The sequence below is a fragment of the Ascaphus truei genome, unplaced genomic scaffold (assembly GCF_040206685.1).
Source record: "Ascaphus truei isolate aAscTru1 unplaced genomic scaffold, aAscTru1.hap1 HAP1_SCAFFOLD_1477, whole genome shotgun sequence".
In the NCBI taxonomy this organism is placed as follows: Eukaryota; Metazoa; Chordata; class Amphibia; order Anura; family Ascaphidae; genus Ascaphus; species Ascaphus truei.
In genome coordinates this window covers 3,147-75,235 of record NW_027454363.1, presented here as the reverse complement: position 1 = coordinate 75,235, position 72,089 = coordinate 3,147, and the positions used below count along the sequence as shown (strand labels likewise).

Here is a 72,089-nt window from a genome sequence, read left to right as displayed (position 1 = left end):
GAGCCCCCTTGCTCCCTCGCACAGAGCCCCCTTGCTCCCTCGCACAGAGCCCCCTTGCTCCCTCGCACAGAGCCCCCTTGCTCCCTCGCACAGAGCCCCCTTGCTCCCTCGCACAGAGCCCCCTTGCTCCCTCGCACAGAGCCCCCTTGCTCCCTCGCACAGAGCCCCCTTGCTCCCTCGAACAGAGCCCCCTTGCTCCCTCGCACAGAGCCCCCTTGCTCCCTCGCACAGAGCCCCCTTGCTCCCTCGCACAGAGCCCCCTTGCTCCCTCGCACAGAGCCCCCTTGCTCCCTCGCACAGAGCCCCCTTGCTCCCTCGCACAGAGCCCCCTTGCTCCCTCGCACAGAGCCCCCTTGCTCCCTCGCACAGAGCCCCCTTGCTCCCTCGCACAGAGCCCCCTTGCTCCCTCGCACAGAGCCCCCTTGCTCCCTCGCACAGAGCCCCCTTGCTCCCTCGCACAGAGCCCCCTTGCTCCCTCGCACAGAGCCCCCTTGCTCCCTCGCACAGAGCCCCCTTGCTCCCTCGCACAGAGCCCCTTGCTCCCTCGCACAGAGCCCCTTGCTCCCTCGCACAGAGCCCCCTTGCTCCCTCGCACAGAGCCCCCTTGCTCCCTCGCACAGAGCCCCCTTGCTCCCTCGCACAGAGCCCCCTTGCTCCCTCGCACAGAGCCCCCTTGCTCCCTCGCACAGAGCCCCCTTGCTCCCTCGCACAGAGCCCCCTTGCTCCCTCGCACAGAGCCCCCTTGCTCCCTCGCACAGAGCCCCCTTGCTCCCTCGCACAGAGCCCCCTTGCTCCCTCGCACAGAGCCCCTTGCTCCCTCGCACAGAGCCCCTTGCTCCCTCGCACAGAGCCCCTTGCTCCCATGCACAGAGCCCCCTTGCTCCCTCGCACAGAGCCCCCTTGCTCCCTCGCACAGAGCCCCTTGCTCCCATGCACAGAGCCCCCTTGCTCCCTCGCACAGAGCCCCCTTGCTCCCTCGCACAGAGCCCCCTTGCTCCCTCGCACAGAGCCCCCTTGCTCCCTCGCACAGAGCCCCCTTGCACAGAGCCCCCTTGCTCCCTCGCACAGAGCCCCCCTGATCCCTAGCACAGAGCCCCCCCTGATTCCTCGCACAGAGCCCCCCCCTGATTCCTCGCACAGAGCCCCCCCCCGATCCCTCGCACAGAGCCCCCCCCCGATCCCTCACACAGAGCCCCCCCCCTGATCCCTCACACAGAGCCCCCCCCTGATCCCACACACAGAGCCCCCCCTGATCCCTCACACAGAGCCCCCCCCTGATCCCACACACAGAGCCCCCCCCCTGATCCCTCACACAGAGCCCCCCCTGATCCCTCACACAGAGCCCCCCTGATCCCTCACACAGAGCCCCCCCCTGATACCTCACACAGAGCCCCCCCCTGATACCTCACACAGAGCCCCCCCCTGATCCCTCACACAGAGCCCCCCCCTGATCCCTCACACAGAGCCCCCCCCTGATCCCTCACACAGAGCCCCCCCCCCTGATCCCTCACACAGAGCCCCCCCCCCTGATCCCTCACACAGAGCCCCCCCTGATCCCTCACACAGAGCCACCCCCCGCTCCCCCACACACAAAGCCCCTCCCCGCTCCTCCCCCACACAAAGCCCCTCCCCGCTCCCTCGCACAGAGCCCCCTTGCTCCCTCGCACAGAGCCCCCTTGCTCCCTCGCACAGAGCCCCCTTGCTCCCTCGCACAGAGCCCCCTTGCTCCCTCGCACAGAGCCCCTTGCTCCCTTGCACAGAGCCCCTTGCTCTCTCGCACAGAGCCCCTTGCTCCCATGCACAGAGCCCCTTTGCTCCCTCGCACAGAGCCCCCTTGCTCCCTCGCACAGAGCCTCTTGCTCCCATGCACAGAGCCCCCTTGCTCCCTCGCACAGAGCCCCCTTGCTCCCTCGCACAGAGCCCCCTTGCTCCCTCGCACAGAGCCCCCTTGCTCCCTCGCACAGAGCCCCCTTGCTCCCTCGCACAGAGCCCCCTTGCTCCCTCGCACAGAGCCCCCTTGCTCCCTCGCACAGAGCCCCCTTGCACAGAGCCCCCTTGCTCCCTAGCACAGAGCCCCCCCTGATCCCTAGCACAGAGCCCCCCTGATCCCTCGCACAGAGCCCCCCCTGATCCCTCGCACAGAGCCCCCCCCTGATTCCTCGCACAGAGCCCTCCCCCGATCCCTCACACAGAGCCCCCCCCCGATCCCTCACACAGAGCCCCCCCCCTGATCCCTCACACAGAGCCCCCCCCTGATCCCTCACACAGAGCCCCCCCCCTGATCCCTCACACAGAGCCCCCCCCCTGATCCCTCACACAGAGCCCCCCCCGATACCACACACAGAGCCCCCCCCGATCCCACACACAGAGCCCCCCCTGATCCCACACACAGAGCCCCCCCCTGATCCCACACACAGAGCCCCCCCCTGATCCCTCACACAGAGCCCCCCCCTGATCCCACACACAGAGCCCCCCCCAGATCCCTCACACAGAGCCCCCCCCTGATCCCTCACACAGAGCCCCCCCTGATCCCTCACACAGAGCCCCACCCCCCGATCCCTCACACAGAGCCCCCCCCCGCTCCCCCACACAGAGCCACCCCCCGCTCCCCCACACACAAAGCCCCTCCCCGCTCCTCCCCCACACAAAGCCCCTCCCCGCTCCCTCACACAGAGCCCCTCCCCGCTCCTCCCCCACACAGAACCCCCCTGCTTCCCACTTCCATTTGGAAAAAGAGGATTTTGTTAAAAGATGGTATGAAGCTTTAGATCTATGTTCATTCAATCTTATTAGTTTAATCATTGAACAGAAAAAACTATTGAACATAGATAAGGAAGTGGGTGAAATAAAGGAGAAACTATTGCCTTTTGACAATTCAGTTGAATTTAAAGTTAGAGACCGGAAATTACAGAAGAAACATGATAAAGTAAAAAAATACATAAGCTTTATAAAAATGAAGAATTTTAGAAGAGATGAAACAGATTACAATAAGGGGGGACAGAGGAATTGGAATAAGAGCAGGAGAGATGAGCAACTGTCAGGACCGCGCCTTTGGTCACTGCGCCCCCTGATCACCGGCACCTCCTTACAATGGCAGCCCGCGCGGCCACATCCTCCGCTCTTCCACCGGCTCCCGTTCCAACGGCGCGCCGCCCCCGCCTTCCGGAGACACGACGGGTCCTGTCCGTGCGCACATCTCAGTGCGTCACACTCCCGTCGCGCGCGGCATGCATGCGCACCTCTTAAAGGGACAAACACCTACAATAATGCCTGGATTGATCTCAGCTGGGCTACACCTTGAGCTACACCCTGCCTCAGTTTATCACCACTCTGCCTACATCTGGTCCACTCCTCCCTTCTCGCCCCAATTATAGAGAGTAAACCCACCCCTGACAATTTGTATTTGTTGTTTGATAAACTTGAAAAATTACTAGTAAATGAGACCAAACAACTATGGGATGCAATTACTTTAGAAAAATATGTGCAACAAAAACGAATCCCGCGGGGATTGAGAATTTTTGAAACACCCACTACAGATTTTAATAGCGATCCATTTATTTCTGAATGGAATCGCATCCTTGACAACTGTTCTTTTGAAATAATTCGCTTATTGATTTCTAAAAGGCGGGCATGTAGAGGGAGAAAAGGGGTGGCCCGGTATTAAAGGGGTTGCCCCCCATATGGCCATCCCCTGACCTCACCAGAGAGACAAGGGGTTAACTGGACTGCGGTCCAGGGATGAGGTTTGCACCTTATTATACCTTGAAAATGTATGTTCCCATGTTTCATTATAAGCATGTATATTAATGTTTTAAAGTGCATTTCTGTATCTCCAATTCTGGAGGTCGCAGAGAGTTCATATTTGGCCAATATGTGGAGTCACTGTAGGCATTAAAAACTGGCAAAGGTCGACCCACTGAGCCCACCAGAATGGAACTTATTAATATGTGTAGATATTAAAGTGTATATGTATTTTATTTTGGAGCTGTTCTGAAAATGCAGACGCCATTTGCTAGGCTGATAAGTCATGAAAGGCAGACGGCTGAGTAGCCTAAGCACGGTGATCAAAAAGTAACTGCCCTGATTGTTACCCAATGTCTAGCGATTAAGTATTAGTCAATCAACAAACTCTGCCAGTCTAATTGTTACCTGAGGGCATCTGTTAGTCTGTGTCTCCACATTAGAGAGTGGATACAGATAATTGTTCACCAATTGGCTGTGTCCAATGTTAAGAATAGGGTTGCACAGGTATATAAACTGTGTCAACCCTACAGTTTTTAGTTGTGCTGGATTGCTGGAGCTGTGCTTCTGATTCCACCTGGAATGTCACTGGATTGATGGAGAATTGCTAGCGGATACTTCTTCATTCCCCAACCCTAAGTAAGTGTTACCTTCTTGTCTGTTAATTGTACTATATTGATGTGTTCACCTTATTTAAGGAATAAATTATATTTTATTATATCTAAGCCTCGTTCAGTTCAACCCAGATATTTGGTGTTCATTATATCTTGTCATAAGCTACCGTGACAGGGCATCCTTACAAAAGTTGGAGGAACAAATCAACAATATAAAGGACCAATTTGAGACTTTCAAATACAGTAGCGAAGTACCAGCTTTACAACAAAAGGTCAAAAATAAAATAGACAGTTTGCAAAAAGAAATCATTGGTTTCAAGCAAACGAAATTCTTTAGGGACAAACATGACAACGAGGGGATACAGCCACAAAAATTGCCAATATCAGGGGTCTAACTCTAGACCCATTTTTCATAAACCACAAGAACGCTGTACTAATACAAGTAATTTGGACAAAAGCAAAACATCTAAATCACAAAATTCATCCTCCCCTATAGCCCCCAAAACATTCCCAACAAGTCATGGGCAACAATCTACTGTATGAGTAAGGCAGCCAACCCTCCACTTCAGTGAATTCATCTCTTCAACTGATTAGAGAAATTAACCACCGTCAAAATGATATTTTACATACCAATAAATATCAACCACTAGTGAACCTAGCACAAGAAGGCATTAACATGGGCCAAGATAAGGAAGATAAGCAAACATTTTCTTTTTTAGATTGGAGGCAGGCCAGAGACCAACACTATGCAAAGGAATCAATGGGAGAACTATTGGGGAAACATACAATTACCAAAGACAAAAAAAGAAAAAACATTATAGAGGAAAAAGGGAGGTAGAACGAACAGGAAAATCACACCGATTCGAAAGTCATTAAACTGTAATATTTTTAATATCAGTAAGTATCAAATAACAGACTGTAGACGTTCACAGAGGTACACAATTGGAGGCTTTTATAAGGTGAAATTATAATAAGGCTTTATTGTGCCTTTTCCTTTTCATCAGGAAATCATCCAAACACAGGGGGTGGGGGGGGGAAACAAAGCTTAATTCGGGAGTATTTCTAGTGAAATCCCATGCAATTCACAACTCCTAGTTAAGCAGGTCTCCCAGCCCCAAACACATAGCATGACATAAGCACATATAAGAAGTCTCTTTAGAATGAAAGTCTTATCTGTTAGCTGCTGTAGAGTAAGCTTCTCTGCTCTCCTGGAATCGCACCCGTGTGTGCACAGAAAATCAGCATCCAGGTTTAGAAGTCTTATTTGGTGTCTTGCAATCAGATCTGCTGTTTCTTCTTGACAGAACTCAAGACAGGTCAGCTCCAGAGATCTGTGTTCTCCAAAGTTCAGCCCACAAGTGAGCTAAGGAGTCACTTCCTGTCTCAAAGGCAGGCTTTTTCTACCACCTCTAGTCAGGCAGGTGCTGTTAGTTAATTTGCTAACAGCAGTTAACCACCACACTGCTGGATTAGAGGCACATTTGTGAACAGGGATAAGTCCCCTGTTACACAGACCAAGAGAGAGATATCCTGTCCAAAGGATTATCTTTCGCACCTGTATCTGGGCCAAACAGTTTTAAACTGTATATTGATGTTCAGAAATATGTAAGAAAATTGTGTTTGAAGAAATACTTTATCCACTTTTTCCCTAAATTTGTGAGTGGTCCATTTGTCAATACTTTTGCACAAATGGTAACAGATGATTTTGAGGCCCAGAGTACAACATTTAAAACAAAATGAGATAATTTAAGTGTGCAAGAATAGGATTTACTTGGTGTGCTTGAGAATAATGACTCTATAGTCATCATACCGGCAGACAAGGGGGGGGGGAGGTTGGTTATTATGGACAGAAGCTACAATATAGAGGAATCCTTCCATCCACATACCAGCCCCTTCCCCATAATCCCTGTTAGGTCCAGTTTACTTGACCAGACATTAGAGCAGGTGACTTCTTTCACGGCATCTGGTATATCCTTATTATGGTCTCTGATATGAGAGTGACGAGCTCGGAGTGAGAGAACAACAGTAACACAAGGGATGCATGCTGAGTTCGAACAACTGACATTTAATACAAAGAGAGCAGTTTTTATACAAGAAGCAAGGACAGAAATACAGTTGTCATCTGTTACAAATATGAATACACATCTAAATTTACAGGTAACCTTTACATATTGCCTTTTCTGTAAACCTTAAAACATTTACTGCTGAGTAACAGTTATTTAGTGCGGTCATATAAGGCTTTGGTTGGTCAGGCTTCTTGGGCAAATGACATAAATGACATGTGGGTATGACAACAAGAAGTGTCAAAATACTGTTATACTGTGAGGAGTCTGGGATCGCGGCGCCCGCGCCCTTGCCCCTCCTCACTTTCGTTAACCCCCGCTGCCGTGGTGCACGCCTCTCGTTGGCGTCACTTACCTCCTGCTGCCCTGGGGGTTCCCCGCCGTCCTCAGCGTTCTCGCGCTCCTGCGAGATCTTCCTTCTCCCATGCGGCTGCCATGTGTCCCGGCCGCGCGCCTGAAAATCGTGCGCCGGGTGAAGATAATTTATTCACTGCTCTAGCAGTGAAAACCCGCCCCCAGCAGACAAATAGGATCTCCTGCCAAAACAAGAGTCCTCACCTGCCTGCCAATCAAGTGGACCTATCCAGGATGGCTCCACGCACTCCTCCGGGCCTGCCTCCACCTCTGATTGGTCAGCCACACTTTATAATGCCTGTCCTTTCTCTCACTCATTGCTCGACATAGTTTCCCTTAGGATTACTACTCTGGCGTTCTCTCTCTGACTCTCTCAGGTTACGACTTGGCTTGGCGGACATCCTTCTCTGGCTCTCGACCCCCTGCTTGGACAACGACCTTCCAGAATTCTCCAATCCCTGACCTTGGCTAAAACGGCAACGACGACGGCACTTCTTCTCCGGTACCGGCAAGTATTGCTAGCTAACATCACCTGGCCTGGCAACGCCTAAATACCACACTCCAGACACGCTCCTTTTGCTGCGGGTGCGTGCCCACTAACACGTTCCTCAGCTCAGTAGAAGGGACGGGTCTGGTCTGCGGGCAGCACCGGCGTAACATATACGAACATATTTATAACATCAAACGGGGTGTGTCGAGTCATTTTTTTCAGGCACACCAACAAAATCCAAAGGGGCTCATTTGTAAAGCCATTGAGGCACCTACAATGTCTTGGCGAGGAGGTAACCCAGTTATCCACCTTTCCAGACGTGAATCTTTGTGAATTTATGAACTTCGCACATTAACCCCATCAGGACTAAATGTAGAATTCGATCTTAAGTCTTTTTTGGGGGACACCTAATTTTGCGGTATCTGCTTCCTTTTTCTGTTTTGTTTTTTCTGTCTTTTCCCCTATTCATCCGAAGTGGTTTTGGTCTCTTGTCTGTAATATCTATCCTTATAGACAGGCGACAACCACCTCTATATATAGCTGTATCAAGTGATTGGATATGTACTTTAGACACAAGCATTATTCACTTTTCATTCTAAGCCAATAGCTATGCCATAGTAGTGATTTAATGATGCACAGATTCTTCATGCAAACTAAAGTGTTATGAATAATTGACAGTCATTGACTAAACAATATGTATATATTAAAGATCTCCAACTCTTTATATTGATTGTTTTATATAGGTATTATAATTCATGTATTTTTATTTTATTATTAATTCATTTATATATTATTTATGTATTTTTATATATATTTTTTATGTAATAGTATAGTTGTGTTTAATTTTATGTAATTGTTTGTTTTACTTAGCAGTTTTTTGTAGAAGCCTCTAGATCTCTTATTAGATCAAATACTAGTTTCAAACATGATTGCGCATGCGCAAGAAATCTCAGGTGAAAAGAATGAATTAATTAACACTCAGGACTATTTAAAATGGACATTGAGAACTAATTTCATCACATCCCTGACGAAGAAAGCTTGACTTTCGAAACGCGTAGGGTATGCTCTTTATCTCTCAGCAGCCCCCGTTTATATCTGCACAATTTTCTACTAGCCAAGGAGCACTGCATTAGTTCCAGACCGGAATCGGCTTTTCTGCTGTAAAGTTATCGAAGCCTCGCGAGACGCAAGTACTGGCGGTGTGTCTCACACAGAGGACGGACAGATTTCAGCGTTCGCTGACACCCGCCCCAGATTGTGAGAGGAGAGACACGAGGACTGGCTTTGAACTCCCCACAGAGGACGAATAGACCTTGGCGCTTGCCGCCATCCGCCCCAAGTGTGGGAAGGGACCGTCAGTCTGATTTCCTACTCCAGCACCAGCTATCGCAAGAAGATCATCCGAACCGATATCCATACCAGTTGGGACAACCAGTGGGGATCCGCAGACCACAGATGTTAGCAATTTCCCAGCAGTAGATGTGCCACTAATGAGAGGGGATGCTCTCCAATCCTATCCACTGCTCTTAACCCTCTAGCACTAGTAAGTGGGAATTGCATCTAAAGCAGCTGAGAGATTTATGGGCACACATTGCTCAATACTGCTATTAATAGCTATTATTTTACCATTATTTTAATAAATGTGTTTTTTTATTATCCAGTCTTCATCACCTTTTTGTATTCTCTGAGGCTTCTATAGGTTTTTTGTTGTATGTCATGTTTCAGCATTAGATCTAAGTTCAACATAGTTTGACCACCTATTTTCATTTATCAGTATTGGTGGTATTTTTTAATAGTATTACACTATTTATGTTTTTTCTTTTTGTCTTTCATGCCCTTGAACCATCTTCATCATTGGATGACCCAAGGAATTTGTGTCCAAACAACAGTGTATGGAATTTGTGTCCAATCAACAGTGTATGGACTTTGTGTCCAACATCAGTATATGGTTGTATAATATTTATTAATTATTTTTTCATCTGTTTGCTTGCAATAATATGTGCATATAGGCGCCTCATCCATTTTTGTGTTACAAGCTTTGGCAGTGACCTGGTGGTCAGTATTAGATTTGGCAGCCACCCTTCAATTACTTAATTTGTGGTTGGTAGGGAATAGAAGTCTTCTTTACATATGTATAGTACATGATAATTGTTTTAGCGCTACCTATTTGTGTTCACAAATAAATAATATCTTTAATCTAAGTAAAGTGATCCTGACTGAGGCACAGAATAGAGTGATTATGAAGGGTTTGAGTTTTGCACCAACAACAGGGCCAAACAGCTTCAATCTATACATAGATGCCAATAAGTTTGTACGGAAACTTACAGTGAAAAGATTTTGAGTAAAGATATAGCGTCTAGACTGAGTGGGAAAGTCTATTCAGTTGGGCCACCGCCAAAACTGATAGTGATGCAGAGCAAAGATTTATTCATTTTTCACTGAAGTCTGAATCCACATTTTTTTAAAATTGAATTACTTAAATTTTTATTGAGCATTTTCAAACATATAAAATGAGGTAAACACAACATACTACACAAAAAAAAGGGGATACAGTAATATAAATAAACTGGTTGTGGAACAGTGGAGAAGAGGGAGATCGGAGAGGATGGGGGGGGAGGGGTAGCATTTGTACCAATATCGTACTGTATTCAACAATATAAATATCACATGTATCACTCTGTTCAAAGTATTCTAGTCTATATATGGAGATATACCTGCATGACGGAACCAAGGAGCCCAAATATCAGAGAATTGTGAGGTAGAGCCGTTCAGATAGTCTGAGAGTTTTTCCATATAGACTATATGCCAAATTTTATTGTTTATTTTGATTTAAGGATGGGGGGGGTCGGTTGTTTCCAGTTTTTGGCAATTGTACACCGTTTTGCGTTTAAAATTTGGGATATTACTCTAGCTTTTTTTTGGAGATATTAGCCATTGGTTTTCCTAGTAATATATATACTGGGTCGTGTGGGACAGAGATTTCTAGTATTTTGTGTATTAAGGTGAACACTTCCGTCCATGTTTGTTGGATTTTGGGGCATGACCAGAATATGTGCAGTACATTCCCCACTTCACCACAACCACGCCAGCACAGAGGGGAAACGCCTGGGAGAAAAGAGTGCAGCCTGGCAGGAGTCATATACCATCTGAATATTGACTTGTAAATATTTTCCTTAATTACAACGCATGATGAATTTTTGGAAGCAGCTTCCCAGATGTCTGTCCAGGTATCGAGATCTATACAGACGTTAAGATCCTTTTCCCAGGAAACCATATATTTATCGTGGGTTTGGTTGTTCCTGACAGAGGATAAACTGTGATATATTCTGGAGATTATGCCCTTTGTGTGGGGTTGGAGTAGACACCAGTCCTCATACAAAGTTAAAGCATGGGGTTGACTTGGCTTATAAATTGATTGGATATAATGCCTAACCTGGAGAAATCTGAAGAGTTCGGAGGAGGGGATATCATGGTTTGTTTGTAACGAAGCGAATGGGGGGACTTTCCCTTGGGTGAGGATATCCTTAACTCTTGTGAGTCCTTTTTGAATCCAGGTATGGGAGTGCGGGTTTCCTGTGTAAAAAGGAAGGGAGTGATACGAGAATAGTGGTTGCATAAGGGAAGGGGAATCGGTTAGTTGGTACTTGGTTTTGAGGGAGTCCCAGAGATTACAGGCAAAGGATATCACCGGGTTCTTGTAGATCTCAGGTGGTCTAGACTTTTTATTGAGCCAGAGAAGATTTTTTATTTTACATGGGGAACAAACTAGGTCTTCTATCTCAACCCACCTCCTCTCGGTTGGGTTTGAATGCCAGCTAATGAGTTGCTCTAGCTGTGCGGATCTATAGTAGTTTTGTAAGTTCGGGAGAGCTAAGCCTCCTTCTGTTTTGGATTTATAGAAAATATCTTTACGCACTCTGGGTCGCTTATTTTGCCAGACAAACTTCAAAATTTTCTTCTGTATATTATTTAGGTATTTCTGACAAATTTTAACCGGGAGAGTTTGGAAGAGATAGAGGAGTCTAGGTAAAATATTCATTTTGATGGTAGTTATTCTCCCAAACCAGGATATTATGTATGGATTCCAAGTGGTTAAATCCTTAGCTAGAACAGGTAAGCAGGAGAAAAACACTAGGAGCACAGCAATGAAAAAACAAGAACTGGAGGCCAAGTGAAAAAATAACAAAAATGTAATGGGACATTAACTATTTAAAAGCGAAACCTCTAACGCACTTCTCGCATGGTGCGCACCACGCCGTCTAGTGACTGTTTGCTGCTGATTTATCACTAAGGGTTACCTGGTATATGCGAGGGTCTGTCAGTTCCCTTAGGGGGACTGTGGCAGGACGGCCTGTAGCCGAGGTCAGGGAACAGTCCACACGTGTAGTTTCAGGATAATGAAAAATGTTCAATGGCTTTATTTCTCCACAGTAACATAACATGCGGGTACACTGTCCCTTTAACAAAATAAATCCTGCTCCACGATGGGAGAAAAACTGACTAACACAGCAGACCTATCTAGCAGGCTGGCTGGCTAAACCATAACCAAACCTTCAGAGTCTTTTAAGCAGTCATGAAAACAAATGAAACAAATCTTACTTTGGCTGCATTAAGTAGTGTGTTGTATCCTTCTGGCTAGCAGCACATCTATCCATGTGCTCTTGTCTGAGGGAGCCAGCTACTGCTGGTAACAAGATCCTTTTCTACCTTTCTGGCTCTCAGGTGTAACTGATAGGAGTTGACTTCACTCTGTCACATACCTCCCCTGTTTGTGTGTGGCTAGTGTCCCACACGGCTGAAGCCCGACCCTCCACTCCTTCCCTTGACAAAAAATCAGCATTTCCATGGTCCTTTCCAGGTCTATGCTGAATATCAAACGAGAAGGGTTGGAGGGCAATATACCACCTGGTCAACCTTGGATTTGTGTCCTTCATGGTGTTTAACCACTTCAAGGGCGCATGGTCAGTGACCAGGGTGAAGTGTACTCCGGCGACATAATGTCTCAAGGCCTCAATTGCCCATTTTACAGCGAGGCACTCCTTCTCAATAACGGAATACCTCACTTCCCTTGGGAACAGCTTCCGGCTGATGAACAGTATGGGGTGTTCAACACCATCAAATTGCTGAGACAGCACTGCTCCCAGTCCTACCTCTGAGGCATCCGTCTGGATGATGAAGGGCTCTTTAAAATCTGGGCTCCGAAGAGCGGGGCCCTCTGACAGGCACTTTTTTAGCATGTCAAAGGCGTCTTGGCACTCCCAAGACCATTTAACTTGGGTTGGGGCACTCTTTTTTTTGTAAGATCTGTTAGGGGTGCAGAAATTTCCGAAAAATTGGAGTTAAAGCGCCGGTAATACCCTGCTAACCCCAAAAGGGAGCGGACCTGTGTCTTTGTCTGTGGGGTGGGGACTTCCTTTATGGCGGCTACCTTGCTAGCTAGTGGCCTTACTATCCCTCCCCCAACGGCATAGCCCAAGTACTTTGTAGTGGATTTACCCAGGGCACATTTTTTTGGATTTTCAGTGAGCCCTGCTTCTCTTAAGGACGTTAGGACTGCCCTTAACCTTTTTATATGAGACTGCCAGTGTCTGCTATAGATGACAATGTCATCCAAGTAGGCCGCGGCATATGCCCTATGGGGTCGTAGTACCTTATCCATTAACCTTTGGAACGTGGCTGGAGCCCCATGTAACCCAAATGGCATAGTGACGAATTGGTATAAACCGAGAGGGGTGGCGAAGGCAGTTTTGCATTTGGATTCTTCCGCTAGAGGTATCTGCCAATATCCTTTCGTGAGATCTAGGGTGGAGATATACTCTGCTTTACCAAGAGAGTCAAGCAATTCATCCACCCTAGGCATAGGGTATGCATTGAATCTGGATACAGCATTTACCTTTCGCAGATCTACGCAAAACCTCACCTTCCCATCTGGTTTAGGGACCAACAAGATAGGGCTACACCATTCGCTGTGGGACTCCTCGATCACGCCCAATTCCAACATGTCTATTATCTCCCTCTCTACCAGGTCTTTTCGGCCCTCTGGCAATCTATAGGGACGGGACCGTACTTTTACGCCAGGTTCTGTCTCAATCCTATGGGACACTAAATCAGTCTGCCCTGGCAGCTCAGAAAAAACATCTGAGAACTGGTCACATACATCAAGTAGGTCTGACCTTTGTTCCGTTGTTAACTGCTCTCCCATGGGAACCTGATGGTCAGTGTACGTACTACCCTTTGGAAGCTTTGGACCCAAATCCGTCTCTCCTTCCCGAGGGTGAATGAACAGCGATCTCATCGTTTTCCAGGGTTTCAGGAGGTTCACGTGGTAGATTTGTTTACCCTTCCTGGACCCTGGTTGAGAGATCTCATAGTTCACCTCCCCGGTGCGACGGAGAACTTGGAAAGGACCCTGCCACTTCGCAAGGAGTTTACTCTCTGATGTCGGTAGTAGTAGCATCACTTGGTCCCCAGGTTGGAAGACCCTCAAGCGAGCATTTTGGTTGTACTGTCTCTCTTGACGTTCTTGAGCAGATTTGAGGTTTTCCTTCGCAAACCGACCTATCATGTCTAGGCGGTTTCTAAGGTCTATGACATACTGAAGGGTATTCTTGGAGGGGGAGGGCTCCTCCTCCCAGGATTCTTTCAGTAGGTCGAGAATACCCTGAGGTTGGCGTCCATATAGGAGCTCAAACGGGGAGAAGCCTGTGGATGATTGGGGAACTTCTCGTACCACAAACAACAGGAAAGGGAGAAGTTCATCCCAAGCTCGCTTTTCAGTGTCCACAAACTTCCTAAGCATAGACTTTAAAGTACGGTTAAACCTCTCTACCAATCCATCAGTCTGAGGATGGTAGACCGAGGTCCGGACGGATTTTACCTCCAATAACTTCAGGACATCCTGCATTAACTTTGCCATGAAATTTGTTCCCTGGTCAGTTAACATTACTTGGGGAAGTCCTACCCTAGAAAACAGTTCTAACAGCCTGTGAGCAACCTGTTTAGCAGTGGCTGATCTCAGAGGGAAGGCCTCCGGATATCTGGTGGCATAATCAACAACAACGAGTATAAATTTATGTCCCTTCGCAGAGGGTTCTAAAGGTCCGACCAGATCTACCCCAATTCTCTCGAATGGGACGGCTACCAAGGGCAGAGGAACCAAGGGAGCCGGCTTCTGTCCTTTTTGGCTAGTTAACTGGCATTCAGGACATGTCTCACATAGTTTCATGATGTCACCATGTATGCCTGGCCAGTACAACCGGGACGAGATGCGGTCCGTGGTCTTATCTCTGCCCAAATGACCACCCCATGGGAGAGTATGGGCTAGGGTGAACACTGTTTTAATCAACCCTTTAGGGACTAGCATCTGTCGAATGACCTCCCCTGTTTGTGTAACCTTATTCACACGATATAGTATGTCATTCAACAGTTCAAAATGTGGATACACTTTTACACCTTGTTCATCTATTATCTTGTTGTTGACCTGTACCACCTTCTCATGTTGTCTAGCCAGAGCTGGGTCCTCCCTCTGCCTCTGACGGAAGTCAGGAAGATCCAGGGCTGGCAACACTCCTGTATCTATCTGTTCCCCACCCTGGTCATCCACGGCCATGACCTGCAGTCCTTTGGGCTGACTAATGTTACCAAAAGTCCCAGCCTTTCTTAACCAGTCCTCTTTTTCCGCACGTCTCTGTTTACGTGTCTTTGGGACATGGTGTCTACGGGGGAAAATCTCTGGGGAAAAAGGGAACAAGTCTCCGGGCTTCTCCGGTACCAGAGAAGTAAGCTCTGTAGGAGTAGGGGCCAACAATGTTTCGAGGTAGGGCCAGTCTCGGCCAAGTAGAACAGGAGCAGGTAGCCAGGGGGCAACTCCCACTAGTAGGCTAGCCACTATATCCTGGATACGTAGTAGAACGTTCGCCGTCGGGTATCTCTTTGTATCCCCATGGATACACTCGATATTCCAAGGCGAGTCATAAGATAGTCTATTGCTTGGAATTAGGCCCTCTAGGATCAGGGTTTTTCCAGAGCCTGAGTCCAGCATGGCGTTTACTTTTGTCCCCTCCAGAGATGCTGGGACTAACCACGGATTGTGGTCCCCTCGGAGACAAGCTGTGGCAGTGGTTCTGCCATATGAACAGTCCATCTCCTCATCTCCTGAGTCCGCAAACTCGGTCGTCCGTGGAAGCTCTCGATGGGGCTCTGTGTTTGGACCTCTCCGCTGTTGGATAGGGTCCTCCCTTCTGGTTGGTGGGGTTATCCTCTCCACCGGGTGGGTGACAGGAGTCCAGGTTCTCGGGGAATACTGTGGGTGGCGGCCTCCCTTGAGTGATCCAGTGACGTCGGACCCAGAATGGGTGTCTCTGCGGGAGTTTGTACCAGGAACCCTCCGAGATGGGAAAGGGTCTTCCGATCGGGTTGACTGGATCTCCCGAGCTGGCGGGTTGTAGACCCCTCGATTGTCTGCTCTCCTGCCTCTAGCATCACCGGAAGCAACTGGTGTTTGCACGGACCGTTCCCAGCTATCCTGTTGGGTGTCGTCACCAAGGAAGTTTTCCACCAAGCGGACCGCTGAATTCAGGGAAAATGCAGCATGTCTTTTTACCCAGGAGCGGGAGGAGGGGGGCAGTACCTGTATGAACTGCTCGAGCACAAACTGTTCAAGGATCTCTTCCTTGGTATGCTTCTCCGGTTGTATCCACCTGGTACAGAAGTCTACTAAGCGGTGGGCTACGACCCGGGGTCTGTCTTTGTTTGCATATTTGACTGTCTGGAACCGCTGTCGGTAGGTCTCTGGAGTGAGGCCTAGGCGATCCAGAATAGCAGCCTTTAGTTTCTGATAGTCCATGGCCTCGTCTGCTGGAAGAGTCTGGTAGGCTGCCTGAGCTTCCCCTATGAGGAGTGGAGCCAGAGTCGTTACCCAGCGATCAACTGTCCAGCCGTGGGCCGTGGCTACCCTTTCAAAAGTGAGGAGAAATGCCTCTGGGTCTTCGGTTGGCTTCATTTTATGCAGCATCACCGGTGGGTTATTTGGAATAGCTGGTCTGCCTGGGGTTGGGCCTTCAACTAGCAGTTGGAGTAGCTTTTCTTCCCGCCGGGCCTGTTGCTCATCTTGCTGGGCCTGTCGCTCATCTTGCTTGGCCTGCCATTGTATTTGCTGGGCCTGTTGCTCAGCTTGTTTCTCTGCTAGCTGGAGCTGTTGCTCAAGGAACTCAGAAAAACATTTCTCCATTTTTTTTTTCTGTGTGGCCCTTCAGATACAGGGGCCGTCTGACATCCCACTTCTCACACCACTTGTGGCAGGACGGCCTGTAGCCGAGGTCAGGGAACAGTCCACACGTGTAGTTTCAGGATAATGAAAAATGTTCAATGGCTTTATTTCTCCACAGTAACATAACATGCGGGTACACTGTCCCTTTAACAAAATAAATCCTGCTCCACGATGGGAGAAAAACTGACTAACACAGCAGACCTATCTAGCAGGCTGGCTGGCTAAACCATAACCAAACCTTCAGAGTCTTTTAAGCAGTCATGAAAACAAATGAAACAAATCTTACTTTGGCTGCAGTAAGTAGTGTGTTGTATCCTTCTGGCTAGCAGCACATCTATCCATGTGCTCTTGTCTGAGGGAGCCAGCTACTGCTGGTAACAAGATCCTTTTCTACCTTCCTGGCTCTCAGGTGTAACTGATAGGAGTTGACTTCACTCTGTCACAGGGACCAAGGGTCCATCGCTTCCAGCTAGTTCCCGTTCAATGTGATCTAAGGATTTATTACAGCTACAGCGTTTTATTCTCATGGTTTGTCTCTGATGTGCTGGGGATTAATACAGCCTGCGCGTTATACACGCTGTCTTCCAGGCTAGTAGCGTCGGGCTTGGAGGTTTCTTCCTCTGCTTTGCTAAATCCTTAGTTATCTGGTCGAAAAAGGGTTTAAAATTTGCATTGTATAAAGTCGAGTAATCTTTTGTTAATTGGACCCCTAGATATTTAATATGGTTCGAGTTCCATTTAAAGTCGAAATTTAGTTGGAGTAATTTTACTAATTCTTTAGGGAGATTTAAGCTAAGGGCCATGGATTTGGAATGATTAATTTTATATCCTGAAAGGGAGCCGAATTCTGATAGATCATGAAAAAGGTTAGGGAGGGCTGTAAGAAGAGGTTTTGGGAGCGTCAATAGTATATCATCTGAAAAAAGAGCTATTTTGAATTCTTCCTGACAAACAGGAATACCCGCAATATTGGGGTTCATCATTATCCGGCATGCTAATGGTTCTATAGCTAAGGCAAACAACAGAGGTGAGAGCGGACAACCCCGTGTAGTTCCATTTGATATTGAAAAGGGATCAGATAGGGAGTTGTTCGTCCTCACCATGGCCGTTGGTGTGGAGTGTAGTGTGTTTATGCTATTTAGTATTTTGGCTGTGAATTCCATCTGCGAAAGCATAGCTGACATAAACTGCCAGTCTAATCGATCGATTGCTTTTTCTGCGTCTAAAGAGAGTAATAGAGATGGGCACTTTGTGTTTTGTGCTATGTGTATTAGATTCACTGTCCTCCTAGTGTTGTCAAGGGCTTGTGTGCCCAGGACGAATCCCACCTGGTCCGGATGAACCAGTTTAGGGAGGATATTATTTAATCTGTTGGCTAAGATCTTTGCATAAAGTTTTAGATCAGTATTTAACAATGAGATAGGTCTGTAGTTAGAGCACAGCAGAGGATCTTTCCCCTCTTTTGGGATTACCACTATGGTACCGCGAAGCATACTGTATCCCTAGGAGGGGGAAGGCCTAGTAGCATCTTATTGAATACTTTGGTAAGAAATGGGAGGAGCATTGCGGAATATTTCTTGTCATCAAGATTAGAAAATCCATCCGGACCAGGGGCCTTCCCAATTTTCAGGGATTTTATGGCGTCCATAATTTCCAGGGGCTCAATAGATTTTTCGAGGTTTATGATATCGTTCTAGAGTGGGGAGTCGGCATTCTGCTAGATAATTTCGAATCTTTATTGCTCTTTTGTTTTTAGCCGAGTCTCCCATTGGGCCTGGTAGGTTGTATAGGGATGTGTTATAGTCCTTAAATGCATCGCTTATAATTTTGGGATTGTGGGATACTGAGCCATTTTTAGTGTGGATGGTATGAATGTTAGCTTTAGCTTGTTTTTGCTTTAATTTGCGTGCCAGCATTCTATCTGCTTTATTACTTTTTTCATAGTATTTCTGTTGGGACCATCTTATAGCTCTTTCTGTGTTTGACACCAACAAAAAGTTTAGTTCTCCCCTCACTGAAATTATTTGCCTGTAATTTTTTCGAGATGGGTTTGACTTGTGAATAAATTCTAGTTCTGATAGTTTTTGTGTTAGTGTTTCAATTTGTTTTGTTTTTTCTTTTTTTTCTGAGAAGCCAGGGCAATCAGTTTGGCTCTTATCACTGATTTGTGGGCTTCCCAAAGGGTGAAAGAGGAAACCTCTGGGGTATTGTTTAATTCAAAGTATTGGGCCAGTTCTTTTTCTATTAGTTGGAGATTTTGTTGGTTCAGTAGTAGGGATTCATTCAAGGACCACGACCTTGTTTTAATTTTGGAAGTGAGGCCAGCCAATTTGGTTATAAGCATAGAGTGGTCTGACCAAGCAGAGGGGGCAATTATTGCTGAGGAAATATTATCGCTAATTTGTTGGTCTATTAGGATATAGTCGATTCGAGAATAGCTATTATGGGGGTGAGAGAAAAAGGAGAAATCCTTTACATTGCTATTAACTAATCTCCAGGAGTCTGCCAACAATAGATCCTTGGTCATAGATACAAATCCACGAGTAGAGGGAACTATTTTTTATGGAGGGGGGGGGGGGGGGAACGGGAGATTTATCTAGATTTGGGTCCATAATTGCATTTAGATCTCCTGCTAAAATTAAAAGGCCTTTCTGGACAGAGAGAATTAAATGTGTTAGTTCCTGGAAAAAGGATTCTTGATTTTCGTTAGGGGCATAAGTGTTGACTATATATCAGTGGAGTCCAGTGACCCTGTAATAATTAGAATTCTCCCAGCGAGATCACTTTTAATTTTATCTACTTTGAAGTTTACATTTTTATGGAAAAGTGTAGCGACGCCATTTTTTTTCGTGGGAGCTGATGAGTGGTAGACTAGGGGGTAGTCATTGCTGAATAGCAGTGACTGATCCTCCTTTTTCAAATTAGTTTCTTGTAGCAAGATTATATCTCCTGCCAGTCTTTTGGCTTCCAAAAGGGCAATACGTCTCTTTCGGGGGTGTTTAAGCCCTTGGTGTTTTGGGATATTATATTAATCGGCATGGTGGTGGTTCAAGGATCTATAATACAAATGAACAGAGTGATAACTTACATATAGTTGAAGAGTCGGTACATCCGTCTTCGGAAACGATCTGGTATGAGAACATATACGAGAGATATACATATTATTACATGGTAGTGACAAATGCTTGCAAAACTTGGAGGAGTGGAGGGATAGAGAGGGAGGGGAGGGGTAAACCGAGGACCCCGGCTTCCAAACATTGTTTGGGGGGGGATCAGCCATAGTGGAACCCGTGGTGTGAGTCTCTCGCACTCACAGGTTAAATGAACATGAGGGGGGTGGGCAGTGGCCCAGCAGCTCAACACCGCAGTGCTCCTTTGTTTAGGAGCTAAGCTTTCGAAAAGAGTATGGGGTGGGTTGTGTGTGTGATTTTACACATCAGGGAAATAAAAGCAAGAATGGGGGGCTGTAGACAGACGTTCACAGAGGTACACAATTGGAGACTTTATAAGGTGAAATTATAATAGGCTTTATTGTGCCTTTTCCTTTTCATCAGAAAATCATCCAAACACAGGGGGGGGGGAACAAAGCTTCTATTCACTTGGGAGTATTTCTAGTGAAATCCTATGCAATTCACATCTCCCTTAGTAAAGCATGTCTCGCAGCCCCAAAACATATATCATGAAATAAGCAGATATAAGCAGTCTCTTAATAATGAAAGTCTTATCTGTTAGCTGCTGTAGAGTAAGCTTCTCTGCTCTCCTGGAACCGCACCCGTGCGTGCACAGAAAATCAGCATCCAGGTTTAGAAGTCTTATTTGGTGTCTTGAAATCAGCTATGCTGTGCTGAGCTCAAGATCGGTAAGTTCCAGAGATATGTGTTCTCTTGGTCAGTCTCTCCTGGGAGACTCAAGAACACTCCTCTGTCTCCAAAGTTCAGCTCTCAGTCAGAGCTAAGGAGTCCCTTCCTGTCTCAACAGACAGGCTTTTGTAAGCAATCAGGCAGGTGGTGTTTATAAATTAACTACCAGCAGTTAACCACCACACTGCTAGATTAAAGGCACATTACTTGAACAGGGATTACTCCCCTGTTACATACCTCCCCTGTTTGTGGGAAGCTCGGGCTTGCGACGGCCAAAGCCCATCCTTCCACTCTCATTCTAGATATCTCAGTGACTTGAATGAGAGTGGATGGAGGAAGAGAACCCTCAGTCCTGTTGGGATTGGTGCCCTTTATCCAGTTTATTCGTGTCTCCTCCTGAAGGTGTTTGAGATCAGCACCCCTCAGTCGCTCGAGGAGGACTTTCTCCAAGTATAGTCTTTTTTCTACGTGAGCAGTCATGAGATTTTCCTCGCGTCGGGTGCTCGTCTTATTGTAGGCATACTGTATGGCAGCAGTTGCAGAGCATTCAAAAACAGCCCTTTGAGTTTTCCGCTCGTGAAGCTGTCTCTCTGTCCTTTTCCCACTCAATGGGGTTGCTAGTTCAGCCTCTTTGAGATTAAGTTGCAATTCCACACCCACTTCCAGAGAATGTCCCATCTTTTCAGCTTCATCAGCTAAGGATTCTTCTGGTCTTAATTCAGCACGTGTACCTTCTTTTGTTGCCTGCTGGGTGGCTGAAGGTTTTGCTAGTGCTTGTTTAGGTGGTTCAAATTTTGCAACCTTGTCTTTCAGATGAGCGGTATTCCCAGCTCTCACTGTACCCTTGTCTTCATGGGTTTTTGAGGCTGTGGGATACTGACGCTTAGTCAGGGTCAATACTTGTCCTTGTAGGACTGTAATCTCATCCGCGAGAGATCCCTGTTTTTTGAGTGCGTCTTGCAAGTCTCTTCTCAGGGAATTTATCTGCATGCTTTGCTTTCTCTGAGCTTGCCTCCACATTTTTATTGCATTGTGAAGCACTATGAACTTCTTTGCTTGGGCCACAGTTACTTGTTTCAGTTTCTGGACCTTCTTGTGCTCCCTTTTGTGCCACGTCACCTGGGTTCTAAGCTTGGCTTTTAGCGTTGCTTTGATGATGCTCAGGGTAGCCTTCAGTTTCTCATGCTGCTTTGCGGGGACATACTGGGTCATCAGACGTTCCTGCAGCACTTGAATTTCTTTATCAGCCTGCAGATTGTCATCCTGCAGAGTTTGCTGCTTCTCCTCTGCCTTCTCAAGGTGCGTACGCAGACCTTGCAGTTGGTTCTGCAGTCGGTGCTCTGCTTCAAACTTTTCCTTGACTTCTTCTGTCAACTGAAAATTTTCTTCTTTCAGTTTTAAGTTTTCTCTTTTTAATCTTGAATTTTCTCCTTTTTCAGTCTCTGTATTCTTTAGGGCTTCTTTGCAGTCCTCCTTCCATTTACGCACATCTGCTTGAGAATGACAATCTCCTGGCGTGAGACTTCCTTCTCTAGGTTGAGGGTCTGAAGCTCCTTCTGAGAGACTTTGAGATCTGTATCAAGATTACCAATAGTTTCTTTAGCAATGTCCAGCTCCTCAGTGAGACTGTGTAGTTCCTTTCTGGAAACTTCCAGGTCTGTGCGGCAGCTGTTGGTCTCATGATGTGAGGCATCAAGTGCTCTGCGGAGTGTCTGAACCTCTTTCTGAGATACGTCCACTTCTATCCGGACACTGTTGACCTCCTGTTGTGAGGCATTCAGCTCTATATGAAGAGTGTGAACCTCTTGCTGGAAGACTGTCAGCTGCTTCAGTGCCTCCTCATACTTCCACTTTAGCGTAGCCACCATTTTATCAGATTGGCTCTGCTTTTCATCCATGGCGGAAATAGTAGCCTTTGCAGTATCTAGCTCAGTCTTGAGATCGTCCAATTCTGTCCTGGCTAAAGAGTAAATTGTGAGCACATCTTTTTGTAGCCTCACGTTATTTTTCTGTAGCTCTGTGTAACCATCTTCCTTTTGTTTCAATTGTTCACGGAGAATATCACAGTCATGCCTGGCATTTTTCAGGGCATCTTCAGGGCTGATCAAGGGATCGTCACTCACTGGTTCTGGCTCCACTTCCCTGGGATGGTTGGTTGAGGGTTCCTCACTGTTGGCACCGGACAGACACTTCTTTGGGGTACACAACTTCTGCCTTGGGCCCTCTGGATATTCGGTTAACCGCGGGACGAATTCTCCATTTTCACTAGGCTGCAGGGCAACTCGGTCCCCCTTTTTCTCCACAGGATCTGCGGACTTGTCTGTTCCTTCCACGGTAAGTGAAGAACCGCTTTTCTTTTTCTTTTTCCGCTTCTTTTTTTTGGATGACTCCGTCCCATCCGGAATACTGGGGTCTCCGTCTTTATTTGATACTTTAGCAGCTTCATTATATACGCCAGGCTTATCTTGCAGTTGCTTTAGCTGACAGAAATATTGGGTGATCTGCTGCTCCCGCTCTGTCTCCTGCTGATCATATTCGTCATCAAAGTGTAAGGAATCCGCTCCACAGTTTACTGGTTACCTTACCTTGCAGACCGGTGCAGTTCTGGAACAGCTTTCCTGAGGTTTGCTGCAGCCTGGATTCACTCAAAGCAATACACACTCCCTCTGGTATCTACTGCAGCTGTGCAGCCTTTCATTGCAAACTATACTTGCATTCACTCATGAGGGGCAGGACCTTCACACCCCCGCCGGGGATTGGCCCGCTGGCCTTTAAGTATTGCTTGCCCATAATGCTCCTGGCCGAGCATAGTCCTAACTGGATGTCAACTGTTTTGCCCCAAGCTCTCGCTTGTTCTCCTTTGCTGATACCAGGTTCCGCCCTGCGTCCTTCAGCTTCCTTCAAGCCGCTTGTTCTCCAATGCTGATTCCAGGTTACGTCCTGCATCCTTCAGCTCCCTTCAAGCCGCTTGTTCCCTTATGCTGATACGGAGGTATTCCCTGCGTCCTTCAGCTTCTGTTCCCCTGTGCTGAAGCAGAGGTTTCGTCCCTGCGTCCTTCAGCCTCCTGGATTCCTGCACTAAAGTAGAGGTTTCGTCCCTGCGTTCTGAAGTCTCCTGGATTCCTGCACTGAAGCGGAGGTTTCCCTGTATCTACAGCTTCCTGGTTCCTGGGGCCTACTCTTTCCCTAATATAGAGAGGCCGTGTCCTGGTTCCTGCGCTGAAACAGTGGATTCCCTTGCCCGCTCAGGACTTTTGCGTTGTAGCACTGGTGCACCCGTGCAGCAAGACGGTGTGCTATTCTGGTCTGCCTACCATCTCCTGTGACCAGCACCATGGGCCATGGTCGTCGCTCGCGCAAAGGCCAACCCCGCGCTCCTAAGCTGAAGCGGGTCTCTCCTATCTCCTTATTGCCGAACTCCTGCATGGACAATGTTTATCCTGACGTCTCCTGTTCTGACCCTGGCTTGTACAACGACGACGCTGTCTTCTCTAATCCTGATCCTGCGACATATGACTACGAACTGCGCAATCCGGATCAGCCTGCGCGGTCTCAGGTCGGTGCTTTTACAACCCCACCTCAGCCTCGCGGTCCGACCCTGGTTTGTGGCGAGCAGAACCCTGACACAAAGGGAGCGGTCTTTTCTGTTCGTGCTGAGTTCAGGCACCCCCACCATTCTTGGGGTGTTTTGTGGGTGTGACTCGGTTCGGGTTCCCCGTAAGAGAGGTCTTCCTCTTTATTGGACTGGAAGGTCCACTCTTCCGTGGGGTAGGGTTCATTACAGGAACGCTGCATCTTGTCCTCCATTTTTAGGCTATCAGGTGTAATTTTCTTCCTGACCTCAGGAGGCGCTATTGCAGCTGTTGCCACTGTATTTGCTAGAACCCCCAATTGTGGTAGTCCTACAGGTGGGCATATTTTGCTTGTAGAGGTTGTAGCTCTCACAGGCATCTCTGTAGAATTTTTCTTTCTAGGGTAATTTTTTTTAATATCAGCAGTACTGTGCATGCATTTTCTCTTATCAGGTATACAAGATGTGCAGTTGCTAGGTAAAAAAGTCGATTTGCTTTACACAATTTACTTGCTAGGTATAATCTCTCATTAGGTATGCTGAATGTGTAGTTGCTAGGAAAAAAACTTCTGTTTGCTTTACACCATTTACTTGCTAGGTGCAATCTCCCCGCTACAGCAACAGAATTTGGTTTTCTGCCTGAGTTCAGTAATTTTCAGTCTCATCTTTGGGTATTATGGCATTCACACTTCACACTTTGGGTATCTGTTTTGCTCCCAAGATATATATATATATATATATATGCAGACTTTTCTTTGCAGTGGACTATTTCTTTCATTCCCGGCAGGGTGACTCAACATTCAGCAATTGGCTTTGAAAAACCTTTTTCAAAGTTCAGAAATCCCATTTCCCCTATAAGGCAATTTTACACTCAGCATTTGTTTGCAAAAAATTCCCCTGCTTCAGCACAGTCTTGTATCAATTTTCACACTTTTCTGCATATACTCCATTCACAGCTGGTAGCCCTATGCGGTGTGGCAACCTTTATTTGCAAAATCAGTACCACTCGTGGGTCACCATCTGTATTCACTGCTTCAGCGAAACTTTTGAAAACAACAAACACCTATCCCTTTTTAAGGGCTGACTCACTTCTTGAACCCCGACTATGGCTGGAAGGCAAAACCCCTATTTCAATGACCATATTACACTTTGTGATAGGCAAAAAAGGATTAGCTGTTTCAGCAGTCTTTCTCTTCTTGGGATTGGGGCAAAGAGTCCATCTGTGTTTTTGTAAGTTTCAATGCAGTGTAATTTTCAGTGGTGTGTCCCTTTAACTCTGATCTCTGCTGCATGAGGTTTGTTTTTTTTTCTCAGTTGCTCAGACTGTTTGTACAGTAGGCAAAAAGCATAACAAAAAAATTTCACATAAAAATCTCCGGTCCTTTTTAACTACAAAGACACCTCTCATCTCACTTCGGACACCATATGTAGACGGACGTTCACAGAGGTACACAATTGGAGACTTTATAAGGTGAAATTATAATAGGCTTTATTGTGCCTTTTCCTTTTCATCAGGGGGGGGGGGGGGACAAAGCTTCTATTCACTTGGGAGTATTTCTAGTGAAATCCTATGCAATTAATTCATATCTCCCTTAGAAAAGTATGTCTCGCAGCCCCAAAACATATAGCATGAAATAAGCAGATATAAGCAATCTCTTAATAATTAAAGTCTTATCTGTTAGCTGCTGTAGAGTAAGCTTCTCTGCTCTCCTGGAACTGCACACGTGCGTGCACAGAAAATCAGCATCCAGGGTTAGAAGTCTTATTTGGTGTCTTGAAATCAGCTATGCTGTGCAGAGCTCAAGACTGGTCAGCTCCAGAGATATGTGTTCTCTTGGTCAGTCTCTCCTGGGAGACTCAAGAACACTCCTCTGTCTCCAAAGTTCAGCTCTCAGTCAGAGCTAAGGAGTCCCTTCCTGTCTCAACAGACAGGCTTTTGTAAGCAATCAGGCAGGTGGTGTTTATTAATTGACTACCAGCAGTTAACCACCACACTGCTAGATTAAAGGCACATTACTTGAACAGGGATTACTCCCCTGTTACAGGGGCATTGAACGTTATAACTGTTTACATCAACATATCCTTTCTCAATTTTAGAAGCATTAAGGAAGGGTTGACTGGCAGCTATAGTTTGGCAGACTCTGCATACGTAGTCTACAGGGGGAGAGGGATAAATAACATGGAAAAAGTTACCTAAAACGGAACCTTTAATATTTTAGCCTGTAATAAAGAATTGGTAGCTGAACTTTGGGGGACCAATTCTATTATAGACAACATATAGACTTATATTACACATACACTTTTATCTAGAAAACAGTTCCAAACAAACATTGTATATCATCCCTTTAAATGTTCGGGTTAGTTCAAACTGATTATCAAACTTTGAATGACTCGAACTTGTGGGTAACTTGGGAGAACAGTTTCACAATGGAGAAGGAAATAACCTAGATTTTGGGACTTGTACGTTCTGGAAACTTAGAAACTAAAAAACTCGGTAACTTCTTGATGTGCAGGTTGTCGTGGTCATTGTGGCTTGCTCGAGTTGGTCGATGTGTTCCAGGTACCGCAACTGTTGGTTAGTTTTTAGGTAGGTTACTGGAGTGGGCCACGTTTCGATTAGTACCTTAAGTCCAGACCACATTTTGGCTTGTCTGCCATCTTAACTGGGTGTTAAGTAAGTATCCAGCTCTAGTTTTTCAAGTGGGTTGGGTCTTTGCTCGCCCAGATGCCTGGCGTTGTGCCATGGGTGAATGACGAGGCCTTTGAGAGGCCTCTGGATCCTCTGGTTCGAGTAAGCCCAATGATCGTAGTTTTTCCTCACCTTCTTCTGGTGAGAGTGGAATATACATCGTCTCTTGATAAGTGAACAATATTTTGCACGGGAAACCCCAGCGATAGCGGATTTTATTGTTCCACAGTGAGTTGGTGATCTGCGCGAACATTATCCGCTTGTTCAGCGTGGTTTGAGCCAAGTCCGGAAAGATGAGGAGTGGAACGTTTTCCTGCTCTATCTTTGGGGTGGTGCTAGCGGCTCTCAATATTTCCTCTTTAATACGGAAATAGTGTAGGCGTGTGATCACGTCTCGTGGCTTTGCTGGATCTAGGCCTTTCGGTCTAGGAAGCCTATGGGCTCTGTCCATCTGAAGTTTTTCATCCGATGTTTCGGGTAACAGGGACATGAAAAGCCGAGTGAGATATGCGTCCAATTGGGCATTGTCCACTTCTTCCGGGATACCTCTGATCCGCAGGTTATTGCGTCTTGACCGGTTCTCCGTATCTTCCAGTTGATCGAAAATTGTTTTGACTTGAGTTTTTAATTCCTCAATATCTTGCGCTTGGGTCTCCTGTGCAAGGGCGGTGTTATCCACCTTCTCCTCCAAGTCCACAATGCGGTCTCCTATGGACGCAATCTCCTCTCTGATGCTGCGGCGGAAGCTCTGCATTTCAGAGTGGAAAGAGCTTTTTAGTTCTTGTACAAACACCATCATTTCTTTGCGGGTAAGTGGAGCATCCGGCTCTTCTCCAGAGTGTAGATCTGAGTCTGCGCCTGCAGTAGACGCTTCTTGATCTTTGGTATTTTGTTTTTTAAAGAAAAGGGATGCCTCACGCCGGTCCGCCGTTTTTTTTTGTTTAGTGGATGGCATGTTTGTTGTTTTTACTTAGTAAGTTTTTGGCTTTGAATAGAGCTGAGTATATTTAGGTGATGTAAAAAAAAAAAAAAAAAAAAAAAATGAAATTGGAATAAGCCCCCTCATTCCTATGGAGTCCTGATCACACACACATTGGTAGCAGTTCCATGATTGCTTTTAATTGAGCCTTTGTTCCTTGGCACCAGTGGGAGGTTTATAGAAGATGTTGGGGCTCACAATAAGGGTAAGTTGTAGGGGAGGGAGAGTGAGTGGTTTTCAATAGCACTTTCAGATGTATTGAGTGCTGTGGGCGGACCAAGATGGCCACCGCCAACCTCTCAGCACTGTTTGTGCAGGCTGGGTGGACCAAGATGGCCGCCGGCCGCCTCCCAGCAGGGTGAGTCTCTTTCCCTTAGGTTGATCACCCCCCCCCTCCCAAGGAGCTCACAGGGCCCCGGAGCCACATGGGAAGGTACCTACTCCGGTCAAGCTCACCTCCGATCGGCAGCCGTCCGAACACGGGCGCGTGGGGATGGTTGTGTGAGGGGGTGGGGGCGGCGACCCCCCCCAGTCTGCTGTAGCGCACCTCTGGCCAGCAAGGTAAGACGCGGTGATGGTCGGGAGAGGGCTATGGTGAGTCCCTGCCTTTCGATTGCGGGGTTCCCCCCTACCTCCTTCTCCTTTGTGGGGCTCTGAGATCGGTGCTTTACCTCTGCCACACGATCCCGGCGGCCATCTTGGATCTCCTAGGAGGCGAAGGGGGGACCCGTGGACGGTTGAATTTCTCCCGATTTCTCCTGATTATCACGGTTGGGGCTGTCCAGAGACCCCTCCGTCTGTTTCCTGGACCCGTGTGTTGCCTTTTTTATTTTTTATCCCCGATTTTAAGGGGTTTTCTCCGGCTCTTGTGTTGTTTTTTGGGGAGAGCAGAGCAATCTGCGGCTGACTCGCTCAGCCTCCTGGCCACGCCCCCTAAATCCACATTTTATCCACCATTCTGCAAAGGTAATAATTTGGATTATTTTAATCAAATGATAACAAATGATTTTGGGAGTCTGGTAAATAAAGTCTGCTTTTAGACATAATTTAACTAAAGTGGAAAGAGAAGCAATAAAGGAAATCATAGAAGATCAGAGGCTAGTAATTAAACTGGCTAAGGGAGGGGCTGTAGTCATTATGGATAGAGAGAACTATCTGAAGGAATCACATTGATTACTTAACGATGAGACAACATATTTGAAACTACTGTAAGAAAGGACCCCTCCATAGAATATACAGCTGACTTAAAAGTTTTACTAGAGAAAGAGAAGGACGTTGGTATCCTTAACTCAGATACTCAGATACCCATCTTCTACTTTCTACCGAAAATTCATAAAAGCTTAGACAACCCCCCAGGAAGGCCAATAATATCGGGGATTGACTCATTAATGTCCAATTTGTCAGCGTACAGTATATTCACTAATTTCTGCAGGTGTATGTGAAGGGACTCAGATCGTATGTTATTGACACTACAGCCATTATTAATATGCTAAGTTAATTAGAATGGAGAGAAGTATATATATTGGCAGTAGTGGATGTGTAAGGAATCCACTCCTGGCTTTCATTCTAGCCTTGCAGACCTCTGCAGTTACAAAGGCTTCCTCTGGCAATCAATGGCACATGTGTTGCCTCTCATTGCAGCTTCTACCCTGTGCCCCATCATTGGAGGAATACTCACACATCCTCCTCCTGTGATTGGATCTCCGCCCTTTATATGTTGGGCTTTGGCTCTGAATCAGAGCCGAGCATAATTTCCTTCCCTGGACATTACGTGTTCTGCCACAAGCTCTAGGCTTGTCTCCTTGTGTATTAACTTCTCTGGTTTTTGTTAGTAGTTCCTGAGTATCCTGAGGCCTACTGCTATGATTCTACGCAGAGGCCTGACTTTTGGAGTATCCTGAGGCCTGCTGCTACACTTCTACGCAGAGGCCTGACTTCCTGAGTATCCTGAGGCCTGCTGCTACGCTTCTACGCAGAGGCCTGACTTCCTGAATATCCTGAGGCCTGCTGCGTTTCTCCACGCACTACCCCTTCTTGAAGATCAGTTTATGTTTGAAGCTTTAACCCCTTTGCAAAGACAATGTCGTAATGATCTCATTATTAAGGCTTACTGCGTCAAGGAGTTAAAACAGTCTTTGGCCACTTGTGTTTGCTCCTCTGGTTCCCCTTTAACCTGGGATAATGTGAACCCTATGGAACTGGCCGACGCCCAAGATGCACTCTATGCAGCCCTATGAACCCCCCTTGGTAAATCACTGTAGTCCGCCAGTCAAGGACACCTCCTTAGCTTTAGAGGATGAACCCCGTATGTCCCCTGGCTCAGCTAAAATTCTCAGGGCTACGCCCCCTGAACTTCCGGCAACAATACTGGCTCCAGTTAAAAGTATTCTGGAACTGTTTGTTTCCCTAAACCTGTTCGCAAAATTCCCACTCCTAGGTATTTCGCTGACCCCGCCTGTAACTCTGAGAGCTGAAATCCCTGCTTCTGAGCATAGACCTCTTTTCATGGAACCTATAGTCGTTTCTGATGTCCCAGACACTCCTTCCCAAATACCCACTTCAGAGACCAGCACAGTTGTGGTTGCCCCCCCTTGTACTGCCTGTGTTCTCCTCTTCTCAAATCCTAGGGTTAAATGCGAACAATGCACATTATGCCCCTTCCCAAGTGACCCCTTCTGAGATCAGCGTATCTGTTGTTGCTCCCTTAGTACAATTACAGTCAGGCCCCTCCTTTTTGGAGGATCAGGTTTTCAAATCTAAAACTCCCTTTACCCCTGATTTTGTAAACCTGCAGTCCCCTCTCACTGTAGTTAAAAGTTCTCCAGCAGTCGCTGAGTTAAGCTCTGACGCTACTAACTCTTCTGTTGTAGAAGCAACCTTCCTTAGCTCACTTCCGTTTGTCCTATCTGTTATGCCTGTTCCTAATGCTTTCCCTCCACTGTCTCTGAGTGTTGCTAAGATTCCTGTTTTGCAAGGTATTTCTCCTATTATGTCTGTGATACCTGCAATTCCTTTAATTGATTTTCCAAGACCCCTGTCACTGAGTCTCCCATGCAGTCTGATGCCCTCACTTGGGATTCTCCGGGACCCAATTCAGAAACAAGCACAATGTTCTCTGATCTTATTACAGTAGCTAGTTCAGTTTCTGCTGGATCTCAATCACCCACTTCAGTGACAAGCAAGATGTCCATTGTGTCTATTGGAAGGCCTACCACAGTTTCTTTCACGGATCATGCCACAGCCTCCGTGATGATTACAGATGACTTAAAGCTCCTCATGGCTGAGAATAGCCTTTTTTGTTCTAAGCCCCCTGTAACTCCACGGTTAGCCCTAAAGTCTGGGATGTCCACTCCGCTTACAATACTGTTTCACGCTGACTTGCCCACAGTGTTCGGGGTATCCGCTACTGACTGCATGTCTGCTACCACCAACTCAGGGGTATCGCACTTGGAACTTTCGGCAATACCCGCTGCGTCCCATTTTTAGAAAACTCCTGTGTACAAGATGGACTTATATTTCACTGTATTTTCCACAATACTTGGGGTTCTTACTATTGACTGTCCTGTCACAAAACTAGGGTTACCTCTCAGGTAGGTGCCTGGAGCCATCGATGTTAAGAACCCTATGTTTAAAACAGTCATATTCCGCATTGCTTCTCCCATAGTATCATGCAAGACCCTCTTACCTGGGACCTCCACGGCTAACTCAAGTTCATGTTCTCCGTTTGCTGTCTCTCTGTTGGAGGTACCCAGCTTTAACCCCAAGACTTCTATTCCTAAGGCTGTTGCACCGTTTACCCGGCTTCCTGCTTTATCGGATAAGATCTGTTTTCTTACCTTTCAAACAGAGTCTTTACTCGCAGGTTTCTGTGCGGTGTCTAAAGTGCCCTTTCTGGATTGCATTTGGTCTTTCCCTAAGACGAAGACACCCATACTGGACCTCGTTACTTTACCTGAGGCATCCGTCCCTGTTCTTGATAGCCCCACTATGGGTATGGACATGTTCTCCCCTACTATCTCCTTGCTGCTTACTATGACCTTCGCTAAGGCCATAACCTCGGATTTGAATCTCCCCAAATATCAGAGGCCAAACGAGGCGGATTCTTCCTCAACTGCCTGTACCACAACCAAGAAGTATGTCATCACTGCTACCAGCTCTCTCGAATTGCTTGGGATTACAAGCCTGGTTCTTATCGTGAATACTGCTTTAATATCTTGCAGTGAACCCTCCTGCCCTAATACCCTCACTAACCACCACCCAGAATTCCTTGGGAGCTAAAGACTCTCGCAAGTTCTTACGTGCTGATTTCGCCAAAGCCATTGTCTGCCCTGCAGTCCCTAATGTCTTTCATGTCCGACAATCAGTGTCCTATGTCCCGTACTCTTGGACAATACTATGCACCTGACACCTGGCTGCTGCCCTTCTGATTTCCCTATTCCGGAGTTCCCTGTCCTTTCTCTGCTTTGGATTTCCAAGTTCCCTGGTCCCATTGCCCATGTATCGAGAACCGCATTGCCACCGCTCTCTTTTGTGGTACTCTCCAATGTACACCTGGATTTTGGACCTAATTCTCGCCTGAGACACTTTAGGAACAACTCAATGTCTCCCAGACCTGTGAATGGTCCTGTCCACCCAGGCTTCTCACCCAGAGGTGGGGGTACTGTAAGGAATCCCAGCAAACCGTGGGCTTTCAATGCCATCTCTCGCCTAAGGAAGTTTAGGAACAACTCCATGTCCCCCAGATCTGTGAATTTTCCTGTTCGTCTGGAGGTCTCACCTGAAAGGGCGGGGGGGGGGGGGGGTACTGTAAGGAATCCGCTCCTGGCTTTCATTCTAGCCTTGCAGACCTCTGCAGTTACAAAGGCTTCCTCTGGCAATCAATGTCACATGTGCTGCCTCTCATTGCAGCTTCTGCCCTGTGCCCCATCATTGGAGGAATACTCACATATCCTCCTCCTGTGATTGGATCTCCGCCCTTTATATGTTGGGCTTTGGCTCTGAATCAGAGCCGAGCATAGTTTCCTTCCCTGGACATTACGTGTTCTGCCACAAGCCCTAGGATTGTCTCCTTGTGTACTAACTTCTCTGATTTTTGTTAGTAGTTCCTGAGTATCCTGAGGCCTGCTGCTACGCTTCTACGCAGAAGCCTGACTTCCTGAGTATCCTGAGGCCTGCTGCTACGCTTCTACGCAGAGGCCTGACTTCCTGAGTATCCTGAGGCCTGCTGCGTTTCTCCACGCACAGGCCTGCTTTTGTCATCGGTGCTGAAGCATTGGTTTCCCCCGACACTGCCTTACGGTGTACTTCAGCCAGCTTGCTGTCTCCCCCTGCTGAGACCGGCGTCATGGGCCGAGGCCGCACCTCGCACAGAGGCCACTCCCGCACTCAAGCTCCTAAGCTGAAGCGGGGAACTCCTGTCTACCTTATGCCGAACGCCTGCTTGAAAAACGACGATGCTGTCTTCTCCAATCCTGACCCTGCTACGTACGACGACAAACTGCGCATTCCGGATCAGTCTGCGCAGACTAAGGTCGATGATTATACAACCCCACCTCAGCCCCGCGGTCCGGTCCTGGTATGTGGCGAGCACAACCGTGACAGGATGTGACTTCATTATACACTTCTATCACAGGGGTGTGACTCTGTGACATCCACTCTTCTGAAAGATGCAAAGTAGGATGGACTACAAATTGATTTTTTGATTGATTGTATGTAATTCATACTACATAAGAATTATTTCTGGTTTGAAAGTGACTTCTACCTGCAGAGATGTGAAACCGCCATGGGTACCAGGTTTGCACCGAGCTATGCCAATCTCTTTATGAGAGATTGGGAAGACTGTTACATTTGGTCTGAGGTTGAGCCTGGTGCAGATCTGGTCCTCTGGCGGAGATATATTGATGACATTATCTTAGTGTGGAAAGGGGACCATGACAGTCTGGTTAAGTTTATAGAGGATTTGAATATCAACGATAGGAATCTGCAGCTCACATCTTCTATTAGTGTTAAGGAAGTAGACTATTTAGATCTGACCAGCTATGGATAAGGTGATCAACTAAAGGCCAGATCCATCTTTAAGGCAGTCGACACGAACAATTATATTCTTCGAACAAGTTGTCACCATCCTAAATGGATGGATAATGTGCCATATGGACAATTTCGCAGAATAAAGAGGGATTGTACTGATGAGGGAGTCTTCACTAGCCAAGTAGAAGTCCTAAAAAATGAGATTTCTTGAGAAGAATTCCAGTGAGGTACTCCTTAATGACTCCCTTGAGAAAACTAGAAAATTAGAAAGGAAAGATCTAATTACAGTAAAAGAAAATTCATAGTTTCCTGAAGTAAGAAAATATTTTTAGTTATGTGTTTCTTATAGAATACAATAGAGAGGCACAGAAGATTAAAGGAATTATTAAAAAAAATATTGGCATTTGCTTTTGAATGACCCTCTATTGAAGAGTGAAATCCCTTCAGTACCAAATGTGATTTTTAGGAAAACTAACAACCTGAAAAACAAGCTGGCTCATAGTGTTATAAGAAAAATGAAGACAGATAAAAATGAGGATAGAAATTTTTCTAATAATGCGGTTAGTTTCTTAAAGAATGCTACAGGTTTTTTTGGTTGTACATCCAATACAGCTTATAAGTTTAAATCTAAAGAAAGATGATTTTTTTAAGTCAAATTTGAGACAAGAGACTTTCAAAATAGATAGATTTATATGCTGCAGGTCAGAATATGTAATATACTTTTTTTTAATTACCCTGCGGGCTCCAACATGTTGGTAAAACCACTAGACCTATTAGGACCCGCATATTGGAACATCTGAGCGCCATTTGCAGAGGGATTTTAACTCCCAGTGTGTCACAACTCTGATCCCACAGATTTGACTCTTATGGGAATAGAGTTGGTGCAACAGCATTGGAGAGGCAGAGACAGGGGATTTGATTAAAGTAAAGGAGAGATGTTTTGGATCCATAAACTCAAAACACTCATTCCACATGGTTTGAACGTAGAATTCGAGATACCATTTTTATAATAAATATTAGTTGTCACTTATTTATACATTTTATGGGTTTTTACATGAATTTTATTGGTATATTTCTCAGTACCTCTGCTCATATACCTCTCCTGTTTTTTTTTTAACACCAACTCAGTACTCTGGTTTTAATATTGTGTTAACATGAATGTTTTTATATGTTTTATTGATCCATTGTTCTCTTGTTCATTTCTCCCCCTTTATGCTGTTATTGGGATATTTGAGATTGTATAGTTGTTATAGAGAGTGAGTCTGTTTCATCTGGCTATTTTATCTGTTTATATTGATATATGAATTTTAGTGTACTTTACTAATATGGTTTGTTGTTTTTATCTTCATTTGTATAAGCTATGTCTTTTATAGTGCATTTTGAACACTGCTGTGTTTTGAATATTAATTAATAAAGTGTACTAGACGTTATATTTATATGAAGCATCTTTTAGGCAATATATGCCCATCTGCACCCAATTGCTTAATTAAGATAGCCTTTAAATAGATAATAAATAAGAGTGATCCTGCTCCTCATGGCTTCTTTTAACAGGTCATGTAAAATCGCTGGTAATTCACCCCTCCCGCTGGCCGATCATGGGTTAACACTTTCCCATCCTCTGCGTAGCATTGAAAGCCTCCTTGGCAGTGACAGGGTTAAGCAGGGCTATAGCTGCACAAGCTAATGCCCAGCATGATATAATGTCGTGAATATACAGTCTGGGTGCCTGAGCAGGTTATCAATTCCCAGCTTCTGCTGAAATGCACTTTAAGGCCAAGTGCCTTTTCCCCTATGAAATATATGGGGTGCTGGTTCTAAGTTTCCCCACTCCAAGATTGGAAGACAAAACAGCACCAGGATTATGATGCGAAATCCCCATGTATTTGCGTTGGATGCTTTTTGTTATCTATCAATGACTTGCAGCAGCATACAATGCATTGTTAAGCTTTATTTTGGAAACATTACAAGTTTAGACATACAGTAACATAAGCGATTTAAGAAGCATATAACTGTTAGTGTCCATGGCAGCTCTGTGCGCGCGACCGTGCTAGGGGCTTCACGCTTGGCTGGAGCGATGTGTGCCCTGTAGTTGGACGCGATGAGGGGGGCATGGCGTGGCCGTGACGGACTTGATTCACTCTCATTGGGCGAACCGCTCACATGGCACAGCCATCATGCGAGGTAACAAATTTATTTGGTTCCTTGTGCATAGGGTGACCAGATGTCCCGGTTTTAAATGCCTGTCCCGGCTGCCCGACAATTTAAAATGTCCCGTTTTTTTGTGACTGTCCTGGTTTTGGCCATCAGAGCAGGGGGGCAGCAGAGAGCAGAGAATGCTGTCAGGGAGGAAGAGAGCGGAGGCCGGGGCTGCAGGGCTGCAGAGGGTGGGGGCGGGGTTACCTTCTGCGGAGCCCCAGCAGTGAGACCCGGAATTGTCAGTGAGAACTTCCGGTGTCTGCTGCCAGGGCTCAAGATTGTTTCCCTCCCCACCCATGCAGGTAGGGTCCAGAATGGGGGACGACGACACGCTCACTCTTTCTAAAGGGAGACAGACACAGAATGAAGGGGGGGGGGGCTGGGAGAGACAGACACAGAATGGGGAGAGAGACACACACACAGCATGGGGAGAGAAAGACACACACAGCATGGGGATAGAGACACGCACACAGCATGGGGAGACACGCACACAGCATGGGGAGAGAGACACACAGCAGCATGGGGAGACAAAGAATGGGGGGTGGAGGGAGAGACACCGAATGGGGGGTGGAGGGAGAGACAGAGAATGGAGGGGGAGAGAGAGACACAGAGAATGGGGGGAGAGACAGAGAATGGGGGGAAGAGAGAGAATGGGGGGAGAGAAAGACACAGTGAATGGGGCAAAGAGAGAGACACAGAATGACAGGGACTCTGACCATAGGTTTTGGCTTCAGATTCCCATATGAACACCTTCCTCAGCCTTGCAATGTGTTTGTGGGGAGGTAACACCAGAGCATGTGTAAAAGGAATCTCTGCCACAGAGGTGTACAAGTGTCACCATCAGTGAGAAAGGTCCTTGTGTGAGGTGGCACCTCTTGTTACATCATTACTGCATATGTCATTAATAAAGGGACACTCAACCCCCTCAGGTGCATTTTCAGGTCTACGTGTAACCTGTGAAATAGATGGTTAGCCCTTGCTGCTCTCTAGAGATATTAAAGGAACATGACATACAGCATATAAAGGCGGCTGCATTAATGTCCCTCCCTTGGGACGTTAGTCTGTGTGTCTGTCCTCCACCTCAGTATTCAAAGGACGATCTTGGACATTTGGTCGCGGCTGTTTCGCCGCGACTCACCCCACCACCGGCCACTTTGCTGCTAAGGTAAGTGCCTAAACACCCTACCATAAAACCCATATATCCTAAGTTCCCCTTACCCTAATACCCCCAAACCCTAACTGCTAAAACCACTTAAATGAACCCCCTAAACAGTAATAATATTAACATTAGAAGCGGCTCGTTGCGGAGGGTCCGTCTGCGGCCTGAAGCCGGCGGCCAGCTGGTCGCGGCAAAACTATTCTGATTCAAAGTTAAGTGTGACTACATAGCGCTTCAGCATAACAGCATAGAAATATAACAGCATAGAAATATAAAACATTATTAAGAACAACATTTTTCTTTAAATAAAACTACAATAAGAATGATACAAATAACCTGCATTTAAAACATAACTTTTTATCCTTTTAAAGTGCTCGTTTTATGCACCATAAACTAAAGTCACTATTCATTGTGATTTAGCGTAACACAGATACACATGCGCACTTATATGTGAGCGTCTTAGTCGCTGGTTATCCCTAAACATGCCTGGCTTTAGAGATAGGTCTCTCACTTGTGTGTGTCCTCTTGTGTTTCCTCAGGCTGGATAAGTCACTAAATCCCTTCCCACATTCCCCACATACACACGGTCTCTCCCCTGTGTGTGTCTTCTTGTGTGTGTTCAGGTTGTATAAGACACTAAATCCCTTCCCACATTCCCCACATACATGCGGTCTCTCCCCTGTGTGTGACCTCTTGTGTCTGATCAGAGGGGATAAGTCACTAAATCCCTTCCCACATTCCCCACATACATGCGGTCTCTCCCCTGTGTGTGTCCTCTTGTGTATGTCCAAGTGGGATAACTGTCTAAATCCCTTCCCACATTCCCCACATACATGCGGTCTCTCCCCTGTGTGTGTGTTCTTGTGTATGTCTAGGTGGGATAACCGACTAAATCCCTTCCCACATTCCCCACATACATGCGGTCTCTCCCCTGTGTGTGTCCTCTTGTGTCTGTTCAGGCTGGATAAGTCACTAAATCCCTTCCCACATTCCCCACATACACACGGTCTCTCCCCTGTGTGTGTCTTCTTGTGTGTGTTCAGGTTGTATAAGACACTAAATCCCTTCCCACATTCCCCACATACATACGGTCTCTCTCCTGTGTGTGTCCTCTTGTGTCTGATCAGAGGGGATAAGTCACTAAATCCCTTCCCACATTCCCCACATACATGCGGTTTCTCCCCTGTGTGTGTCCTCATGTGTATGTCCAAGTGGGATAACTGTCTAAATCCCTTCCCACATTCCCCACAAACATGCGGTCTCTCCCCTGTGTGTGTCCTCTTGTGTATATTCAGTTGGGATAATTCACTAAATCCCTTCCAACATTCTCCACATACATGCGGTTTCTCCCCTGTGTGTGTCCTCGTGTGTGTGTTCAGGTGGGATAAATCACTAAATCCCTTCCCACACTCCCCACATACATGAGGTCTCTCCCCAGTGTGTGTCCACTTGTGTGTGTTCAGGCTGGATAAATGACTAAATCCCTTCCCACATTCCCCACATACATGTGGTTTCTCCCCTGTGTGTGTCCTCGTGTGTGTGTTCAGGGTGGATAACAAACTGAATCCCTTCCCACACTCCCCACATACATGAGGTCTCTCCCCAGTGTGTGTCCACTTGTGTGTGTTCAGGCTGGATAAATGACTAAATCCCTTCCCACAAAAATGTGGTCTCTCCCCTGTGTATGTCTTCTTGTGAATGTTCATGCTGGATAAATCACTAAATCCCTTCCCACATTCCCCACATACATGCGGTTTCTCCCCTGTGTGTGTCCTCTTGTGTGTGTTCAGGTTGTATAAGAAACTGAATCCCTTCCCACATTCCCCACATACATGCGGTCTCTCCCCTGTGTGTGTCCTCTTGTGTTTCCTCAGGCTAGATAAATGACTAAATCTCTTCCCACATTCCCCACATACATGCGGTCTCTCTTTGGTCTCTGTTCTCTTCTGTGCTTTCTGGTCTGATAACCATGTCAGACTCTTCCTACTTTCTCCAAGATCTTTTCCTGAGGCAGCTGCTAATATATATATTTTGGAATGAGAAGCAGTTACATTGTTTATTAATTGACTTGACTGGTTGAAAGATGCATTTTCTGTCATATATATTGGAATGTTGCAAGATTGTTCTGTCCTCATCTTTTCCATATACTCATTTGGGTGTTTGAACATCAGATGTTTGAAGAGGTAATCCTGACTGCTAAAAGCAACCTTCCAGTGTTGGCATGGGTGGATTATTGGAGCTTGTCTTTCTACTAGACGAGACAAAAAAATACATAATTCGAAAATTGGGTCAAATTAGGCATTAGTTATCAAAAAAAGTGTGTGCGCGCCAAGCACACACATTTTAAGTGAAACTTCGGTGTCCTTTTTACAGAAATTGTATTTGTGATGGGGATGTTTTTATTTAAAATCCATACACAATTTCAATGAGAAAATGAATTATTTTTGGCGCAGCAACGCTGATTCATTGCATGGTAATAAGGTACTTCTTTTATGGGCGGTAATATGCCATTTTTGGTTACTGTATAAGAATACAGGAAATAAAGATAATTTGAAGGAACTCAAAGATGTTAGAATAGAATGAAATCTGTTACTTACCTCCCAGGCTGAAAAGTCATTAAGTTGGTCAAAGAGGACATTTTATGAGAAAGCAAACAAGCCAGATAACTTATTAGCAAATAAATTGAGGAACAAACGGTCGAATTATGGTATACAGGCTATCAAATTGAAGTCACGCACAGTGACTTCGAACCCCAAATTAACTGTGGAGGAATTCAAACAATATTATGAGGGTCTATATCAGCGGTGAGCAAACTGAGGCGCGCCCCCTTGGAGGGGTGCAAGATTATGTAGGGGGGGGCGCGGGCTGCTTGCAGGGAAACCTGGGGGCGGGCAGAGCTGTGCATGGGTGGCCAGAAGCTCCGTGCTGCTGCTTCTATGTGTCTGTGTCTTGCAGAGGGGGTGGGGCTTCTCTCTGCACACAGACAGCCCCTCCTTCTCTTCCTGTCTGCTTCCCGCACCAGTTTTCAGCAGCATGGGGGGTTGGGGGATCGGAGCATGTCGCCTCCCCAGATGAAATGAAAGTGTGTGTGTGTGTGTCTGGGGGGGGGGGGGAGATTGTGTGTGTGTGTGGGGGGGGCATTGTGTGTGTGTGTGTGTGGGGGGGGGGGGGGGATTGTGTGTGTGTGTGGGGGGGGATTGTGTGTGTGTGTGGGGGGGAGGGGATTCTGTGTGTGGGGGGGGGGATTGTGTGTTTGTGTGTGTGTGGGTGTGTGGGGGATTTTGTGTGTGTGTGTGTGGGGGGGGGGACGGGTGGGGGGGGACTTTGTGTGTGTGTGTGTGTGGGGGGGGGGGTGGGGGGGATTGAGTGTGTGTGGGGGTGGGGATTGAGTGTGTGTAGGGGGTGGGGGGGATTGAGTGTGTGTGGGGGGTGGGGGGATTGTGTGTGGGGGGTGGGGGGGATTGAGTGTGTGTGTGGGGGGGATTGAGTGTGTGTGTGTGGGGGATTGTGTGTGTGGGGGGGATTGAGTGTGTGTGTGGGGGGGATTGAGTGTGTGTGTGGAGGGGGGATTGAGTGTATGTGTGTGGGGGCAGATTGAGTGTGTGTGGGGGAGGATTGAGTGTGTGTGGGGGTGGGGGGGGGATTGAGCGCGTGTGTGTGTGGGGGGGGGGATTGAGTGTGTGTGTGGGGGGGATTGAGTGTGTGGGGGGATTGTGTGTGTGTGTGTGTGTGTGGATTGAGTGTGTGTGTGTGTGGGGGGGTTGAGTGTGTGTGTGTGTGTGTGGATTGAGTGTGAGTGTGTGGGGGGGATTGAGTGTACGTGGTGAGTGTGTGGGGGGGGATTGTGTGTGTGTGTGGATTGAGTGTGTGTGTGTGTGTGGGGGGATTGAGTGTGTGTGTGGGGAGTGTGTTTGTGGGGATTGTGTGTGTGGGGGGATTGTGTGTGTGGGGGGGATTGAGTGTGAGTGTGTGTGTGTGTGTGTGGGGGGGGGGGGGATTGAGTGTGTGTGTGTTGGGGGGGGGGATTGAGTGTATGTGGTGAGTGTGTGTGTGGGGGATTGTGTGTGTGTGTGTGTATGTGGGGGGGGGGATTGAGTGTGTGTGTGGGGGATTGAATTTGTGTGTGTGTGGGGGGAAAATGTGATTTTGATTACATCAGGCAGGGGGGGCCCCGAGAAATTTTATGGATGAAAAGGCGGGCTCGGCATAAAAAGTTTGCTCACCCCTGGTCTATATAATGGGGAAAAGGTGAACCGTAATAACAGCAAAAGTCAAGCTCTGAAAGAGTTTCTAGCATACTCACATTTAGTAAACTAGGAAAGAAAGGATCCCTTTGTGTGGCACTAGAGAGACACCTTAAATTAAAATATTACATCTTTATTAGGATTAACTAAAAATATAACTGTTTGGACAACACAAATATTGAACAAAACACAGATAAAAACAATTAAAAATAAACCGAAGAGGTGTGGGTAAGTGTAGCTAATCTAACTAGTTGTGCAATGGTTTATAATATACTGTAACAGACAACTAGATAATCTGTACACTTAATATCAAGATGGTATTTGACAATGTAATCATCCACTATCCTTAAGTAAATGACTCGCAGGATATTGCAGCAATACCTGATAGCTAGTAGGTAAGTGAAGCTCGTTAATTGATGTCTAGGGTGTAGCCCGTCATGTAAGGAGGAACCCTGTAGAGCAGGCCTGCACAACTTGTAAAGCGAGAAAGGCCGAACTACTCCAAGGAAAACAGATTTGGGCCGCACGGGTAAAATCATCATCATCATTATTTATTATATCTCCCCCAGCACCTCTCATCATCATCATCATCCTCCTCATATCTCCTCCAGCACCCCTCATCAACCTCCCTCAGCACCCCTCATCATTCTCATATTTCTGCCCCAGCACCCCTCATCTTCATATATCTTCCCCAGCACCCGTCATCATCCTCATATATATCCCCCAGCACCCCTCATCCTCATATTTCCCCCTGCACCCCTCATCAACCTTTGAGAGACTCACCCTCTCTCACACATCTCTCTCCCCCTCACCATACACAATACTCCCCTCACCCATACACAATACTCCCCTCACCCATACACAATACTCCCCCTCCACATGACACAATACCCCCCTGCAGACCACAAATATCCCACCCCCCTGCAGACCACACACATCCCACCCCCTGCACATCAACCCCCCTGAACCTCACCTCACCCCACTACAGCTCACCCCCTGCACCTCACCTTCCCCCCATCCACTGCACCTCACCTCCCCCCCCTCCACTGCACCTCACCCTCTCCCCTGCATCTCACCTTACTCTCCCCCCTCCCCTGCATCACACCTTCCCCTCCTCCCCTGCATCTCACCTTTCCCCCCCTCCATCTCACCTTTCCCCCTTCACCTGCATCACACCTTCCCCCCTCCCCTTCATCACAGCTTCCCCCCCCTTCATCACAGCTTCCCCCCCTCCCTGCATCACAGCTTCCCCCCCTCCCCTGCATCTCACCTTACTCTCCCCTCTCACCTGCATCTCACCTTCCCCCAATCCCATGCATCTCACGGCGGCAGAGCAGGCAGGACAAGCATGCTCGCAAGCAGCGGGCACAGGAAGTGCCACACGCATAAAGCGTGCAGTCCTGAGAGCAGGCTCGAGGAGGAGGTGGAGAGTGGGCTCACGAGCGGGGTGAAAGCGGGCTCGCGGGGGGAAGTGGGCTCGTGGGGGGGAGAGCAGGCTCGGGAGGGAGGACGGGAAAAGCCACCGCGGGCCACACAATGAGTGCAGGCGGGTCGCATGCGGCCCGCGTGTTGTGCAGGCCTGCTGTAGAGGGACCCCTTACCACCAAACTGCTTGTATTTACAGCTGTTTGGCCAGACTGAGTACACCGTGTGCTGCCCTGCAAAACGCAACAGAGCAGTCACATAGGTACTACTGAGACACGCTAGAATGAGATGACATTGAGAGCTAAATTAATCAGGTATAGCATAACCTGGGGTCAGAGTGCTGTTGCTGCCCACGAAGGCAGTCTACGAAGCACTTGGACCAGGAGCGAGCCCACACCTCTCCGATGAGCCAGCGTCACGAAGGAGGTGACGTCAGACGTACCCTACGTATGTTTCACCATTCGTGGCTTCATCGGGGACGGGTTCCAAGGGCCTGCTCCAGTATGACGCGCTAACGCGCTCCCCTCCCTTGAGGTGTTGACGCTCTCCCCCTCTCACTCCCCCCCCGAGCCCGCTCCTGAGACGCTAACGTGCTTCCCCCCTCCGAGCCCACTCAACCACCAGCAGTTACAGCACTAAGGCACTGATGCGCTCCACCCCCATCATCAAAGCTGAGGCCTGCCGCCGTCGCTTCTTCCCCCGCCGCCGCTTCTTTCGCCGCCGCCACAAGGGAGCTGGGGGACATGAAGGGTGCTGGGGGACATGAAGGGTGCTGGGGGACATGAAGGCAGATGAGGGGAGATGAGGGGAGATGAAGGCAGATGAGGGGAGATGAAGGCAGATGAGGGGTGCTGGGGGAGATGAAGGGTGCTGGGGGAGATGAAGGGTGCTGGGGGAGATGAAGGGTGCTGGGTATCATGGAACAAGGATCACATTTCTGCCCAACCCCACTTCTGCTTGTCAGCTCCTTAAAGCTGCAGTTCAGTCTTTTTAAAAAATTTTTTTTTTTTTTACTTCAATAGCTTCATGTGGGCAATCTCTATTTACCTAAAGAACTGTATAGCTGCAGGTCAATCCGTTCTCCATGTATTGATCGGCGAAATTTGGCGACATTTTTAAAGCTGGGATTTGTTTATAATGTGCCTCCGGCAGTCAGTGGAAGACTCATGAATATTCATGAGTCTCCCAGTGACGTGTGCTCGCTCCCGATCTGCCGCTGTGTGGTGCCCCCTTCTGCCCCGATCTCTGTGGCTCTCAGCCTGCGCTGAGGGGGAGGGGGCTTGTGCCGCCAGTGGGGAGGGGGGAGCGGGAGTGTTTCACTTCTGCTGCGATCCCTGTGCCTTCCTCCCTGCCCGTGCGGGAGATGCAGGGGGGTTGCGCTTCCTTGTGGGGGGTGGGGAAGGGAGGGGGGAGCGGGAGATGTGCCCCCCTTCTGCTCCGATCCCTGTGCCTGCCTCCCTGCCCGCGCGGGAGATGCAGGGGGGTTGCGCTGCCCCCATGGGGGGTGGGGAAGGGAGGGGGGAGCGGGAGATGTGTTTCACTTCTGCTCCGATCCCTGTGCCTGCCTCCCTGCCCGCGCGGGAGATGTGCCCCCTTCTGCTCCGATCCCTGTGCCTGCCTCCCTGCCCGCGCGGGAGATGCAGGGGGGTTGCGCTGCCCCCGTGGGGGAAGGGGGAAGGGGTTTTGTCCCGGAGCAGTGGTGGCAGTAAGGTGGTGAGTATGTGTGGTTATGTATATGTGTGCGTGTGTACAGTGTATATGTGTGCGTGTGTACAGTGTATGTGTGTGCGTGTGCGCATGTTTATGTGTGCGCATGTTTGTGTGCGTGTATATGTGCGCATGTATGTGTGCGTGTATGTGTGCGCATGTATGTGTGTGTATGTGTGCGTGTGCGCATGTTTGTGTGTGTGTGTATGTGTGCGCATGTTTGTGTGCGTGTATATGTGCGCATGTATGTGTACGTGTGCGCATGTATGTGCGTGTGTATCTGTGTGCGTGTGGGCATGTATATGTGTGCGTGTGCGCATGTATGTGTGAGTGTGTATATGTGCGTGTCCGCATGTATATGTGTGCGTGTACGCATGTATACGTGTGTGCATGTTTGTGTGTGTGTGTGTGTATATATATATATATGTGCGTTTGCGCATGTTTATGTGCGCATGTTTGTGTGTGCGCATGTATACGTGTGTGCATGTATATGTGTGCATGTTTATGTGTGCGTGTGCGTGTATATGTGCGCATGTATGTGTGCGCATGCGCATGTATGTGTGCGTGAGCGCGTGTATGTGTGCGTGTGCGTATGTACATGTGTGCGTGTGCGCATGTATACGTGTGTGCATGTATATGTGTGCGTGTGCACGTGTATGTGTGCGCGTGCGCATGTATATGCGTGCGTGTGCATATATATCTATATCATACAAACACATAAATACACACCTAAGCTCTGCAGGGTCCTGTGCCTGCAAAATGTCTCTGTAAAGTGTTATGTAAAACTAGCAGCGCTATACAAGAACAAGCCATTATTAATTTTAATAACACATTGAATTGTACACATTCACATACACACAACATTAAATATACATATTGTTTACAGTATTATATATACAGATTTGATTTTAAATGAGTTGTTAATATTTAACAGTAACTACACACGTGCAAATGGAATAAGGTTTCATTAATTAATTCTGAGCTACTCCTTTTCTGCTGCTGCTGTCAGTTCTGGGGGAAGATCATGTGACCAGGCAATGACTGATACATTTGTGCTCATGCACGTGCACGGCTGTGGTGGGGGCAGGACTCACAAAGGGGTGTGCCAGAGCCGGTTACATTAAAGGAAGTGGTTGTGCCTTTCTAAAGGGTTGCTATAGAAACAAAAATGCTCGTTACATTAGAATACATAAAAAATTGTCTTCAAAGTTGTTTTTAAAAAAAAAAGAAAATGCTACAAGTATTTTCTCACAGTACAGAACTGATTTATTAAAAAACCACACATGCAGGATATTGACTGAACTGCAGCTTTAAGTTCAGCTGCAGGCATTTGTTCCACATACACACACAGTGCCTGTGTGATGTATCAATATGTTGCCCTTTCTGCCTGTGAGCAGGCAGCCAGTGAGTTGCTACAGCAACCTCTGAGATTCTTCTCAGAATGGGCTATTCTGCCCTCCCCTCTTGTTTGTCTCCAGATAGTCTGTCCCAAGACTATTCCTGCTACCCACATTCCCCCTCACTTCCTTTTCTACCTAAGATCACAGTGAGTACAGACCTGTCTGCATCCACCTCTGGTAAGGCCTTTCTGTCTTACCGTAGTCTAACCTCATAGAAGCATTCCACATAGAGAAGCACTCTCTGCCTACACTACACCTACAAGTTCCTGTTTTCTACTTCTGAAATAAAGTTAAGAAAGACATTAAGGACTTGTCATGCTTTGGAAGAGGGAAGACATGAGTTAAAGCTAACTGAAGCTATTCATACCTCAATACGTGACCCTAGCTTCAAGATAGTAAGACAGAGACCGTGTACTAGAGGTCTACGCAGAAGCTATCACTCACAGCCTTCATGCTACAAAAGTGCAGATCTACACAGCTATACAGCAAACAGCTACAGCTTTCTGCAAAACAAGCAGCAGTTTAAACAGCACAGCACAGTAAAAACGGATTATATACACCTTGAATTCAACACAGAGCAGTCTCTGCAGACTGACAAACAGCAGTCTCTCACCATTACTGTACAAGCACACTGCTCCACATTGCTACACAGAGCCACCAGCCTCTATACAGCAAACAACTACTACTTTATGCAAAGACAAGCGAGCAGCTTTACATTGCTAATAAGAGCACAGACTTTCTGCAGCAAAAAGCCTTACAAACAGCAAGCAGGCTTAAACTGCACACAGCCAGCAAACAACCTTGCACACAAGGCAGTAGCTTTGCAAACAGACAATGCAGCTTACACAAAACTTGATTGCCTTTCTCTGTCTGAGTTCACCCTCTGCACAGCTCCATAGTGAGGGATTACCATCTCACCTTACCCTGCGCACGTCCCCACGGCTAGTGCCACCAAGGGCCACGCCACCGGACACCCGCCAGGACACGGGTCAGAGCCACCGGACACCTGTGAGTACAGCTACCCCTACGCTGAATGCTGCAGGACACCGCTCGGCATCATCTGAGACAGTCGCCCATCACTGACACAGGTAAAAGACCGCACGCCACACACACTGGCTAAAGGCCTACACATACCTACAGCATGGCAGAACTCAGAGCCTCACCAGATATCATGCAGGAGAGTGATCACTCAGACACAGAGACCGCTGCGCAACTGCAACAGGCGCAGACAGACGCAAGGCCTAAACAAACAGTCACACTGACACAAAAGGCCCGCGAAAAATATGAGACTGACATTGAAGCGCACCGCGCTAAATTAGAGTTGGCCTGGGAAACAACCACACTGGGAATACGCAATGTTACTAGCGTTGGCAACTATGCGCAACAGCTCGAGCAGGCAATAACGCAATTAAGGACTGATCACTCGCGTTATCAAGAGCTGTCAGAGGCATACATTACTTACTTGACCAGGGCCAACACCAGCGAAAGCCTACAAGAAAGAGACTTACAGAGTAACATTGACCTGACACGAGACAGCCGCGTGCGAACCACTATCACGGAGGCTGAGAGTAGGAGAAAGGACCTTTTGGTGGAAACCGCATCGCAGCGCTCCAGCACATTCAGACACTCATCAAGGTCAGCAAGATCAGCGCAATCTAACGTGTCCAGCGCAAGCACAAACGCCACCAAGGCGCGAGCCGCCGCAGAGGCCGCACGTGCCAGGGCCGAATATAGTCGGAGAGAGGCAGCCGTAAGGGCAGAAAGAGCGCGCATAGAAGAGGAGGAGCAGATCGCTGCCGCCTCTGCGCGTAGAAAGGCCGAATTGGACGCTGATCTAGAAGCTCTAAGCAAAGAGGAGGACGCCGCTGCCGCTATAGCCCAAGCCGAAGTCCTAGAAGCAGCTGTGAGACAGGACGGCGGGGAGCAACCGTACAGACGGATAGCCTCAGAGGATCCAATCCAACACACTGAAAACTACGTAAGGAGCCTCTTCAGTGTAAACACCAGCGCGCCATCTCAACACGGAGGGAGTGACTCCACAGACACCGAAGACTTGCTAGCTCCACGAGGAGAAGGTGCTGTTCCTTCAGCGGGACATGCTGCCTGGGATAGCCACAGCCGCAACAGTGATCCACACGCCAGCGCGCACACGGATGCACCACAACAGGCTCGCAATCCAGGTACACCCACACGGGAGAACACAGCCCCTCACACTGGCCAGCAGCCATCACGCGTCCACGCCAAGGAAGAGGCGACCGCACGGACCCTCCCAGCAACTACCTCAGAACGCGACCAACACGCTGATGCTTCAGGCTTCACAGACATAGCCAAGTACATGATCCGGCGTGACCTGGTGCAAGCAGGACTCATCAGCTTCGACGACCGCCCTGAGAACTACCGGACGTGGAAGTTCACGTTCAAAGACGCAATCAACAGCTTGGACTTCTCAGCAAGGTAAGAGCTCATCCTGCTATTCAAGTTCCTGGGGAACGAATCCAGGGAGCACGCGAAGAGACTTCGGGCGGCAAACATGAACCAACCCCAAGTAGGTCTTGACTTATTGTGGGAAAAGTTAGAAGAGCGCTACGGTATCCCCGAAGCAGTTGAGGATTCGCTCTTCAAAAGAGTCGACAGCTTTCCCAAGATCACAACTAAAGACTACTCGAAGTTACGAGAGCTCGGGGACCTGCTGCAAGAGCTGGAGTTTGCAAGGAAAGACCATTCCTTAACAGGTCTCAACGTCTTGGACTCAGCTCGTGGAGTAAGACCCATCTTGGAGAAGCTACCCTACAACCTCCAAGAAAGATGGATTTCACAAGGCTCCAAATACAAAAGGGAGAAGCAAGTCGCCTTCCCCCCATGCTCATTCTTCTTGAGCTTCATCCGCGAAGCGGCAAGGACAAGGAACGATCCCAGTTTCATCTTAGGTGCGCAAACCACACACAGTGGAAGCAGCCTGAGGAATGAGAGACCAGTGGCAAGATACGGTAACACTCAAACACCCATCTCGGTCCACAGGACGGACGTGCCTCCCACGACCCAAACTATTCCCGATCAGTCGGTCGCCGGAGACGAGGAACCGAGGGACCCAAACAGGGAATGTCCCATACACAAGAAGCCACACCCACTTAACAAGTGCTTTGGGTTCAGGATGAAGTCCCTAGAGGAACGCAAGAGGTTACTTGGAGAATTCAGAGTTTGCTTCAGGTGCTGCGGTTCCACGACTCACCTAGCCAGAGACTGTAAAGAAGAAATCAAATGTACAGTGTGCGAAAGTGACAAGCACGTGACATCGTTACACCCAGAGGAGCTGACACTCCACCAACTCAACAACCCATCCTCCGCAGCGGAGCATGGCGGGGAGGAAGGAGAAGGAGAGCCAACATCCGTCACATCCCAGCGCACCGAGGTTTGCAGAAAAGAAAGCGACAAAATGTCCTGCTCCAAAATATGCCTTGTCGCAGTGCACCCCCAGGGACAACCTGAGAAGGCTATTCGGATGTATGCAATCCTCGACGACCAAAGCAACAGATCATTGGCGAAGACGGAGTTCTTCAACTTGTTCAACTTACAAGACAATGCCTCACCCTACACCCTCAGAACCTGTGCAGGGTCATCTGAGTCAACAGGGAGAAGAGCAAGCAGGTACGTCATATGTTCAGTGGATAACAAAGTGAAGATAGCTCTCCCCACACTCATCGAATGCAACCACATGGCCACAAACAGGGACGAGATTCCCACACCAGACGTGGCACGCCATTACCCGCACCTCAGAGGAATAGCCAACTACATCCTGCCGGTAGAACAAGGTGCCAAGATCTTGCTGCTGCTTGGTAGGGACATCATGAGGGTACATAAAGTCCGTAAACAGCATAATGGACCCCACAACGCACCATACGCCCAAAGACTTGACCTAGGATGGGTTATAGTGGGCAGACAAAGGGCACGGACAAGACTATGTTGATGCCCGCAGAACTGTGATAACAGAATGTGGACACACATCCCTCTCTGAACCGTGTCTTGGCCATCTTCAAGTGACAGGAGGGCCAAGTGAAGAGAAGAGACAAGGTCATACCCCTGAGATCAACAAAAACATCCTCACATCAGGGGGATGTGACAATGGCCTAGGATGCTTAGTGATTCAGACAACCAAGGATGATGAGTCGACTCCACTGAAGGAAGAAAGTAACCTCCCAAAGGTGACCGACAAAGGGATCGTCCAAAAGACAATAAACAATCGGATGATCCTCTCGTGAGCAATGGCACGACTAAGACGTACAGTTGTTCCTCTCCACAGAGTATCAAGTGACAAAGCAACCAGCTGTCACGGCTGGCATAGCCGCAAAAGATTGCGCCCTACAGGTGAAGCCACAGTGTCAAAAAGTCTGTTCTTTCACACACGTAAGAGGAGACAGTTGCAGAGACTGTGACGGTAGGGAGGGTTTGGCCCGGGGTTAACGGGGTTACACCCCAAGGGCCCCCCTCTAACCTCGCCAGGGAGACAAGGGGTTAACTGGGCAGAGGCCCAGAAATGTGATTTTACCCTTGTTATAACCTGTAAATGTATTCTCCCCGTTTCCCTGTCCCATTGTAATGTCTGGGTTAATCAGTGTTTGCATAACACACACACTGGATCATCAGGGGTTAATAAGCTACAGTTTAAGGAAATTCCACTGTATGGTGTCTTTTCAGGAAACCTGGACTTCAAAGGGCTTAATTGGAGTGGAAGGTGAAAAGCAGAAGGGTTTTTAAAATGTACAGGCAGAATGCCTGCCTTTGTAATGCAGGAGGAACCAAATGGTGCCTCATATGAGTATTCACGTTTTGATATGCAAGTTTCCTCACTGGAAGTGTAAATCAACAAGAGAGGTCTGGGCTTAGGTGTGAATTGGCCAGTTGGATGCTAAATAGGATATCCTGCTAGATTTGAGCCTGGCTTCCCAGGGGAATTGTTTATGCGGGAAGCAGGCAAAAGGAAGGGAAGGGTTTGTTATTCACACCTTCCAGCAAAAGGTATCCCCCAGCAGACAATCAAAGTGAGTAACTTTATTAAATATAAGAATATTATGAGATGTCCTGGGCGGAACCGGATAAGAATTACATATGTGTATCCGTTGGATGTAGTCCATCGTTTTGAGGCTAAACATTGTACATTTACCTGTTACGAAATGCCAGATATTAATATCTCTATTAATTTTCATATTACAATGTAATTTTGGGTCTCTCTGCGACCGTCAGGTGTCACAGAATGCAGTAATATATCTCACCTGACTGTATGTTTTACTGAACTCAAGTTATGAGGTAATTTGCAGTAAATATGAAATTTTGGTTGAGTTCTGAGAAACTGCAGCCCCCCTGCTATGATAATGAGCAGGAAGGCTAGAATGACAAGCTTGGTCATCAAAGGCTAAGTGGCTAATTGCTTATGCTTGGCCCAACGGACAAAAGGAATTAACCAGAGTAAGTGTAACTTTTCACACTGACCATGGAATTCCAAACCTAGCTTCAAAAGCTTCAAAGGGGATTTTACTAGACGGCACGGAGCCGTAAACTGGGAAAGAGGGGGTTAAAATGATATATAAGTCAAAGCCACCCTTTACCCAAGTTGTTCATGTTCATTGTTCTGCATGCAAATGATCTTCAGGCCTGCATGTCATCAGGCCTGTTGTGCTATACCATCTTGATTGCTGAGAAGAAATGCTATGCACTGTCTTCCTGCCAGAGGTCTTTCATGTCTTTGGTGTCTTGATGACTATGAAGAGTGCTGTATGAACTGCCAGTCCAGATATGACTGCTTCATCATTTCCATTTTACGTAAGTGTCTATATTTTGCCTGTTATTTGTACATTATTGTGTGTTCACCTTTATCAAGGAATAAATTCTATTTATCATATCTAAGTCTCGTCCCAGTTCAAACCCAGGTATATATATATTTATATATAGTTTTGGTGTAAATTACAACTTGTCACAAGCTACCGTGACAGAGACATTTCCCAAAAGGATTTACAAGGGCAAAAGAGACTGTTCTTCATCATGTCCAGGGAGAGAACAACCTCCTGAGGGCAGTCAACAAAGAGACACAAAGGCGCCTCCCCAACAATGGAGAACATGCCATCTCTAGGTTCACTTCGCACCGCTGCGACCTACAAAGGAAACCGGAGACCAAAAGCAACTTTGTGGCCTTCATCCAGAAGAGACTCCTTACCAGCCACGCAAAGCCAGCACCTCGAATGAAGGAAGGTGAAGAATGCTGGTACCTCCAATCATCTGGGGCCTACCACCCTCAGGAACCCGATCAAATCGGCGTAGTGTTCAGCCCCAGCGCTCAGCTCCAGGGAGTCTCCCTTAACGACGCCCTCTTTACTGGACTAGACTCGACAACCTGTCTTCCAGGAGTGTTGTTCCGCTTCCGCAAGGAGCCAAAAGCCATCTCCTTCTGCCAAACGCCAGGTGATAGTGACAGGCTACCACGACTGGCATACCTACAAGGGGATGCACTCTGTAGGTAAAACTACAGAGACAAAAAGACTGTTCTCTCACAAGGCTAAAAGAAAACAGTGCCAGAGACTTTTACACAAAGACATTGTGGTGCAACCAGCTAACCTGGAGCTGTTCATCCACCCTGCACCCTTTGCCAAAGAACCATGGCAAAGGGACCTTGATACCAATGATACCGGCCGGTGTCACATCGCTATGTGGACATGGACTCTTGCATTGTTTGAGAATGTGATGTTATCTTTGTTATGCATTGCACACATGTTCCATATATTCCAGTTATATAGTGGTATCTCCAGATACCAGACGGGGAGTATCATGGAACAAGGATCACATTTCTGCCCTTCTGCTTGTCAGCTCCTTAAGTTTAGCTGCAGGCATTTGTTCCACATACACACACCGTGCCTGTGTGATGTATCAATATGTTGCCCTTTCTGCCTGTGAGCAAGCAGCCAGTGAGTTGCTACAGCAACCTCTGAGATTCTTCTCAAAATGGGCTATTCTGCCCTCCCCTCTTGTTTGTCTCCAGATAGTCTGTCCCAAGACTATTCCTGCTACCCACATTCCCCCTCACTTCCTTTTCCACCTAAGATCACAGTGAGTACAGACCTGTCTCCATCCACCCCTGGTAAGGCCTTTCTGTCTTACCGTAGTCTAACCTCATAGAAGCATTCCACATAGAGAAGCACTCTCTGCCTACACTACACCTACAAGTTCCTGTTGTTTTCTACTTCTGCAATAAAGTTAAGAAAGACATTAAGGACTTGTCATGCTTTGGAAGAGGGAAGACATGAGTTAAAGCTAACTGAAGCTATTCATACTTCAATACGTGACCCTAGCTTCAGGATACTGGGGGAGATGAGGAAGGGTGATGGGGGAGATGAGAAAGGGTGCTGGGGGAGATGAGAAAGGGTGCTGGGGGAGATGAGGAAGGGTGCTGGGGGAGATGAGGAAGGGTGCTGGGGGAGATGAGGAAGGGTGCTGGGGGAGATGAGGAAGGGTGCTGGGGGAGATGAGGAAGGGTGCTGGGGGAGATGAGGAAGGGTGCTGGGGGAGATGAGGAAGGGTGCTGGGGGAAATGAGAAGGGTGCTGGGGGAAATGAGAAGGGTGCTGGGGAAATGAGAAGGGTGCTGGGGAAATGAGGAAGGGTGCTGGGGGAAATCAGGAAGGGTGCTGGGGGAAATCAGGAAGGGTGCTGGGGGAGATGAGGAAGGGTGCTGGGGGAGATGATGAAGGGTGCTGGGGGAGATGATGAAGGGTGCTGGGGGAGATGAGGAAGGGTGTGATGATGGGGAGGATTTGGCCCGGGATTAAAGGGGTTACACCCCAATTGGCCACCCTCTACCCTCACCTGGGAAGCAAGGGGTTAACTGAACTGAGGTCCAGTAATGTGTTTTTACCTCGCTTCAATATCCAAATGCTTAATCCCCTGTAAAAAATGTATTGTTTCTGGGCCAGTGTCTGCACCACACACACTGGGGCTTAAGGGGTTAATAAGCTACAGTTTAAGAAAATACAACTGTGGGGTGTCTTTTCGGAAAATCTGGACTTCAAAAGGCTTGATTGAAGTTGGGTGTGAAAAGCAGAAGGGGTTTTTAGTGTACAGTATGTTAATACCTAATTTGCAGACCAAGGGAATATTGCTAGAGACAGCTAGACCCAGGCTGGGACATTGGGTGTGACATTTAGCACCAGGTGACAAATGTCCACCACCCGGGGGTCCCTGCTTCAAAGGATTTTTTGATGGGGGCCAGGGGGTGCGGTTACCAAGGGGATATCAGAATGGGTGACCTTATTAAATATAAGAATCTTATGAGATGTCCTCGGCGGAACATGCTAAACATTACATATGTGTATTCGTGGGGCCGAGCCCCAACTAATGATTCTAAACACTTGATATCTAACAGATACTAAGAGCCAGATATTAATATCTCTCTTCATTTTAATATTACACGGTAATATGTAGTCTCATTGGGAGCGTCATGCATGACGGAATGCATTAATATGTCTCGCGTGCCAGTAAGTACTATTGAACTGAAGTTATGAAGTTATTTAGATAGGGAAAAGCAGTTTTTCGACGTCGTGGGGTGGGAGGAGTTTTACTCTGAGGAAAACTGTCAACGTCACCGCTGATTTATGAGAGGGGCTGGGTTTAGGTTGTGTTCAAAGGGAAATAATTGTATAAGAACCAGGCTCAGCCTAGGGCTATTGTCATCATGTATGGTCTTCATGATCTTCATGTATTGCTGTGATGTCTTCATCTGCAACTGAATTATGGAAGAAATGGCCCATCCTGTATCCTGATGGCTTTCTTGTCCTAATCTTTAAGTAAGTGTCTATATTTTGCCTGTTATTTGTATATTTTGTGTGTTCACCTTTATCAAGGAATAAATTATATTTTATCATATCTAAGTCTCGTCCCAGTTCAACCCAGTTATATATATATATATATATATATATATATATATATTATGGTGTGTATTATTAATAGCCTATCACAAAGCTCCCGTCACAAAGGGTGCTGGGGAAGATGAGGAAGGGTGCTGGGGGAGATGAGGAAGGGTGCTGGGGGAGATGATGAAGGGTGCTGGGGGAGATGATGAAGGTTGCTGGGGGAGATGATGAAGGTTGCTGGGGGAGATGATGAAGGTTGCTGGGGGAGATGATGAAGGGTGCTGGGAGAGATGATGAAGGGTGCTGGGAGAGATGATGAAGGGTTCTGGGGGAGATGATGAAGGGTGCTGGGTGAGATGATGAAGGGTGCTGGGGGAGATGATGAAGGGTGCTGGGGGAGATGATGAAGGGTGCTGGGGGAAATTATGTTTTGTGCATTTTTTGTATGTCTGCGGTCTCACCAAATAAACACAATTTTATTCAACAATGTTGTCCTGCCTAGTGGATTGATCCAGGAAGATATAAAAAGGTGTTAAAAGTGCTGGTCTTCCGTGACAGGCTTTTAAAAAAAGAAATGTATAAATTGAATAATAAATGCTGTTTTACCCGTGCGGCCCAAATCTGTTTTCCTTGGAGCATTGCGGCCCTTCTCACTTTACAAGTTGTGCAGGCCTGCTCAACAGGTTTCCTCCTTACATCACGGGCTACACCCTAGACATCAATTAACGAGCTTCCCTTACCAACTAGCCATCAGGTATTGCTGCAATATCCTGCAAGTCATTTACTTCAGGATAGTGGATGGTTACATTGTCAAATACCATCTTGATATTAAGTGTACAGGTTATCTAGCTGTCTGTTATATTATAAACCACTGCTTAACTAGTAAGATTAGCTACACTTACCCACAACTCTTCGGTTTATTTTTAATTGTTTTTATCTGTATTTTGTTCAATATTTGTGGTGTCCAAACAGTTATATACAGGCATACCTCACATTAACGTACGCAATAGGACCGGAGCATGTATGTAAAGCGAAAATGTACTTAAAGTGAAGCACTACCTTTTTTCCACTTATCGATGCATGTACTGTACTGAAATCGTCATATACACGCATAACTGATGTAAATAACATATTTGTAACAGGCTCTAGTCTCCCCGCGTGCGCACAGCTTCGGTACAGGTAGGGAGCCGGTATTGCCGTTCAGGACTTGCTGACAGGCGCATGCGCGAGCTGCCGTTTGCCTATTGGGCGATATGTCCTTACTCGCGAGTGTATTTAAAGTGAGTGTCCTTAAACCGGGGTATGCCTGTATTTAGTTGATCCTAATAAAGATGTAATATTTTAATTTAGGGTGTCTCTCTAGTGCCACACAAAGGGATCCTTTCTTTCCTAGTTTACCAATTGTCTCTACTTCCCTGTGAGCACCGCCCTCCCTACACTGTTTGGCTATAATTTATTCAATTTTTGGTTATCGCAGCTTGAAGCATCTGGCCCTTTGACTCAAGTCAGGTTTAGTGATATTAAGTTCTAGTTGACCGTAATGGTGTATATAGATCTATCACTTCGGGGGGAGGACACAAAGCACAAGACTTCCTCTCCAAGGTGGAAAAATCACAAGGAATCTCAAATGGGCAGCATATGTAAAGAAAAAAAGAAAGAATATAGTGCAACACAGTTTAATAATAAAATATATTCGAGCAAGGAGGCTCCAACACACTCACATGCTCCAGGACAAACAAAAGCAATTTAACCACTCTGGGTTCAGATGCTGTGTGAAAGACTCCAGTCAGCTGTTCCACGCTCTCCTCTTCCCCATTCGATTGGCGTCTGCCGTCACGAACTGGCTCCCTCAATCTCCAACAGTAAGGGGAGGATCATCTGGCTCCGTGAAGATCAGCACAGCGGAAGATATCCAAGCAGGAGAGCGTTATAGCAAAGCAGCTGGTGTCACAGCAGAGAGTCCGTAAGAGGCACTGACTGCTACACAAGGTCTAAGCGCATGTAGATAACCCTACGCGTTTCATCCAAGGTATGGACTTCTTCAGGGGTGTAGGGATACATGGCAGTGACTAACTTAAATAGTCCCTAAAAGGGGAGGGGATCAATAACGTCACGGCACGAAAATGAGTCTAATAGGCTCAGTGTATCACTACTGACAGCCCTACTTATATACTAAACAAATCGGAACATTAGATAAGACAAATCGGAACATTATATAGAAATAAATATAAAAATAAATATTTATAGTTATTTCTATATAATGTTCCGATTTGTCTTATCTAATGTTCCGATTTGTTTAGTATATAAGTAGGACTGTCAGTAGTGATACACTGAGCCTATTAGACTCATTTTCGTGCCGTGACGTTATTGATCCCCCCCCCTTTTAGGGACTATTTAAGTTACAGTCACTGCCATGTATCCCTACACCCCTGAAGAAGTCCATACCTTGGATGAAACGCGTAGGGTTATCTACATGCGCTTAGACCTTGTGTAGCAGTCAGTGCCTCTTACGGACTCTCTGCTGTGACACCAGCTGCTTTGCTATAACGCTCTCCTGCTTGGATATCTACCGCAGTGCTGATCTTCACGGAGCCAGATGATCCTCCCCTTACTGTTGGAGATTGAGGGAGCCGGTTTGCGACGTCAGACGCCGATCGAATGCGTCTGAACCCAGAGTGGTTAAATTGCTTTTGTTTATCCTGGAGCATTTGAGTGTGTTGGAGCCTCCTTGCTCGAATATAGTTTATAATTAAACTGTGTTGCACTATATTCTTTCTTTTTTTCTTTACATATGCTGCCCATTTGAGATTCCTTAAAAAATATAAAAAATTCCTTAAAAAAAAGTAAAAAATGTATTGTTTCTGGGCCAGTGTCTGCACCACACACACTGGGGCTTAAGGGGTTAATAAGCTACAGTTTAAGAAAATACAACTGTGGGGTGTCTTTTCGGAAAATCTGGACTTCAAAAGGCTTGATTGAAGTTGGGTGTGAAAAGCAGAAGGGGTTTTTAGTGTACAGTATGTTAATACCTAATTTGCAGACCAAGGGAATATTGCTAGAGACAGCTAGACCCAGGCTGGGACATTGGGTGTGACATTTAGCACCAGGTGACAAATGTCCACCACCCGGGGGTCCCTGCTTCAAAGGATTTTTTGATGGGGGCCAGGGGGTGCGGTTACCAAGGGGATATCAGAATGGGTGACCTTATTAAATATAAGAATCTTATGAGATGTCCTCGGCGGAACATGCTAAACATTACATATGTGTATTCGTGGGGCCGAGCCCCAACTAATGATTCTAAACACTTGATATCTAACAGATACTAAGAGCCAGATATTAATATCTCTCTTCATTTTAATATTACACGGTAATATGTAGTCTCATTGGGAGCGTCATGCATGACGGAATGCATTAATATGTCTCGCGTGCCAGTAAGTACTATTGAACTGAAGTTATGAAGTTATTTAGATAGGGAAAAGCAGTTTTTCGACGTCGTGGGGTGGGAGGAGTTTTACTCTGAGGAAAACTGTCAACGTCACCGCTGATTTATGAGAGGGGCTGGGTTTAGGTTGTGTTCAAAGGGAAATAATTGTATAAGAACCAGGCTCAGCCTAGGGCTATTGTCATCATGTATGGTCTTCATGATCTTCATGTATTGCTGTGATGTCTTCATCTGCAACTGAATTATGGAAGAAATGGCCCATCCTGTATCCTGATGGCTTTCTTGTCCTAATCTTTAAGTAAGTGTCTATATTTTGCCTGTTATTTGTATATTTTGTGTGTTCACCTTTATCAAGGAATAAATTATATTTTATCATATCTAAGTCTCGTCCCAGTTCAACCCAGTTATATATATATATATATATATATATATATATATTATGGTGTGTATTATTAATAGCCTATCACAAAGCTCCCGTCACAAAGGGTGCTGGGGAAGATGAGGAAGGGTGCTGGGGGAGATGAGGAAGGGTGCTGGGGGAGATGATGAAGGGTGCTGGGGGAGATGATGAAGGTTGCTGGGGGAGATGATGAAGGTTGCTGGGGGAGATGATGAAGGTTGCTGGGGGAGATGATGAAGGGTGCTGGGAGAGATGATGAAGGGTGCTGGGAGAGATGATGAAGGGTTCTGGGGGAGATGATGAAGGGTGCTGGGTGAGATGATGAAGGGTGCTGGGGGAGATGATGAAGGGTGCTGGGGGAGATGATGAAGGGTGCTGGGGGAAATTATGTTTTGTGCATTTTTTGTATGTCTGCGGTCTCACCAAATAAACACAATTTTATTCAACAATGTTGTCCTGCCTAGTGGATTGATCCAGGAAGATATAAAAAGGTGTTAAAAGTGCTGGTCTTCCGTGACAGGCTTTTAAAAAAAGAAATGTATAAATTGAATAATAAATGCTGTTTTACCCGTGCGGCCCAAATCTGTTTTCCTTGGAGCATTGCGGCCCTTCTCACTTTACAAGTTGTGCAGGCCTGCTCAACAGGTTTCCTCCTTACATCACGGGCTACACCCTAGACATCAATTAACGAGCTTCCCTTACCAACTAGCCATCAGGTATTGCTGCAATATCCTGCAAGTCATTTACTTCAGGATAGTGGATGGTTACATTGTCAAATACCATCTTGATATTAAGTGTACAGGTTATCTAGCTGTCTGTTATATTATAAACCACTGCTTAACTAGTAAGATTAGCTACACTTACCCACAACTCTTCGGTTTATTTTTAATTGTTTTTATCTGTATTTTGTTCAATATTTGTGGTGTCCAAACAGTTATATACAGGCATACCTCACATTAACGTACGCAATAGGACCGGAGCATGTATGTAAAGCGAAAATGTACTTAAAGTGAAGCACTACCTTTTTTCCACTTATCGATGCATGTACTGTACTGAAATCGTCATATACACGCATAACTGATGTAAATAACATATTTGTAACAGGCTCTAGTCTCCCCGCGTGCGCACAGCTTCGGTACAGGTAGGGAGCCGGTATTGCCGTTCAGGACTTGCTGACAGGCGCATGCGCGAGCTGCCGTTTGCCTATTGGGCGATATGTCCTTACTCGCGAGTGTATTTAAAGTGAGTGTCCTTAAACCGGGGTATGCCTGTATTTAGTTGATCCTAATAAAGATGTAATATTTTAATTTAGGGTGTCTCTCTAGTGCCACACAAAGGGATCCTTTCTTTCCTAGTTTACCAATTGTCTCTACTTCCCTGTGAGCACCGCCCTCCCTACACTGTTTGGCTATAATTTATTCAATTTTTGGTTATCGCAGCTTGAAGCATCTGGCCCTTTGACTCAAGTCAGGTTTAGTGATATTAAGTTCTAGTTGACCGTAATGGTGTATATAGATCTATCACTTCGGGGGGAGGACACAAAGCACAAGACTTCCTCTCCAAGGTGGAAAAATCACAAGGAATCTCAAATGGGCAGCATATGTAAAGAAAAAAAGAAAGAATATAGTGCAACACAGTTTAATAATAAAATATATTCGAGCAAGGAGGCTCCAACACACTCACATGCTCCAGGACAAACAAAAGCAATTTAACCACTCTGGGTTCAGATGCTGTGTGAAAGACTCCAGTCAGCTGTTCCACGCTCTCCTCTTCCCCATTCGATTGGCGTCTGCCGTCACGAACTGGCTCCCTCAATCTCCAACAGTAAGGGGAGGATCATCTGGCTCCGTGAAGATCAGCACAGCGGAAGATATCCAAGCAGGAGAGCGTTATAGCAAAGCAGCTGGTGTCACAGCAGAGAGTCCGTAAGAGGCACTGACTGCTACACAAGGTCTAAGCGCATGTAGATAACCCTACGCGTTTCATCCAAGGTATGGACTTCTTCAGGGGTGTAGGGATACATGGCAGTGACTAACTTAAATAGTCCCTAAAAGGGGAGGGGATCAATAACGTCACGGCACGAAAATGAGTCTAATAGGCTCAGTGTATCACTACTGACAGCCCTACTTATATACTAAACAAATCGGAACATTAGATAAGACAAATCGGAACATTATATAGAAATAAATATAAAAATAAATATTTATAGTTATTTCTATATAATGTTCCGATTTGTCTTATCTAATGTTCCGATTTGTTTAGTATATAAGTAGGACTGTCAGTAGTGATACACTGAGCCTATTAGACTCATTTTCGTGCCGTGACGTTATTGATCCCCCCCCCTTTTAGGGACTATTTAAGTTACAGTCACTGCCATGTATCCCTACACCCCTGAAGAAGTCCATACCTTGGATGAAACGCGTAGGGTTATCTACATGCGCTTAGACCTTGTGTAGCAGTCAGTGCCTCTTACGGACTCTCTGCTGTGACACCAGCTGCTTTGCTATAACGCTCTCCTGCTTGGATATCTACCGCAGTGCTGATCTTCACGGAGCCAGATGATCCTCCCCTTACTGTTGGAGATTGAGGGAGCCGGTTTGCGACGTCAGACGCCGATCGAATGCGTCTGAACCCAGAGTGGTTAAATTGCTTTTGTTTATCCTGGAGCATTTGAGTGTGTTGGAGCCTCCTTGCTCGAATATAGTTTATAATTAAACTGTGTTGCACTATATTCTTTCTTTTTTTCTTTACATATGCTGCCCATTTGAGATTCCTTGTGATTTTTCCACCTTGGAGAGGAAGTCTTGCGCTTTGTGTCCTCCCCCAGACGTTACTTTGAGTGATTGTGAAATCTCTCACACCAGCTGCATCTCCTCTTGGTGATATTTATTTGTTTTGTTTTATGTATTTTTAAGGTTTGCGCTTACTTTCCTTGCACCATAGATCTATCACTATTTGCAATTTAACACCAGAAATAAGACAATAAAGATGTAAAAACCACGTAATACACATATTCCCGATTACCTTGTGCTGGCGCGTTACTTTTCCACAGCGCACCCCCTTGATACCAAGCTCTTTCCCATATTCATCTCCAAACCAGGAGCTCTATGTGTGGGGTGAGGTCTGTGCAGGTTCTGTAGTAGATTTTCCTGTGGTACTGGAACGCCACAACGTTCTCTTCTTCCTCGTTTCTCACACAATTTACAAACCTAAAATTGGGACAGTTAGTGAGGTCTCAAAGTAATGTCTATTTTATAAATGAAGAGCTGAAAAAAGATACAAGTTGTTAATAATGTGACTTGTCTTTTCTTTCTTCTCTACAGTTTTGAGAACAGAAGTTAATGGAGAGCAATGTATATACAATGGCTCACTTGTATGTACCCACAGTTTGATTGGAATGGGAGCCACAGGCCACACCAGTGACTACTTTCTTATTACTTAAAAAATAAATAAAAACACAGTTTTAATTAAAAAGTCCCCGACAAGAGGAGGCTCATGCTCAGCGGCTATGTGAATGGATGCCTAAGTGAGAGGCTCCGTCCCTGCCGGCACGAATATTACTTAATAAAAGCAGAAAAAATCAATGATTCGCAGTGAAAAGCAGTGAAACAGCAATCGGAACCCCCAAGGATGCCAAAGAAAGCAACATCGCGGAAACGAACCTCTGTGGTGACCGACTACTTTCAAAAGGGAGAACAGACGCAAGTAAGTGGAGGGGAAGACAGCGGGCAGATGGCGGGCTCAGACTCTGAAAGTGACAGGTCCGCAAGCAGACCAGCAAGCAGAGCGGGGACCAGGACTGGGTCACGAGGACAGACATGAAGGCATTCTGTTCCGAGATGAAGACCTTCTTTCAGAAGGAGCTATGGAAGCTCAGAAAAGACATCGACAGCTTAGGGGAAAGGACAAACACACTTGAAAATAAAGTGGACGCACATTCTAATTCCCTACAAAAGAATGACAAGTCTATTGCCCAATTGCACAAACTGATCTCTGACTTGCAAGACCGGCAGGAGGACTCTGAAAACCGGGACATACGCCTGCGAGGGGTCCCGGAGTCCGTGTTAGACCCAGAAGAATTCACCTCAAACTGGCTCCAGCATATGCTGCCCGACAAAAGTGAAGCTGAGCTACAGTTTGACAGGTGCCACAGGGCCTTGCGGTCTAGACCGCAACAGGGAGACCCCCCAAGGGATATAATAATTTGTCTTCATTACTTCAAAATAAAAGAAAGTGTGTGCCAAATCGCAAGAGCTGCCAAGACCCTGGAGTTTGAGGGGGTGAGATTGCAGGTTTTTGAGGATCTGGCCCCACAAACGCTATTAAAAAGGAGAGCCCTTTCAGCCATTACCAGAGCCCTACGTGACAATGGGATCCGCTATCGTTGGCTCTTTCCCTTTGGGCTAATGGTGCTCAGAAACGGCGTGGCTTTCACCCTAAAACACTTGGAGAGGGGCGCAGAGTTTCTAAAAAAATTGGGCTTACCGGTCTCTCCCCCGAGTCCTCAGCAGCGGGGCCCCGCGGAGGCTCCTACACCGGAGGCTTCCTGGCAGCGTGTGGAGCCGTCAGGGAGCAAGCACAAAGACTGAGTGTTACCTCGTTGCTGATCATCCCCAAGCCAGGATTTAAAGGAGCCTTCCCCGGTTCACAACGCTGCTGTGTGAGGTAAATAGATGGCCGATTCCCTCTAGTGGTGGGAAGAGCATGGTGCGGCCATTTTCCTTATATCTGAGGAAGAGGGCTGGAGCTGTGACCCCCTGGTGGCGGGAACTGAAGTCGCGGCCATCTTGCTCGAGTCAATGGGATACCAGGCTGAGGGAGACTCCTGGTGGCAGATGGCGGCATAGCGGTACCTGGAGGACAGAATGGCAGAGGGAGCCCCCTGGTGGCAGGAGGATGGAGCGGTGCAGCGTGTTGAGCTGGAGGACATTACTCAGTGAAGGACACAGAGCGGAACAGGAAGCAAGAGGAAGGGAGGAGAAGGAGACGGTCCGAGGCGAGAGGAAGAGCAGCAATTCCACCAACAGCTTTACATAAGTTGCTTTCATCAGGGGGGGGAGGAGGGAGATGAGAATGGGGAGTGAGTGTGAGGAGAAAGAGGAGTGAGTGAGATGTCTGCGGATGGGATGAGGTTGGGGAGGGAGGGAGGGGGGGAAGAGGGAGATTTAAGGGGGGGTAGAGGGAGAGAGGGGGGTGGAGAGACTGAGGGGAGGGGGAATATAGAGGAAGGAGGAGTGAGCAGGAGGGAGCGGGGAAGAGAGGAATGAAGGGCAGGGTGGAAGGGGAGGCAGACGAGGGGTTCGGCGAGGTAGGGATTGACAGGGGGAGGGGAGAATGAGTGGGAGAGAGAAGAGGGGGAATGGATAAGAGGATCCCAGGTAGAGGAGTAGCTGACCTAAAGAGGAAAGAATATCCTGGCAAAAAGGAGAACGCGACATACCTTTGATAGGGGTAAGGGAGTGGAGAGGAGGTTGACATAGTTCAGAGGGCAGGAGGGGCATGAAGATAAGATACGTAGGAGGACAAGCCTTGAGGTGTTTCCCCATCCTGGTGTAGTGCCGTACAATTAACATGTCTCTCCAATCCCTACAGCCAAGATCTACTGGGAAGATGAGAGGGGGGACTCTGGGCTGCACTGCTGAGAGGGGTGGTCGTCAAGAGGGTTATCACCGCTGCTCCGGGTCCAGAGACTGATTGCACAATGGTTCCAGACCAAGCTGAGCCTCCATTACGGAACCAAAGAGACCGGTAGCAAGTGACGGGGTGGGAGGGAGGGGTGGGGGGTGGGAGTGGCATGAATAAAAGATTTAATCAGGAGGGCTGGAAGGGATAATGGCCCGGGACTTCACTCAATTTAGACTCTCAGCATAGACAATACAAGGTAACACTGAATTGGAGGGGCGGTCCCCCCCATGAGATGGACCGCTGGAAAGAGGGAGGAGGGGCTGCACACAGTGAACTCTGCCGCAACAATGAAATTTCCACCTAACATGACGGGGGAAGGTACACAGATGGCTGGGGATGATAACAAAGGCATATTTAGTTTCACTGTATATAGTTTCAGTATTATACCCATTCTTGTTTGAGTGGGTACACAATTTACCTAAAAGAAAAATTTGCTTTGATGTATTTAATAGAATGTGCCGGTTTAGGGACCACCTGGGCCGGCTGCCTGCGACTCGAGCTGTGCAGGAATGGGTCATTCCATCATGCACAGACAGCTCCCTCGGGCACCCAGCCACGGGAAGTGGTTGGGGGTAGGGAAGCCCCTCTTGGGCATTCCAGAGCGCAAGGTTAGCCCGTGGGCCAAGGGACCGCTGCTGACCACGGTCAGCTTCGGCCCCTCAGTTGTTTTGTTTCCCCCTTACCTTTCCTTCCTCTCCCATCTATCCCCTCCCCATGTGGTGCGGGCTCAAGCGCTGATGGAGGTAGCTGAGCCAGTGGGTTCACGAGTTCTAGGGGCCTACAATAGAGTTAGCAATTGCAGCAGTAAACACAACACCGATACCCAATGTCGTTGACTATGGTCTCCCACAACACTAAAGGTTTAAATAGCCAGGGCAAACATCGAATAGCAATAGCGGATTACAAACGCAAGCAGGCTGACGTAGTGTTTCTCCAGGAGACGCACTTTAGCAGCAAAAGTGCCCCCAAATACTGGGATAAGAGCTTTCAAAGGTTTTATCTCTCCTCAGCAAGGACTGAAAAGAAAAGAGGAGTGGCGATCCTGTTGCACAACAATATCCCCTTTATAGAAGAGGTGGTTAAAGCTGCAGTTCAGTCTTTTTTTTTTTAATGAATTTTTTTACTTCAATAGTTTTATGTGTGCAACCTCTAATTACCTAAAGAACTGTATAGCTGCCAGTCAATTCGTTCTCCATGTATTGATAGGTCGAAATTTGGTGACATAATTAGTGAAGGGATCTGTTTATATTCTGCTTGTCTGTCAGTGGAAGCTCATGAATATTCATGAGCAATCCTGCACTGACGTGCTAGAGGGAGGGCAGGGCTGACAAAGGGGTGTGCCAGGGCTTGTGACAGGACATGAAGGGGCAGTGCCTTAGCAAATGTCTGTTAAAATAGAATACAAGAAAATTGGTCTTTAAAAGTTGTTTTCTTAAAAACAGAAAATGCTAAAAGTATTTTTTCTTACTACAGAACTGATTTATTAAAAAAAACACATGCAGGATATTGACTGAACTGCAGCTTTAAGAGATATAGAGATGGTAGGTTTCTAGTCATAGTAGGCACAATCCAAGCTCAGCCTATAACGTTGGCTACGATTTATGCTCCGTGCGAGCAAGACCCCTCCTTCATTAAGAAGTTCTTCGATACACTGAGATCAGTTGCCAAAGGAGATATAATTGTGGCGGGAGATCTCAATGTGGCGATCAACCCAAGGATGGACAGGTCAGGCCCCCACAAACCTAACAAGAGAAAATATATAGAGGCCTTACAGAAAGGACTTCGGGATAGCCATCTAGTAGACATTTGGAGGGAGATGCACCCGCTAGAAAGAGATTACACATTCTTCTCACACCCCCATTCCTCTTATAGCAGAATCGATTACTTCTTTGTCTCTAGCAGACTGGTCCCGCAGATCCCCCATTCAGGGATCCATGATATTTCATGGTCGGATCACGCACCCATAGAGCTACGGTGCACTCAAAAATTTCTGGACGGGCCGGGAGCAAGTTGGAAACTGAATGAGGCTTTACTGAAGGTGCCAGGGACTGAACAGATAATTGGCAAGGAAATAGATCAATTCTTTCAAATTAATACTGGCAGTGTACAGTCCCATTTAGTTTTGTGGGAAGCGCACAAAGCAACCTTGAGAGGGACCCTAATTAAATTAGCAGCTAAACGAAAAAGGGAGAGAAACGCGAAAATCACATCCCTCCAAACAAAGCTTAGAGACGTACTACTCAAGCATAAACGGGATCAGGGTCCGGCTATACTTAAAGAAATCCAAGACACTAGAATCGAGCTTAATTTAGTCTTGGCCTCCCAGGCAGACAACACGCTGAGTTGGTCCAAGAGGATATTCTATAAGTCAAACAAACCAGATACATTACTGGCTAACAAATTGAGGAATAGACACCCAAATTATAGTATCCGGGAGCTACGGCTAAAATCGGGAGCCAAGACAGCTAACCCAAAACTTATAGTGGAGGAATTCAGGAGCTTTTATGAGGATCTTTATAACGGGGAAAAAGTGGCACATAATGGTAAAACCAAAAGAGTCATGAAGGATTTCCTGAAGGGCTCACACCTACCAAGATTGAGTGGTTCGGAGAGGGAAGTTTTAGGGGCAGACTTTACTATAGAGGAACTTACCCAGGTTATTCAGAACCTCAAACCCTCAAAAGCACCTGGACCTGACGGGTTCTCCAACCTTTATTATAAAAAATACATTGAGCTCCTGGGGCCTCACCTCCTCAGAATGTTCAATGCAGTGCTAGAGGGGGCTGCGTTACCGGAACAGATGCTCCAAGCGTCCATCTCAGTAATATATAAGCCTGGGAAAGACCCATTAGACTGTTCAAGCTACAGGCCCATTTCACTTATTAACACCGATAGCAAAATTTATGCTAAATTGCTGGCCAATAGATTAAGTCGCATCCTGCCCAGACTCATACATCCAGATCAAGTAGGGTTCATAAAGGGTCGACAAGCCGCAGATAACACACAACGGATTATTGATCTGATAGATATAGCCAATACACGTAAGATCCCAGTTATGATGTTGAGTCTGGATGCTGAAAAAGCCTTCGACAGGATTGACTGGCCGTACTTGAGGGCCACGCTTGGGGAGTTTGGGCTGGGGCTCGGGTGATCAACGCAATCCTGTCACTGTACCAAGGTCCGGCAGCCAAAGTAGTCCACCAGGGATTCCCGTCGGACCTCTTCAAAATTAGAAGTGGCACTAGACAGGGGTGCCCGTTATCCCCCCTTCTTTTTGCAATGTGCATAGAACCCTTGGCAGCCCAAATCAGAAATAAACCCGACATTGGAGGAGTCGAGGCAGGCTCACAGACGCACAAGATAGCGCTTTACGCGGATGATGTCTTGCTAACAATCTCTAGGCCGCTCACATCCCTACCGAACCTATTCAACTTGTTAGGGAAATTCCATGATATATCAGGCTTTAAGATCAACCAATCCAAGTCTGAAGCCCTGAATATAAGCCTCCCGAAAGAGACAGAAAAATTGATACAGATCAATTTTAACTTTAATTGGCCAAAACACGGGGTGAAGTACCTGGGGGTAGTCATCCCCAAAGAGTACAAAAGTATTTATCAAGCAAATTTCCCCAAACTGATCCAAGATCTAAAGGAAGAGCTCAGAAAGTGGGCATCGTTTAAAATATCCTGGATCGGTCGGATACATAGCATAAAGATGAATCTCCTCCCACGCATTCTGTATCTGTTTCAGACGCTGCCGGTGCCACTTAGACTGACGGACATACTCTCACTTCAGTCTGCTATTTCCAAATTCATTTGGGAGGGGAAAAAGCCGAGAGTAAAGGGTATGATTCTAAAAAAAAACAACATTGGAGGGGGGCCTGGCGTTACCTTGTTTGATATCTTATTACAAAGCGGCACAATTAAGCCAAATTTCCCAATGGCACACAAACCCGGATTCAAAAAGGTGGGTTGCATTGGAAAGTGAAGCTTGCTCCCCAATAGAGTTGAAAAGCATGATCTGGTTACCCAAAACAGCCTTGAAGCTGATGAAAAAGCCGCTGGCATCAGTGGCGAACTCACTGGCTATTTGGGAGGCCAACAAATTTAGGTGCACTCTGTCAACAAGAGGATCACTGATGACCCCGCTATGGGGCAACCCAGACTTTGCTCCAGGCCTGCACAGAAAGGAATTTACAATTTGGAAACAATTGGGCATACATAGGCTTCGAGATTTAGAGGGGGAAAAAGATATTAAGCCCTTTGCACAAATTCGAGAGGAATCAAACATCCCCCCCTCAGAGATATTTAGATTTCTCCAATTGCGAGCATTCTATATTAACATTACCCCTCGACCCCCACTAACCAGGTTTGAAAAGCTCTGTCTAGTTGAGACCGATACCCGGGGACTCATATCGCTGTTGTACAAAGAAGTGATCGGTTCAGGGGTAAAGGTCGACCACAAACTGAGGTACATGGATCAGTGGGAGAGAGATTTGGGCGAAGTACTAGAGGCAGAGGACTGGGCCAAGATAATCATGGCATCAGCTAAGAGCTCTATTTGCATGACATTAAGGGAAAACACATATAAAGTTTTACTGCGCTGGTGTCACACTCCCATGAAATTATCTAAATTTGTACCAGGGTACTCTCCACTGTGCCCTAGACAGTGCGGAGCAACAGCTGACCTGTTACATATGCTGTGGTCCTGCCCGAGGCTTAGACCGCTTTGGCAAAAAATTAGAGATTGGCTAGAGAGGATCTTTAACCTCAAAATTCCTTTGGACCCGTGGCGGTTCCTGTTAAACAGACCGACACCGGGGTGGACTAAAGCAAGTAATTAACTGGTTGTCTATTTCGCAACAGCAACTCGGTGCGAGATCGCAGCACTATGGAAACAATCCGACATTCCTCCAATTTCCAAGATTCGGAATAGAATTTGGTTCGTATGCCAGATGAAGTGAACGAGTTTAGTTAATGACACTGGCGAAATTTATCTAAAAACCTGGACGCCTTGGTTGGCCCAGAAGGACATCGCGGGAGTTGAAAGGGATACCATCCTGCTTTGATAGTGGTAGATGCGTTTTCCCTTGATAAATGCCTAGAGTAGGAGGCACTAGGGACAAACAGTGACAAGAGCACCCTTGACGAGTGTGTAGGGCTGGAGCCTAGACCCCCGGCCAGACAAGAGCGCCCGGAAGAGATTAGGAACTGGGAACTCCCAGGAGATAAGCTCCCCAGATAATATTAGATCCGGCGGGAGTGAACCCCGCACCGCCCCTTCCCTCCCCTTTCTCCTATGTTCCCCTATTTCCCAATACCCGTCCTGGATGAATGTTAGAGTACAACAAAGTGATTATGTACAATACTCGCGGACGCATCAGTTGTACATGTATTCTGTTGAAAAACTCAATAAAACCAAAGTTACAAAAAAAAAAAGAGGAAGAGGAAATGCCTCTGGAGCAGCAGTCTCTCTCAGACACTGAGAGAGGACAGAGGAGAGCCGACAGACAGACACAGGTTGCTCATTTATGTTGTCCTGAGGGGAATAAAGCTCCCAGGTAAGGAGCCAAGTGGTGTTACCGAATATTATTGATCTGGTTTACTTTAGCTTGCCAGACAGTTAGATAGGGGAACTAACTAAACAAAAGTTCAGTCTAACGGGATAGGCTTTTGGTTTGTTTTGTTTTACTTAAAGGGACAGCGCACCCATTGTTTTTTGTTATATTTTTAGACAAATAAAACCACCAGCATATTATTTAACCGGAAAAAAAAAAAAAGTCCCGACAAGATGACACAAAGGTGAGTTTTCTTCCGGTGGAACTAAACAGAAAGTGGGGTTGATGTAACAAGGTGTTGTAGCAAGAATATGTTCCATTAGCAACCTGAGAGTATAACATGCCCTGGACTGATTTGGAAACTGGACTATAGAAAAAGCCTTGAGCCACAGTCTAATGAGGTAACAATGTCAGTTTGGGTTTGAACCCCTGCTCCCCCCCATCGCTCCACATAGACCACAGATCGCGGACCCGTGCACGCGCCACCAGGTAGTCAGACAAGCCTGCAGCAGTGACCACTGGGGCCGTAGCCTAAGGCTGAGCTCACACTGCCTGCTACGGCCGCGCTCTCCCATGCGCGCCTCTGCCGCAAGTTTCTGCAGCCCAGAAATCTGTGCTCAAGCTGCAGGAGTAGGGTCGCGGCAGACAGTTGCGGGTGCCGTCCCCCGTTCCTCCCTCTTTTTATTATTATACTCTGTTGACCTGTGTGCGGAGAGCGGGGACCGGAGATGGGGGGGGGGTGTAAACAAACATAAAAGAAAAGCATTTGTGTGTGTGTGTGTGTGTGTGTGGCTGGAGCAGGGAGCTGCCGAGTCTCTGTTCACTTTCAGCAGCCAATGCATTGATTGGCTGCTGAAACTGACGTCACGCTGCTGCAGCCAGAGATCAGTTTCAAAAGACTCCCGCGACTGCAGCAGCATTGATGCCGTACTTTGCAGCCAATGGTAGTTTCAATACTGAACACTACCATTGGCCTCCAGGAGTCTGTGAAAAACGCGCAAGCGCTCGCACGTCGTGTAGTGTGCTGTGTGAGCGGGGCCTAAGGCTACATACGGGAAGCAATGGTGCTGAACAAGGCTGTGAGAAGACAGCAGTGAGGGGAGAGGTGCAAAGAGCTGCTGTGATCACATGCTCATTCCCATTTACTTGAATGGCTGTTAAAGTGCAATTGAGGCTATTGCACTTTAGTGAATCTAGTGTTTGGTAAACAGAGGAGGCAAAGTGGATAAGGAAAAATAACCCCCTGCAGATCAGTACCTGGGAGGCAAATAAAGGGTGTGGGAGGAAGGGGGATAAGAACACAAACAGCAATAGAAACACAGTAAGAGAAACCATGTGAGACGGGTAACTCTTCTCTTGAGGGGTATTGAGGAAATAATTTGACAAGCTGTTTGGGGGATAAATAAAATGAGTATTTCTGTTTCTTCTGTAGTTTCGGGAGCTTTTGCAAGGATTTGGAAAGACAATAAGTGATGGTAATGGTCACAGAGTAATAGTCTGGAGAATATAGATGTGACATTAGCTGACCAGTAAACTAGGTAAAGTAGTGTAGGTGACAGCAACCAAAGTTATCCATAATGTCAACAGCTGCCTCTGGTTAAATAAGGCTACGGCCCCGGTAACTCAGCTGCAACGCGCGCCCGCGAGATTGGCGGCGCGTGCAGCCGATTACCTGGTCTGCAGGGAGCTGCAGTAAGAGAGACCGGGGGGGGTGTGGCGGAGGAGTGACGGGGGCGCGGCCATGACGTCACCCGGCAGGTTCGCCCTCATTGGCTGAACCGCCGGTGCCGTGCAGTATGCTCGACGCGAGGTCCTGCTCTCAATTCTATTGAGAGCAGGAGTAGCTCTCGCGCGATCGCTGCGGCCCCCCCTCGCAGCGGGCCCGGCGCCATTGCGGGGAGGGCTCTCGTGCGCGCAGCGTCCGCCACAGCGGACGCTGTAGCAGGCAGCGGGGGCAAGGCTTAAGGCTTTGAAAAGTGTGGCTCTGCATTCCTAAGGCCCAGGCCATAGTTAGTGCTTGCTTGTTAAGCGTGCTCTCGCTTGCTGATGCTTGCCACTGAGCCCCTACAGCCGCAATTAAAGCGGCTTTAGTAGGGGCTCGCGCATTCTTTCCGTTGCTTGCTGAGGCGCGCTTGAACAGAGCCGACAGTGAAATTTTAAATTCATGCGCTGACTCCGCTCACGTGACGCCTCAGCATCCAATGAAAGGACGAGCAAGGAAATGTGAACGGGGTACTTATTGTCTGGTGCCAGCGGAGTGAGTGAGTGTGTGTGTTGATGTGCGGTGATGTGCCCCCTTCTGCCCGATCCCTGTGGCTGTCAGCCTGC

General features: G+C 47.1%; 1 protein-coding gene across 3 annotated transcripts; it reads right to left on the bottom strand.

The window, feature by feature from the left end:
* Positions 1–35,584: 35,584 nt before the first annotated feature.
* LOC142476192 (uncharacterized) lies at positions 35,585–63,322 on the bottom strand. Of its 3 annotated transcripts, XM_075581679.1 has the most exons (3): positions 63,005–63,322; positions 61,544–61,728; positions 35,585–39,262 (listed from the first exon to the last, which is right to left on the bottom strand). In XM_075581679.1, exon 3 carries the CDS (start codon positions 39,177–39,179, stop codon positions 37,488–37,490), a length of 1,692 nt encoding a protein of 563 aa, XP_075437794.1. In that variant the 5' UTR covers positions 39,180–39,262; positions 61,544–61,728; positions 63,005–63,322; the 3' UTR covers positions 35,585–37,487. The 3 variants fall into 3 exon arrangements, with proteins under 3 accessions (XP_075437794.1, XP_075437795.1, XP_075437793.1); XM_075581680.1 differs by lacking the exon at positions 63,005–63,322 and having other exon boundaries at positions 35,585–39,259; positions 61,544–61,809; XM_075581678.1 differs by lacking the exon at positions 63,005–63,322 and having other exon boundaries at positions 61,544–61,808.
* Between the last annotated feature and the right edge of the window lie 8,767 nt (positions 63,323–72,089).

Coding starts and splice junctions, on each gene's coding strand:
- LOC142476192 (XM_075581679.1), bottom strand. CDS start 39,179: ATGTTCAAACACCCAAATGAGTATATGGAAAAGATGAGGACAGAACAA.